Consider the following 72089-nt stretch of genomic DNA (forward strand, 5'->3'; position numbering starts at 1 on the left):
TCAGAAAGAGATAAACTACTTTCTCCTCTTGCAGTAACCCTTTTTAAGAAAAATGTATTGATTTTTTTTTTTTTCATCAGATAGACATATTAACCAGCAAGGCAGACAATGCATTCTTCTGTCTTCAGGGGCATTTTGAGCAGAGATTGATTTTTTTGGCTCTATGGGAAAGCAGTCACTATTGAGTGATAAACTCCAAAAAAAAGTCTCCTTCCTCTTGCACTCCTGCCAGAAGCACAGAATTAACTTTCACAAAATTTAATTTATGAAAGATAAGAAAAAGAATGCTTCTCCCCTCCACACCCCTCCCAGTAAAACTTTTGATTTGTGGGCACAGGAATGCATGGTAGGAGAGTAGATATGCTAGTGTAAAATTAAAGAGAAGCATATTTGATTGCTGTAATCTTCCATTAATGAGCCTATCTGTACAGTAATTGGGTGATACAGCCCACTCAGGTCCCTTTGTGACAGATCATTAAAGATCCCATGGCACTCTTCACAAGGGTAGACTTACCCTCCCTGTCCTTGCCAAATTCAATCACAAGGGATAATTTTGTTCTGCCTATCTATATTTTCCCTGCCGTTTTATCTGGATAAGACTTTGCTTTTCATTTCCTGGACAAAAACTGTTGTATAATGTTTCTGTGTGCTATTAGAGAGCTGCAGTTTTCCATTCTGAAGATTACAATATCAGATGAAATTATTTCTGTATTATGGATATGACAAAATGTTACAATAGTCTTTTGGACGTCCATGCTACTTACTTAGGTGCATAAGAATAGGTCTATTTAATTCTCAGCTGAAAAGTGGGACTACAATAGGACAACTGCTTTCCCCTGTTTTGATGGCTTCAATTTGGAAACCTTGCAGAAAAGAGCAGAATTCGACCTGCAGCATAATTTAAAAACGTGATTGAGCAGAGAGAAACAAAATGTTTAAAAAAATAGTGGTTGCAGAGGAATTGCAGTGCTGCCAAGTGATCTGAGCACCATGGATGCATGAATTTTTAATGCACCTGTACACTTGCAAAAGGACATACTTCTTATATTGACTTCTGTAAGTTTAATATATAATGACATAAATTATGCCTAGAAAAGTTAATTATGTTGTAGAATAAAATTGTAGTTGGTGCAATGGTAGTTTCTAAGGCAAGCCATGTGGTCTTCCTGAAGGAAAGACTGGAAACTGTGCTCTAGTCCTGACTCACAATAAAGCCTGGTTGTTGAGAAATTCTTGACTTCAGTACAACTTCATAAACCATGGTAACAGTTCTGGTAGGAAAGTTGCAACTAATTAATGTGTAGGGTTTTTTTTCTTTTGGTTGCTCACCCACTGAAGAAGGCAGAAATTTAAGTTGTGCTTTAAAAAAAATAACCTCTGATAATTTCTGAAGTACAATAAAACACCTTGTGGTATGATGGGTAACCCTGCTTGTTTCTCTTTGCAAGGAGTTTGCTAAAAGCATATTATAAAAAAATGAATCTGTATAGAGCTTTTTTCCCCCATGTTTTCAGGCAAATTATCCTCTAACTTTCTATCCAGTCATCTTTTCTTCATGGAATATTCACTGCATACCACCTTGTTGAAAATATCTCTAAAAAATTTGTGTTGAGTAGTCACTGTGGTGCTATAGCAATGTCTTGGATTTACATACCAAAACCCCATCCCAGTCTGGAATTGGCATCACATGAAGAGTTGCACAACACAACTGTGAAGGCAGTGCAGAAACCAAAAGCAGGAACAGCTTGTCTTAGCATTTCCACCAAATAAATGCTGTCAAGTTGTGTGACAATTTAAGGGCCAGATGATGAACAGCAGCCCTTGAAGCACAGGGAGATGTGGGATGCTGAAGAGCAGGAACACAACAAAGCAGAGCTGCTATTGCAGCTTCTCTCTTCTTTCAGATTATTGGGAAAGGAGGCAGGTCCAAAAGCCAGGCTCATAAGAATAAGCAACCCCAAGGGATGTGTGACAAGCTCCTCAGCATTATTAAGACTTGCTTTGCACTGTTTTTATCCACCCACCTACTTGCATCCTAATTCCACTTTTACATGAGCAACAGAGGCCACAATACCAAACTTTGCCACACTGAGTGGAATCTGGTGATAGAGGATGGAGAGGCAGAAGGAAGGGAGGACTTCTCAGAGACCTTTCAACCTGTTAGAAAGATTTAGAGGGCCCCAGTTCCCTTCTTCATTAAATCACCTTTTCCACCAATCTTTGCATAATAAGTCAAATATATGTAACACTGAGACACTTTCCAACCTACATGGAGATTTATAATAATTTAAGAGATGGGTGCTGAAAGTGCATTTTTGAGAATTGGAAAAATTGTATAGTACCTTAATATTACAGAGATGAATTGAGGAGCATCTTTGAAATTTCCATATCACCTGTGAAGAAACCCCAATTCAGAAAAAGTAAGCTATGAAAACAGCATTTTCTCATAGGTTTTTTGCTTCCTTTTACAGGCAGAATAACATAAGGGAAGCCAGTCTTTTATAAGAACAAAATGTAAAGAGTTTTGATTACAAAAGAACTCATAAATTCAAGCCTGCTCATACCTCAGTGGATTATTCAACTCTAATTAGGATATAATTTAAGTCATTAGCAAGAAAAATGTTCAGCTTGAAATGGAAAATAGCTTATATTTATACAATGAAGTTTTAATATTAAAGGTTCTTAGAAATGAAATGCCTAAATTCCCAGTTGGGAAAATATGTCTTTTTTTTGTTGTTGGACTGTGATCAGTTTTTTAATTTCTCAAAGATCATACAAGTTTAATCAACTCTTGAACTTATTAGAAAGCCATGAGATCATGACATTTCAAACCTTAAACTAAAACTGTACATTTGTTTGCAAATTAAACAAAGAATTCCCAGTCTCAAATATTAATCTCCAAACATAGATTTAAATCAAATGATGCCTAATTCCTTTGGTATTCAGCCCATAAGAAATTGCTAAAAATTTAATAAGCTAGATTTAATGTCTGGGAGATTTTTTCATAGCAAACTATATTAAAAAATATAACATTTGTCATACACTTAGACTTTGAAATAGACATTTTCTGAAGTAAATATCCAAAGGTCTTTTCCTATTGTATAATCTTCCAGTCAGGGAAGAGTTCAGGGTTTCCTTAAAGTCATACCTCTCTCTCAAGACCATACTTTCTGTACTTTCACATTTTCTTAACTGTAGTTCAAGCTATAGTTTTGTTTGAATGAAGCTCTAACCCTTGTGCACAGTGTCTATATGTGGTTTTAAGTTCCATCTCATCTAAATATCTCAGCCGAGACTATGGTGATAGTCTCAAACACTGAAGCTTGAAGCTTACTGAAACTGGTGGAAGCAGACTCTCACCTTTCATACAACAGCCTAAGAAACCACGTTTTAGGTGAGTATTACAAAATTATTTCCCTGCTTTTCAGTAACAAAATTACTTTCAGGAAGCAAGTTCTTTAAAAAAGAAAGAAAGAATAAAATCTACCAGAAATATTCCCCTCCTCTCTTCCCTAACCCCTGATATTATTCATGTCTAGAGGAAAAAGGAAGGGAAAACAAACAAAAAAAACCTCACAAAACAACCAACTATATTTCTATATTTTTGACTAACTAGATTCCTAATTTCTGAAATCTCCCCAGGAGCATAAATCATATGGATAAAACTATAAATCAGTGATAGATACCAGTTTATCACTTGCATACAATTCTGTTGACTACAAGCTAAGAACTCCTGTCCTGTTCCTTCCTCTCTTTAGTTCCAAAGGGGACAATCCAGATGACCTCCCACACAGAGAAGAGACCCTTCATGATATGAAAAAATTTGTGTCTGATTTTTTGGTTGAGGTAAAAGCTGTATTTGATCAAAATAACATTATGCATGGTTTTTGAAGAAGGTAAATAATCCATAGTTAATAGAAAAAAATCTGAACAAAAATCACAGTCATATTGAAAAGCTGTAAATGCAGTCTAATAGGTGGTCTTTACTTTAGGATTTTCAGAGTCTGTTACAGATTCTAGGAAGTTCACTCAGCATAACTTTCTCTGCAGAAATAAAGGGCCTGAGCTCCAGGCACAGAGTGTTGGAAAGGAGCCATGGTTTCACAGTGAGTTTCCAGCAGGAAGCGTCCCTGCTTCAGAGGAAGTTCCCCTCCACCATACTTGTGTAGTTCCCCATACACTGCACTGGTGAGACTGGGGTGCAATACTGAAATAAATGTTTTCTTGAGATGTCTCTCCTAAACTATTAGTGAGAATAACTTCTTACCTTTGTTCACTCTTGTTAATAAGGGTGATGGAGGAAGTTCAGTCTCTGAACTCTGTATTTCCCTCAGTAGGTCTTAAGTAAATTTTTCTTTATGGATTGACCGAGTTGAAAAATGCTGCTTAGGTGTCTCACTCAAAAACATGTATTTGAGCTAAAGTTGACTTGGATACATACTGTGGGATCTTACAGCTCAAGGTCCGTCCCTGTTGGGATGTTTTTTGCTGGTTTGGTTGTTTCGGTTGGTTTTTTTGTTGCCTTTTTAAACTGTACACAGGATTATACAACTTCTTTATTTTCTGTTTTTTTGGCCTCTGCAGTGGCTTGAGAAGTAGCATTAATGTGTGAAGGTAAACAAGAGAAATTTATGCACACAGATCTTCCTGCTTGTTCTGGAGTGCTCTGATGTAATGCACATATCAACAGAAAGTCTTTGCATAGTTCACTAACTGATTTTTTCCTCAGGATCATCTTTACTATCCATATGGTATCAGCAATGGCTAGGAAAGGCTGCCTGTGGAGTCCATCCTGCAGTCTCTGTACTGGCAGTATTGTATCAGGCAGCAGTTTGATTTTAAGTGGAGTTGAATAAATGATGCCAAGAGTGCATTTGCTCAGCTCCTTGCAAGTGACACCCACTTAGGGCTGTTATTTCTACCTTTTGTGCTCAGGGGCTGGTGTTACTCGAATTCACTGAGACAGAAGTGGTTAACTCTCCAATCCACTTTTGAAGACAGATATTGAATGACCTTTAAATGCTACCTTGCTGCCATGTACACATTAGGAGAGGATTAATGCTTAAAGCTCACCTGCTGACCTGCAGGGGCAATACCTACAGTGGCACCTGCAGTGGTCTCTGTAGCTGACCAAAATCACTGGTACTTTGATATTCTAGCAGAATTTCCCCTGCTTCTAATTTGTAAGCTATACTAAGTGCTTTTTGATGTTAATAAAAAGGTACAACGAAGCAGAAACAATGGAAAGTTCTCAAAAACCCCCTGTAATTCAAAATTGCTTTCCAAAAATCACTGAGATTTGTATATGTACACTTCACAAGGAAAACAAATACTCTGAGATACTTCCTTACTCTTGTGTGAAATTCTGACATTCTAGCCAAAAAAAAAAATATGTGAGACATAAAAATCTTTTACTGTTATGTTACTCTGTAGGAGAATACAAGCATTGGATTTTTTTTTTCCCATTCTTGCTGAAATGAAATTCATCAGACTAAAATCCAAACACTTGTCAGAAAGGATAGATTTTACATGTTTGTGTCTGGGAAGCACTGAAGCTATTGATTTTTAAATTTAAGAGTCTTGTCTTCTTTGGGCGCACACTTGGAAAGGTTTCAAGGCTGCTGGAACTTACTAGTCTCAGCTTAAGCAGAGGGTAGATTGTAGTAATATAATAATTTTATTTAGTTTTAGAAAACAACGATTTCAGAACCGTCTATGAGCAAAGCACATTTCGTGAGTACAAGAGGAAAGAAACCAACTCAACCTCCAATGTCCAAAAGTGTAATTCACCAGTTCCACTGAGATTCTTCCTTGAATTATTAAAGTGCTCAACAGAGATGAGTAGAGGAAAGGAATTCAAACATTTGATTGTTTTGCAGAATTTTAAGAAGGGGTGGATGCATCTTTGAGAGATTCTTAAGATGCTCAGGAAAACTTTCCTCACCTTGAAAATCTACTCTGTATCACAGGTGGTTTTTTCTCCAGTTACATCTGATTTCCCCACTCACAGAAGATGGTTAGCATCATGCAGACCCCAGTGCAGCAATTGTGAAGTGTTTCCTGGTGATTACGACACACTTTTTGTGGTTTCACTTATATAAGATCATCTTCAGAATCTTTCCACACAAGATCAAGCTCCCCTAGGAGCTTAACCTAAGATTAAAATTTAGTCACAAATAGAAGCCATTAAAGTAGGACTGAGAAGATGAGATAAACTCCTCTGTTTGTGGCAAAAGGGAAGTCACTGAGAGGTCAGATTTGCACTATATGTTGGCTGACTCCCCCCCTCAAGTTATCATAAGAAAATAAATCAAGTCCCACTGAAAAAGATTCGACTTACATGATGTTGTGATCATAAAATGGTAAATTTTTAAACTAATTATTTGGCTGGAAGGGAAAAATGTTGACTAAACTACATCAGGGAGTTTTTCTGTTCAGGTACACCACACCTAGATTTAATTTCCAAAGGAAGCATTTAACACAGAAAAGGCAGCACTTCTGCACCAGTGCAAATCTGTGCCATAGATATCTGCAGAATCAATCAGGACTGAATTCTTTGCTTCAACTGAAGCAATTTTGGAAAATGCTTCAAATGAGAAAGCTGCATAGAATTGGTTTGCTTGCCCAGCAACAAACTGGAAAATTCCTTTTCATTTGTGTGGGAGCCAGCAGTGCCTGTCTAAGGTTCAAATCAACTTCTGAGGGTAAAGATAAATTCCCCAGCACATCAGGTCTGCTTTAATAGTCTAATCAGTTCCATCTGTAACAGACTTTAAACAATATCAATTTCTAAAGAACCCAGAAATGAAAATCAGACATGTGGCAATGAGGACTTAAGAGACACACACCACTCTTCTGCAGAAACATCTGAAAACCAGGCAAACATGGGGAAAAAGGGTTATTATTTCTTGTGTTTAAGGTTGTGTAATTGTTCAATGTGGTATAAATTAGAACATATAAAAAAGGTAAATCCTCAATGCTAGAAGGGCTTGAAAATGGAATTCAATTTAGGACTTAACAGTCTGGGGATTGAATAATAATTTTGTCAAATATATGGTTTATGGTCAATAAAAAATAACTTGTTTTATGATGAATTAAGCAAATGATGAGAAAATTAAAAATTAAAGTATTTTGGTTTGAACCTATTAAAAGCTATTTAAACATATGAAAATTTACACCAGTTTGATATACAAGAAGAAAGCAACACTAACAAAAACATTTTCAAAATAAGCAGCTTGCATTATATTATTTTGGTAGAAAAAAAAGCCTTTCCACTTTGACTAGTTACACATCCATTTTTTAATTCATAGATTTTTCTGGCTAACAGCGAAAAATATCAGCTCTTATCCCAATGCAGCTTTTAGACCAATATGTACTTTCCAATATTAAAGAGTCCCATGAGCAGCAGCACCAATAAATCTGGGGGTCTACTAACCTGATTATTAAATTTCTGTAAATTGCTCCAGTCTAGCTCACCCAGCTGCCCATTTCTTAATGTTGGGAATTTCAGTCCAGTAACATCCTCAGTTGCAGCCTTTATTCCCCAACATACTCTTTCCTTCTTCACCCCAATGACACCTTTACCTTTCAGTGCTGCCCACTGACCAGCTGAGGAAGTCACAGCACTGGCTTGAGGGATGCACTTGCAGTCTTTGTCTTCCCAGCAGGACAATCCCTACACACAAGTGGATTAGGGAATTTTTAAGCCCAGACTGAAGATGTCAGTTTAGTGAGGTCACTTGCTCTAAATCTCAATTTTCCTCTACCCCAGTTTTCCCTCTCACACTCAAACCCTTGCTCCCCTCTTCCCTTTGTGAAATTGCTTCAAAAAGGGGATGAGACAAGAGCATTACACAAAGTCAAGGATATCTGATAAAAAAGACTCATGTCTGCATTAGAAATTATTAGAGAACTTCAGTTTGCAAAACACCACATAAGAAAACACACAGGTGAAAAAACAGTATTAAAACCAAAATTAAACTAAAGTAACACACTGCTTTTCAAAACACTTGCCTGAACTGACTGGCAGAATGAAAATTCGTTGCATAGGTTGTTCAACCTATATTGCTGATCACTGTCAGACTGGCAATATACTGTTCAATTAATATCTGCAATATATTATTCAGTCTAACATACAGCTGCTGAACAGTGGAAAAGACCCCCAATGGTTTCTAAATGAAATTTCTAAATGAAATTCAGAAATATAATTCATGACATATTCAACAAATGCTGTCTAAGTTGCTTCCCTATATGTGCAGATATTTATTTGTATTCCAGATGCCTATGCTTTTTGTTTCCTAAGAGGAATTCTCAGAAACTAACTTTCCATGTAATCAGTTGTGGTTATTATTATCAAAAGAATATTAATTTTAGTCCATTTTGAAACAAAGTTACAAAATAACCCCCACAACAAAGAAAAACTCAAAACCAAAGAACCCCCACACAGCAAGAAAAAAAAAACAACAAAAAAACTAACTAACTAACAAAACCCCAAAACCCAAAAAAATCTCTTAGAATACAAACCACAGAAGTAAAATGGAACTTTCTCACTGCTTTGGACACAGACAAATCTCAACTGAGAAACCCTTAATGTTGTGCAAGCACTTTTAACACTAGCCAAAACGTTGGTGTGTTATCAACACTGTGAAAGCCAAAAATCCAGAACAACACAAGAACAAGATGGGCTGCTTTGAAAAAAGTTGCTTTGCACTCGGCCAAAGAGAATTATTTATGTGTCTGAATCCAGTTATCTCCTGATAAATGCTAAGGCTAGTGCAAAATCCAGGCTGACATGTTAAAACAAATATCACAACAATGAGAGGCAAATAACAAGGTTAAAATGCTGGTGGTCTGTTGACCTTACAGTTTTGACTTTTAACAAACCACCTGGATTTTGTAAAGCTCAGGACTGCAAAGAAAGCATTTACAGAAATCAAACAGTACACAGAAATTATGGAACCAAGGCAAAAACCCAAAATAATCTTTAGACTTACTGCTTTCTTTCCACAGGACACCTCCAGCCCTGCTTAGTCCTTACTTTGTTGTTTGAGCAGCAGGGACAAAATTAAAACTCGCTCAAGCAGTTTGAACACCCAGGTGATATCAGGACTTAGGTTACTGCTGCAAAGAAGCCTTTGAGCTGAGCACTGCTTTGATGAGACAATTTCAGTAATATTCTGACCTGAATGTAGTCCATGGGAGTTTTACCACTGATTTCAGCAGAGCCAGGATTTCATGCAGTGAGTTACTATAATTTAGATTAGTCTTGCAACTTGCTCAGAAGCTGATTCAAAATACAGTGAAGCCAAAGGGAGCTGTATTTAATCAAGTTTAATCCAATTAGTTAATTGAACTTAATAGTATTTAAAAATTTTAATCAAAGCTAAGCAGATTTCTAAGGTTTTCCTAGGGGGAAAAACCTGTTCCATTCTAAATAATGTATTATTCAAAGTTTGATGATTTTATGAAATACCTTTTAGCTCTTTGTATATAAGTTTATGGCAAGGGGCTAGTTTTGGGTTTTTTAAAGAGTGCTTTTATTTTTCTATGAATAAAAGGAGAAAAATGACTAACAAACCTAATATTTAAGTTATAGAAACTTTATTGGGTAGTATTTCCAAGACTTCTGTCTTCCCATATTGAATAAACCAGATGAACCAGAAACAGCTTGAAGGGATCTTACAAGATATTTGCCCTTTATTAGAGTAGGATGTCCCTTACAGGTCTAATATCTATTTTATTAGATTTATTAGATTATTATAAAGTTTAGCAGTAATTAAATAGGCAGAAAAACCAATTTTCAGTTACTGGACTTATAACATATATTGTATTGCTCTAGCTTCCCTATTGTATTCCTGTGCAAAGCAAACTTTTCCCTTTTTTTTTTTTTTTTTATGGAGACATTGTAAATTAAACCATTTGGCTAATCATGTGAGAAAACAGACTATTCTGAAGGTTTTCTGAAAAATGTGTTTCCTATAATTATGTTATAGAAATCATGCTATAAAATAAGATGAAATGCTTCTCATTTAAAACCACCTGATACTAAAATACTCTCAGCTAAAAAGGAAATAATTTGTATCTGTGTTCCACAGAGAAGGCTCTAGTTGGACAATGTGATTTAGCTCTCATTAATAATTTAGTGAGGGTATTTAAGAGACAACAACTCAGTATGACCAGGGATGTAGAGTAAGAACAGAACACTCCCAAATCAGAAATATCCTTCTGCTGATTTCTTTGCCTCTTCCCGTGCGAGTTCAGAATCTGACTTTTCCATTACTACTTCAGCCCTGGGGACATCAAAGCATGAAGCAAAAAGTTTTGTCTTAGTGTACAAACTTTTGCTTTCCTTCTTCCCTGTGTGCAAGAATGAGCTCAGCACCAGAGACATGAGTCGTTTCTGAAGGCTTTGAGGCTCTGTAGCATTAAGCAATAATAGAGATAATAATATCAGCTCTTGTATTGGATATCTACCATACCATTTATTCAGAAAGTAAATAAAGCCATATAAATTAAATAAGCTTTTATGATTAATAAAAAATGCACATATGGCAATCTAATTAGTGGGGTGAAAGGCAGAATTTAAATTTCACAGAGAATGAAATCAGAGAGATTTATTTTCAGATTGAAAGTAAACAAACGGGTTTGAATTTTCTCTGCTCATGTAAATTGGAGTTCCTGAGCTGTTCAAAAATTAAGTTAACATCTGAGTCAGCAAACTTGCAAATCAATCTTAGAACTTGCTGTTATCTTTTGGGCCCTGGAAATGTTATACCTGGAGGTCCTTGGGCATTTTTTGCTTTTCTGCAGCACTCAAGATGTCATTCACTGTTCCAGGAGTTTACTCATCCATCCTCAGGGGCTTCCTCTCATCTTTGTCACTACAGGATTTTTTGAAGACCAACTGGCCTAGGAAGCTGGTTTCAGAAGGAATAAAAGGATGAAAGGAAAAAGGACAAAGTCTTGTGCAGTCTCATTTGGGGAGATCTGTGTCAGAAGAATGGGGAGAAACCGAGCGTCATCAGGCATTGTTTGCTTCAAGTCTCAGAAATTAGCATCACTTAGTAGGAAGTGTTCACTTCATCTGCCACTACAACATAACCAATAAATGTATTTCTATCACGAGCCACTAATTTCCTTGTACAAAAGCACTGAAAAATCAACCAGCTTCCAAACACAAAATGTTCCTGGATGCCTTAGTAGAGAAAAATCACCAAAGCTGGATGGTTGCTTTTTACAAAGCTTCATTTGCATGACATTGAGAAAGGTAAAGTGTTTATCACTATTAAATAACAGTTATGGTTATGAATTAAATTGGGCTATTTTACTAACATAGCATAGTATGTCGTGTCTGTCTACTGAGTTTAGAGAGTATTATCCTTTGATCACATTTTATATTATTATGTTTAAGAAATAATAACTTTTTTAACAAGTATCAAAATACTACTTAGTCTATAGAAAAAATAGTTCTTGTAAAGATGTAAATTCAGTAATGAATTTCTAGCATTTCTGAATTCACATATTTGCATCCATTCCAGAACTTTCCTCAGCTTTTCTAAAATAAAATAGGAAAAGCACTAGGGGAGAGCACTTCCTAAAGCAAGATTGCCTTTAAAGCCCATTATGATTTGATAATTGAGGTAGATAATCTTATTCCATTCATCTGAATAGAAAAAATGTAAATTTAAATTAATATTCAAAATAAATAGTTTTAAAATTAGTCAGGACATGTGGAAACAGTACATGCAATATTATTATGTGTCTTAATTTGGTAAAATGGGATTAAAAGAATATGATCAAACCTGATTAAAAATGTGGCAAGTTAACTGCAACCATGGGTCTAAGTGCTTTCCTGAGTTAGTAACGAATGGAACACATAATAGCTCATGCTTTTTTCATCCACCTAGTACCTTTAATTAATTTGTTAATAGTTTCTCTTAATAAAACTGAAAGATGGATAGGAATATTCCCATCAAGAATAAAATAGAAAGTACAATAATTAACACTGCTTAAGTATTTAAAATTTATTGTTTGTATCTTAAAAATTTATTCATAAATGTTCCCACACACTGCAAGCTCTAAATGTGTTTTCCCATTATTATATCTCAGTAATGAAGCAGGCATGAAAATATTATTGATATTATCCAAAAGAGGATGCAATATTTCTTGAAAGATTTACTTCAGCAAGGCCAGCCACAGACTTCACATATGATCTTTATGCTGTTATTAGATCCAAATCTCAGAAATTACCCAGGCAGCTGGTGGCTGGTAAAATCAATGTGAGAAAGTTGCCTAAAAAAGGAGCTGAAAGTTTAAATACCTTCATGTTTCTGACCCTTAAGCTCGGTGAGGAAGTTCATCTAAAAATTACACATTCCGTTTAATCTAATTACCAAGGTTCCTTTTTTAGTTCAGAATAAAAAGTCAGATGAAATGGCTTCCTCACTGGAATTTCTATCCATGGAACCCGTGAATAAAAAATAAAAAACCTAATTGGTCCAATTCTTTTTGAGTGCTTTTGGAGAAAGGCAAGATGAATTTCACCCTCAGTGCTTTCTTTTTCTGTCATTAACCTAGGATAGTAAGAGAGGGGTTCTGTGCCTGGCAGTCAGGTGTGGAAGAATCCTTGTCTGAGAAGCAGAGGAATCAAGGGGTAGGAGTCTTGTACCTATCCCACAGCAGCCTTCTTTTCTACAGATGGAGATGTGCTTGGAAAATGTGGGAGGTCCATATACATTCCCACATGCTAAAAGGAGGAAAGGCTTCATCCAGGATCTCCAAATCAATTTATCACCAAAATTTTCTAGGATAGTCCACCTGTGGAGGACACAGACTAAAACACTGGTCCCCAGAATATTAAATGAGGAAGACACAGCTTCTCCCCTCACATCCTCTCTGGTACTGAGCTCATGCTTTAGAAAGTGTCAAGGAGCATGACCCCTGTAAAAGCTGTGACTCCTCATGATGCTCTCCTGATGGGAACAAAGTATTGTGACCATTTTTAGTGCATTCTGTGCCACTTATCACAAAACTACAGCAGCTGTTTTCTGATAAGGTGCTCCTCCTCTCCATTTCATGACCAATTGGTCCTCCATGACTCTTTTCCTTAAAAATGTTTTTCTCCTAGGCAGGTCAACCAGGATGGTTATGGAACCTCCATCCTGAGAAAAATTCAGTGTTTAACTGTGTATGACTGAGCAAACTGATATGACTTGAGACTTGCTTCTAAATTCAAAGCCAGCTGTGCCCTGAGTGGGAGCTGGAACCAGGTAACCTCCAGAAATCCTTTCATTCTTTTTTTTTTTTTTTTTGGAGTTATATATTTGTCTTTGATAATTGTTGGTCAATTATCCAATTCAGCCCCCATTTTAATTTATCAAGTAAAAAATGATGAGAGCTGTTGATGCTTGAAATCAACCAAGAATCAAATAACATTAAAACCATCACTGCTTGATTCTAATACAAGTAAACCTTAACTCATACAAAACTGCTATGACTGTTTCAGGAAGGAGCATATAATTTCTTCTTTCTCCCAACCCCTGCCCATTCATGCATTCAGCTGATCCCTGTGGTGACTCAGTTGCATAGGGTTTCTGGCAGTGAGTTATTTCAGAATCTCTCAGTCATATGGAGAAATTCTCCTATATTCTTTATTTCAAACATATCAAAACAATTGTGATTTTACTCCCATACAAACCAAAGCATTCTTAGCACCTTAAACTCTTGCAGAATTAAGTCCATAATTTGACATGAAAATGCTTTGCTGGAATTTTTGCTGAGTTTTACCTTAATTTTTTTTAAAATACTTTTTTTTTTTTTTCCTGGCTAGCAGGACATGTAAAGTGAATGAAAGCTAAAATAGACTTTAGTTATCACAAAGGCAGAGCAATTGATTTTCAGGGACTGCCAATCAATGACAATTTTAAATCTGCCTAGTACCTCCAGTCATTCACGTGTTTAGGGATTCTGAGTTTTTCTGAGATCAGTGATTAGAAGTATTAATAGGCTTTAAAAAACTTTTTATTTCTTATGAAATTCTCACTAAATTGAAACAATGTGGAAGTCTCAAAGTAAAAAAGAAAACCAAACCATTTTCCATCTTGCAAATTCAGTATACAGCCAACAAGGAATTGAATTTAACCCAAGAAAAGAGAGATCTGTTTTACTTTGGACACTGATTAAACACCTGTTTAAAATATCAAGTATTTTATTCTTGGTCATTAAATAATGACAAAGAAATGCTTCCTTTTGTGATTGCAGTTTGGAGGTTCCCAGTGCAAAGTGATGACTCCAGAGACAAAATCATTTTAAAGCAAGTTCTGATAGGGCTTTATCCAAAGAAATATGTATTTTCCCTCTCCAGAACTCGTGAGATGCTATTGAGTTTCACTAATGTAGGACTGAATAACTAAGAAAATGAGACTGAAAATTGAGTTTTTTAAAAGGACCAAATTAGATATCCATTAAGCCACAATTCAAAGAAAAATATCACATCCAAGACTAAAATTCCATCTTCATTCCACAGCAGAACTCAGAAATAAAAAGTAACAGAACAAAAAAAAAAAAAAAAAAAGGAAGGATTTCCTAATATATTTTTTTAATTTATATTGATTTTTTGCCTATGAAGTATCTAACTAAGCTAAGGAAAGTCAAAACACAGAAAATACACCACTGGTAAAGTGAGGAAGACTTAAGGGAGTTATTTTCATAATTGTATGTTGTATGGGACCATAACTAGATAGAAATAAAATTATTTTAATGGGCATACTAGAGTCTGTACTCTTAATCACTGATAATGATTTCATAATTTCCAGCTCATTATAAACTTCAGAGAATGTTAAATAACATGTATAAAGGAAAAAAAAAAGTATGATTTTGTATTCACAAACATTTTAATCAGCCAATATAAAAGATTTTATCTCCAAAGATGTAAATGCACTATCCAAGGTACCTGTTTATGTCTTGGAAATATTAAGACACATTTCTGAAAGCTGGAGCAATGTCTTTAATGTTATTCAAAAGAGGAAAGAAGGATGATTTTGTTACTAAAAGAAGACATTACCATTTGAAAAGTCTGATAAATTCCATACATGAACCCGAGAAGATTTTTTTATTTATCTTGCAATTTCTGGCAAAGTTAACATGAAGAATTGTACTCTCTTCTGACCCTCCACTTCTTCTCACTTAATGTTTCCTTTCTATTTTTTTAACGTCTTCTCCTTTCCCCTGGTTGTGAGGTACCTGTGAACTGTATCATTTATATAGAGGAAGTTTAGAAATATTTCCAATTCTGTGGAAGTCAGCATGGCAAAAAAGCATAATCTCAATGTCACTTGACGCTCCATTTAGCAGGACAAAATGGATTAAAATAGCATTAAAGACCATGTTAAAGATTTATGAATTGACTGACAGATCATGCAAAAAGCTTTTAAATGAAGAAATCAAAAAACCTCCATTCCCACTCCACATTTTTAGTTGAGCTTTGTGGATCTGATATCTTTTTCTTCCTTTGGTGATCTGGATGAATAAGATTAATAACCAGTAAAAGCTGTCTGTAACAAAGGTAAATTGGAAATAATTGAGAGGATATGACAGGTATATAAGATGTAGCTTCATACAGAGATAGATGCTGTCCTGGGAAGCAATTACTCTGGGAAGGATTTAAGGGCTGTGAGGGGAGGCAGTAACTAACACGAGTCCCCAGTGGAATAAGGCTGCACAAAGGGCCAGAGATGGATGGAAATACAAACCAAGTAATGAGAGGGATGGAGGAATAATTTTACCTCAGACTGTGGCATCAGTAAGACAGCTGATGTAACACTACACATCACTTTTGATCCCCATAAATAGTGACTATTGAGTACAACCATAACAACAATTCAGGGCCTAGGGAAAAAACCTTTTTAGTGAGAGACTGAAAGACCTCAGTCTGTATAATTTCTAACAAAAAATAATGTACCATCACTCTATAAGTGTCTGCACACATGCACACACACACAGACAAAACTGATGGATATTAAGGAGCTTTTTAACCCACATAACAAATATAATTTATAAATTACGTACTAAAATAAATGACAGTGCTAGTAACTAAAAAGTGAAAGGTCTGGAGCCTTCATCCTTCAAGAGTTTCATAATCAGACAGGACCTTCCTGAAATGTATGATTTAATAAAGCTTATTCTATTGGATTTCAGATAAAGATGATTTTCAACGGCCTAAGCATACAAGAATGAGAAAAATAGTCCAGGTCACCTCTTGTTCTTTTCTGTTCTTAACTACTATGAAGCTGAATACCTTCACACATTCAGAACATTTTTAACACTTGCCATAGACTTTGTTAGAAAATGCCTGCCTTAAAAGAAATAAAAGGTAAAACATGGACCATATTTAACTGAATAATGTGAGGTAGTGTGAGACTCATAATGACAGACCTCACAGGTATTTCTGGGGAAAAAGTAGACATCACTGAAAAATATGTGTTAATAACCATGAAAAAACCTTCAGCATTGAGGCACGTGATCCACTGAGGAGGCAATTTCCTCCCCAGAGCTCCCTGAGGCCACTGGAGGCTGGGATTGCATGGGCTCCATGCCACCTCAAGCCAAAGTTAGGGAAGGGGGATCCCCAGGATTTGTTCTTCTCCCTGCTCACCTACCTGGCACCAGCACTCACACAGCGTGGAAGGAAAACATGCCCTCAAGAATTTAATGTGACATTTGTTTTGATTTCATACATGCTGAAAGTTCTAGGAACCTGCAGACACCAACCTTATCCATCCTGGAACTTAAAGGTCTCTTTGGCCCACCATTTAGAAGAAACTCTCCATTTTTCCCTGTAATTCTTTTGGGTCTTTTCACAGATGCCCAAACCCCTCTCTTACATGCTGAGATACAGCCTGTTGTTTCCCCAGTACAGAGGCCTGACACAATGACTCATAGCTGAGTCAAGCTATGAACCTGATTCATGAACAACATCGATTTAAGAATAATTACTACTTGTCTTCTTTTTTTTTTTTAATCTTTTTTAATTTTTTTTTTTTAATCCTGCACATTTTAAGTGATACCTTTCATTCAGATAATTTCCATGATCTTGTTCTTGCTACAATGGAGAGCTGCAAGGGTCTTCCTAGGTCAGTCTTTCTGCTGAAATTACCTATGAAGGAATGATTACCTCACAAGCAGAAAAAAAAGCAAATTAACTGATACCTGCCATAAGGCTTATTTTAAAAGTCATGGCCTAGTGATTCTGTTGTTTTCCCACAAAATCAACTGGAAGTAAAGTAGTTAAGATCTTCACTGTGGAAACATTGTGGAGTTCCAGTCCTTGAAATACAGAACAATTCATGAAAGGAGGTGTAATGTTATCTAAAGCCCAGAATAAAGGCATATGCAAATCATGCAGAAGAAAGGAAAATATGACTATAGGTTTGTTTTTTTTAAAATATTTTTCTGTCCATTGTCTCAATATTTTTTTCAGCAGTGATTTAGGATTTAGACTTTTCCATCCATACTCCACCTTTCCCTGAATTAGCATTAGTGTTGTGCTTCACAATTAACAGTCTCTATCTCCTTTTGTCTGATTGTGCATGTATTTCCTTCTGTTTCTTGAAACTATTTTTCTACTTTTTGAAAAAAACCAACAATTTTTACCTTTCCTTCTCTTCTCAGTGGTGTCCTGATCTCCTTGGCAAGTGCACCAGAGGTTGCTACCAGAACTCCTCTCCTATCTTAAACATCCAGCACTCATATGAATGTTATCTTTTGCTTGATCTATAGAAACTTATTTAGCTTCCAGACAGAGACAAACCAGAACAGAACAGAAAAGGTGTTATTCTGTGAGAATAACAGAATTCTGTGAGATACTTTTCCCTTCTCCCTATTTATCCAGGGCCCTAGAATATAACTAAACCTTTGTCCTCAAAACACCAGTGTTGCTGTCCTTCCTCGAAAGGAGTTAGACCCCTTTTTTAAGGAACAGCAAGATTGGTGTGAGTTAGGCAATGCAGTTGGATTATGCAGTGGCCCTTTTCCAGCTGCACTGTATCCAGTCTCTTCACTACAGCAGCCAAGATGAATTACTGAAGAGCAGCAACACATCTTCTGCCTTTTTCCAGCTCTGACACTTGTAAGTCTTTCCTCACTGACTCACTAACCAAGCAGAAATCTACCTGGTTATTCCACTAAATAGATTTTCCAATGGGCTAATTAAATTAGCTGATGGAGAGGTCCCATGGGCATAAGAACCAGTATAAAATAATCACCTGCCCATAGCTGTGACAAATGGTGGCCCATCCAGGACCCTCCCTTCCAGGAGTAGCAAGAGTAAAATTGTCACTCTGCATCTCAGTAAATTATATTCCAAACACGGTTGATTCAAACACAATTCCTATTTCCTTTATTTGTTCTTCCTTCAATCTTAAGTGGCATTTCTTATTCAGATCATTTAATTGATCTGAAGTGATCACTGAGTCATAACAGCAGTCATGCAAGCAGATTCCACTCCCTGGTGCTCTCTCAGTGATTCTTTTCTTTGGCAGGGAAGTGTCACTGATAAAAGACCTGTAATAGAATGAAAACAAGGGTGGTTAAATGCATTTGTATTGTTACAGCCTTTTTAATATTGACTACACTTAAGTTTGATTCTTACTGAACTGATGCCAGTGGTTTCAGAAATATTGGAGGGAGGGGTGGCAGGGCAGGCAGGAAAAAGAAGTAGAGGTGTCCAAAGCTGAATTTTTTTCATTTTAACAGTGACAAGATTAGAGGTTAAAGTAAAGGTTTTCATCCTGGTGTAATATGCAATAAAAGTTACCTTAAAGTTAGTTCTCTCCTGAAGAAATATACCCAAATGATATTCCTTAAAAATAACGTAGCATTCACTTCATATTTTGTTGTGAATTGATAAACTACATAAATAAAAAGTCTTGGTTGACTTCTGATAACCAGAGAGTAAAGACTAAATTAGATTTCAGCTTATCAGTCCATGATGAAAAGTCTTAGAAAAGTAAGCACTGTTTTAATTGATTCAGACAGCATTCTTTCCAGTTTCTGGTTGCAACTGGAGTATGTATGCATGTGGATGTGGATATCTGTGTGTATGAGAAGGAAAAAGGGAAATAGAGTCACTTTACACTATCCTGTGAGCTGTGAAATATTTCCTGCTGAGGGTCGGTGCCTATAGCAGACTTTCAGGAGCTCAATATGCCAAAAAGGCCCTGTCTGAACAAAGCACAGGTCTTATCAGCCACCCATTCATTTTTCAACTGCTACCTCCTACCTTCAATTGATTAAAAAAAAAAAAAAAAGCTTTAGTTTTATCTTAAATATACTGTTAATGTAGCTTTCTTAGAGCAAGCAGGAACTGAAAACCTGAGGGTTGCATCAGTAACCCCATGGTTCAGCTGATTGTCAAAAAAAACCAAACCAAAATGCATTTGCTACATATGAACAGTCAAAATAATGAAAGCCAGTTGTGAAGATTGACAGATAAAAACGATAAATTGTGGAAGTAATAAAATTGTCACAAGGGAAAGACAACAAGGAAGATTTAATGAGACAGAAGAGACAAGTAAGTAAATTATTTATTTGAAGTCTCCATTCAGACATGACATGCTTCACTATCTTTCATTAAGCTTATGCATAGGTCTGACCTGCTGTGCTGGATGTAGTCACTGTTCTGTCTTCTTCCCTAAATTCATGACATTTATTGCAGACTAATCATGAGCAGTTGTTTTACTGATAATTTATTGTCTTCATCGTGTTGGCCAATACAGATAGACTCAGCCTATACTCAGCAGATAATTACCTAATGAAAAACCACTCTATAAAAATGATAAAGGGATTTTTTTTTTCTGCATAGACACCTGAGGCCCTCAAACAGAATGGTTCAGGTGGTGGGCATACAGTCTGAAGATATTGTACTAGATTTCAATTATTTTCACTCAAATTACTTATTCTTTGGTAAAAATATATCCATCTGGATTTGATGGGTCAAATGCATGCCAGCAACTCCACAAGCATAGGGAAGCATATAAATGGTTTATACTTGGGTTACTGAGAAGTCATGGAATATTTGTGTTCTCGGACTTTTTGAATGGCAAGATGGATAGAGATTGATACTTTAGATGTAATTAAAGCAGTGGTCTTCAGGCCCTGTTTCCTTTTCATTTGGTTCAGATATATGATGGGCAACCTTTCATTAGCAAAAGGCTGGAGTGATGAGCTTGGCTTTGGTATGTTCTTTAACAGAAGAACTCATTCCCCACTTTAGATTCCCAAGCACTAGAGTGTTTTTTCCATCTAGCCTGCTGGGGTGTGAGAAGGAAAATGTGGCAAATTATTTTACAGACAGGGAATAATTTAAATGAGCTATAACTTATTGCACGATGAGTGTTCCCGTCACCTAGACTGAGGGGACAGGCCAGAGAGAAATTTGCTTCTTCATTTGATTATTGCCTGGCTCTTCTTTGTAGCTCGGGGAGCTACTCTGTGAGACAATTTGCCAGTGGTTTGAAGGGTAGTTGGGAGCATGAAATCTACCGAGCAGACTGAAGCCTCATTTCAAACATATCATGGAAAACTAGTGGCCATTTTATTTCTGCAGTGCTTCTTCTCACAATGACTTTGCTTAGAACACCTTTATGAATTAAAGCAATTCTAAGCAATTTCCTTAGCCTGGAAGCACAGTGAGCTGCCAACACAGAATACACCACAAATTTTACATAGCCCGTTGCTGGTCTTTAGTGAACCAACTCTCAAATCAATTACCTCTGCTGGCAAGGAAACCTTAACACTCTAAATAATTTAAAGTGCAAACTGTGTGGCATGCAATTCCTTTCATCAGCAACAAGATTGATTTCACCTTGTGGTATCTCTGCCCTGCAGAAATGGCCTTTTTTAGTTAAGTTTTCAAAGTTATCACAATAAAACAGTAAAGTCTGCAGCGTGCAACACAAGTTACATCTGTTCTTCTCAGATCGGATAGGCAGTCATTAGTCAAAGTAAAAAATGACCGAAAAGGCAGCATTGGACAATCTTTTCCATTCCCTGTTATAGACCTGCAAAAGGAGTTTGTAGAAAATACCTTATTTTAAGCATTGATAATGTTTAGCACTTATTCAGGATGACTTTCAGAAGGAAAAGGAGATTATTTCAGAGTGCACGTAGAGTTTAGTCACAATAAATTCATTCCATGTAATTTTATAAATATGCTTGCCAAAATAACCTAAGCAAAGCTGATGTGCCAAACAGATCTGTACTGGTCAGCTACACAGATTGTGCCTTTTGTGAAATTAAGGGGGGACTGTGAGCTCCTTATCTGACCCCACTTACCTCAGGATGGTTTTGCTTTCAATGGTTACGAAAATTTCTCCATTCTCTTTCCCAGATCCATTTATCAGAAAAAAACTCAAACTAAGAATGCCTTTCCCCCTGTTGTTTCCCCATGGCTTCACTTGGCACCCAAGTGTTAAGAAAGAAAAGTTTCACAGCTATTACTTATTTATTTAGAATATTCTTTTAGATTAAAGCCAACTTTCTTTGGCTACTTTGACAAAGTACCCAAAGTACCCTGGCACTAGCAGGGTCTGCTTCCCACAACAATCTAAACAGATTTGAAGGAAAAAATCCCATTCTTCTTTAACAAAAATGAAAAATTGCTGCTTCTTATTAAGCCTATAAAAATTGAACTGCCTTTGCAGTAATAGAATATTCAATTGGTTTCAGCAAATAAAGTACAAATTTTAAAAAAGGAAAAAAGAAGAAAAAGGAAAAGATTAGTTTACCTACTTAGCTTTAGGATTACAGTCAAGGGCACTCTAATAAAGTACACATTTCTCTGCTTATGGAATAGCATTTGAAAGATGAATGGTGAATGTGTTTTACAAACATGATCTGTGGGTTCAGAAAGAAAGAGGTTTTGTACAATTGAATCTGTATGGCTTCCTATTCCATTACTGATATTGTGTATGCATAGGGTTTGGTTTTTTTTTTTTTTAATTAGGATTTTTTGCAAACCTTGCAGATGTAAAAAGAAGCCCTTGGACAAAATCAGGGAGGAATTTTAGCAGAGAGAATTTTACCTGTGCTATGTATAGTGGTCTTAATTTCTAGACCAGCTTGCCTGCAGAATCAGGCAAGCTGATCAAATCTGAGTTATCACATTGTAGGTGACCATTTTTCCACTTACTTCAATCTTTGAAGTAGGACCTTTTTCAGTAACTTAAGAGTAGTTCAAATGAATACAAACCTGAATGTTTCACAGAACACCCCCAAACCAAAAAGGTCATTCAGTCACTTTTTCCAGGCATTCTATGAAAACATGGGAATTACTCAAAACTGGAAGTTCAAGTACAAGCCAATGCTTCCATCAAACCATGTATACCAAAGCTGTGCTGCAAGATTTCCAGCTCTACTCACTGTGCTAGCTGAACTGTGTTGTCTGAAGGTCCATGACCTCTGTTTATTCACCAGAACTACACAGTTCTGTGTAAAGGGCCAAAAGGTAACATTTTTAAACAACAGAAAATATGACACTGCATGTATTTACGGTTTTAACCTTTGAATAAACAGACCAATCAACAGATCAATGCTTTGCTCTGCTGCCACAGCAAACCGGAGTGCAAGTTAGAATCTAGCTTCATATTCAAACATGATTTCTGTCATGTGCATCCTTGGGATTGCAGAAGGAAGAGATGTTCTTATGAGGCCTCTTTATGAGCCTCTATTTTCCTAGAGCCTCATAAAATTTGGTTTCCCAGAAAACCTCTTTTGGTTTTCTGGAAAAAGGGAGACAGCAAAACCATAAAATGGTCTGACAGATTCAACTTCAAAAGACTAAGAACCTGTTCAATTGCATTTTGGATCTTAGTTAAGTATATACTTACCAAGAAAAAATTAATGCCTTGTTCCAAGTACTCAATTGCTCTAAGGCAAAAGACATTATTTTTTAGCCAGTTCTATAGAAATACAGTAATATTGAGAGATTCAATTTGATAATTTAAGTGCAAATTTTGCTCTTCTTGCTGTGTACATATTTTTGCTGTGAAGAAAGTGATTTAGCTAAATAGAATTTTTAAAATGTGTACTTAGATTATTCAGGTGATAAGACTAGCATATAATTGTGGGTTTTTTTGTTTTTTGGGTTTTTTTTTTTAACAGTAAAGTTTTGCCAAAAATCTGGTAGTGGACAACAAATGAAGGGGAAAATTTCATCCTGGTTTTTACTTATCCACTGTCTTATTAGACAGTTGAAATTACCCTCTTTCTATCATTTCTAGAATATATGTTTTCCATAACCATGTAAAATTTCTCTTCATGAGAGCCTCCCTAAGCTTCTGTAATAAACTTTCACAGCAGCAACTCTGACAGGCTAATTAAACGTTTCGTGCCATGGATTATTTTTTTCAGTTTGAATTGTATTGTTTCAGTTTCATCGACCATTCTGACAGTGTATAAAGCAGCATTGGATTTATCTTCTTTATCTCACCCTCCTTTAAATTTATTTTCATACAAAGCCTGACCTACTCACCAGTTGCATTAAGTAGAAGGAACTGCATTTCAAAAATCATATAGACTAAACTTGTTCACACGATGGATTTAGGAAGTCTTACATGCAAATAGTCTTTTATTTTCTTTCATACTCATGATCAGCTTCCTGGAGGTTTTAGCTCCTGTGACAACATCACAGTCTATAGGAAGAAGATAGTGAGTTGTGTCAGCAACATTTACAAACAGACAGTTTCTCAAAATGCTGATTTTCAGTGAAATCTTTCTGCTTGCTTGCTTTCAGAGTAAATAGTATTGCAAACAGTATACTCCTATAATGCACGTGATTAAGTCAGTAGACACTGTTCTCTTCATTCACTCTTCTGCTAATTAAAAAAAAAAAAAAACTATATTTCTCTTAAAGTTTACAGCTTAAGTACGTGGTATGGACATTACTGAGAGCCTTTCTCACAAATTACAATGCAGAACGAATGTCAGGTGCAGCAGTCAATAGGGGAAAAAAAGAGGTAAGACCAAATCAAAATAAACTCTCATGTAAATTATTAATCAATTGCTTTAGAGCTTTGGTGGTTTTACACTTACAGCCTATGTTTTTCTCACTGGGGATTCACATGAGGTTGTCAGAAGAAGGCCATAAATGCAAACCGACCAAATACCTGTGGCCTGACCTCAGACTTATTAGTAAAATTAGGTTTCATAGGAATAAGTTCCCCTTTAAATGGGAACTGTCTATATCTTTTAAGTCAATAAACTACCTCAGGCTAACACCACCTTTGCTGCTCAACCTTCAATTCTTCTCTTGAACTTCAGAGACCAGGGATGTGAATTACTGCACTGATGAATAATGATTATTCACCACATTGGTCTTTCCTAAAAAAGCAAGTTGTCTCACTGGACAGGACATAAATATTAATAAAAGCCATCATTGCAGGAATCAGTGACAAGATCAGAGAACTGAGAAGTATCCACAACCTCTGTAGTAGAGCTTGCCTAGGGGGAAATGATACTACCTGGTCCTTGATGAACCTGTGTATCTACAAAAAAGGTAGAAAGAGAATCTCAGAATTCAAAGAGGAATAATTTACAAAGGTTATGCAGTTTGCATTTGTGGGGCAACCATTTACCACATCCTCCGATTTAAAAGCAAAACAGAGTTTTAAACAAACAGAAAACTCAAAAATATTTTTGTTCAGTTTGTTGGAGTGAAAGAGGACTTCCACTTTAAAGGCCAGGCTGAGTCTAAATTTAGCACAAGACACACCTTGCACTGTGCCCAGATTGCAACAGAAGGAGCATAAGTGAGTGGATCTCTATTGCCTTTCATCTCCTCTCATCACGTGCTCACCTCTCCTTCTCTAGACTCTGCATCCTGGGAAATATTTGGAAGCTTCTCAAACCACGATACAAGTGAGAAATTCCCTGAACTGCACCAAATATCTCCTCCCCACCCCTCTTCATCAGAATGCTCAAGGCTATGCTGGATACTCTTACAGGTTTCCCCACAGGAAAAAAAAACAACAACAAGGTCCTCAGAAGGAGGTGCTACTGAATACTTAAAATCTGATTGATAAAATATTATTCAGGGAATTAAAAGACCCAAGTTCAAATCTTCACTGTCTTTTTTGATCCAGACATTTAATCCCAAAATTTGTAACCTGAATCAGTTCTGGGACTGAAACTTCCCTTCTCTACAGCTGGAGCTGTGTGATCTAGTGTATAACTGATACAATTCTGGATAATTTTTGAAAAATAAGTGAAATACCAGTTACCAAAAGGTTAAAAAATTTCCACCTGGAATCGCAGAGATAGGATCAGGCCATATATTCAGTGTATTGTGTAATTCCTTTAGCCCCACAAACTAGATATTTAGTGAGAAAAATTTGCACAAATGTCCATCATCAGAGAGCCACAGTAAAAAAGTAAGGGTTTTTTGTGATGTATTTTATTCCATTCACTGTTAAAAGTTTTCCATAGACACAATCAAAGGTTTTAGAGTTTGGACCCATAGTTTGTCAATGTTTCATTTAGGAGAATTCTCTCTAATCACCTCTTGGGGACCACAGCAGCAAAACCAAGTGTTAGAAAAAAAAATGAAAGAATGAGAGCTGAGACCTAGTATTGAGAAGACAGGTTTGAACAAATGAATTACTAAAGTTGATCTGAGATACACTTCTAAAGCTGAGACAAGTTTTAGAGACAGTGGGGAAAAAAAAAAAAGGGCTTTAGAAGAAATTGTATTAAAAATCTAATGCTTTCTGGAAGAGTTTTGAATGGGTTTAAAGGAAGGAAAATGAGAGCAAAAGAGTATCAAGGCATGAAAAAATAACATTTTTCTGAGGTGGTTTAGCAATACTTATTGTTTTCTTCTTTCAGCTGTCTTTCTGATTTCCTGTGAAATGTTGAATACTGTGTAGGTAATTAACCTTTTTGATGAATGTCTAATTTTGGTAGTTAAATTTAGTTCTACATTTCCACGTTCATAACAGGTAATATCACATTTGTTTTCTTCTCATTTTTTGTTATATTTTGTATGAAACTGTGGTCAGCTTAGTGTACCAGAAACACTTGCATTTCCATAATATTTTTGCAGATGCTAAAGTCAAGGTATAATGTAAGCCAAAATACAGATTCAATACATGTGTCTGGATCTACTATCTATTCTTTGTTTACTTATGTATCTACTCTTTACTTACTTATATATGCATTTGCTGTGAGGATAAAAGAGAGATTGATCCAAATGTTTTATGTTTGTGTTGAATTTTTCACATATTTACACAAATACACCCACTGACTTACCTGGGTTTATTTCTTGGTAATCCATGGTTACTATTTCTTAACCCATTTGCTATTTAAAATGAGGAAACATTATTAGGGTTCCTTGCAGTTCTTGTCTCCTAGCAACAGAATTTTTTCTTAAATTGACCCTTGTATTTTCTGTGGATTGTGTAAAGCTCACATAGGCTTTTAACAGAATTCAGATATATCTTAGCACTAACTCAATCTGTCTGTTTGAATTTTTATCAGATATTAATTTAGTTCTTGAATTGGCCAAGTGACTATAGCATTAGGTTTAATAAAAACGTAGCTCTTTACTATATTAACATTTCAATAATCTATTTTAATCAAGAAATGAGAAAAAAAAAAGTATTCCTTTGAAACTTTACTGAAATATCATTTTGACAATGTTTTTAGGCATGCTTCTGAGTTCCTATTTGCAGGATGGTGGAAGTTGTTGTTTCCCTCCAATTTCCCAAAAGGTCAGGTCAGCTTAATATAAGACCCTGATTCTTGGTCCAAAACAATATTTTGCTAATAAATCAACATATGTACAGCTAATGCTTACAAATGGTGCAAGGAACACACCATTTCCAGAAAAAAGAGCCTTGGCAGACCCTGCTGGCAGTCACTGTGAAGGAAATTCATAGGAATCTTCATCTGGAACAGTCCCAAAGGTGCAGTGTGTGGGCTAAGTAGAGTTCTCCCCACTAGCTGTGTAAAATCTTAAATTTATAATGAAATAAAATTACATAAAATTAAGATTATCAGCCTCTGACATTAATGTATGCTTTTAATATATGGGAATTTTTAACCTATCCTATGGTACAGTAAATTCCAACAGGTATTCATTGACAGCAAGAGGTTAAGGAGTTAGACACATGGCATTAGAGAGTTCAGATTAAATGTTATACTGGAACCTGTCTCTCTTTCACCTTGCATGAAACAACCTGAGACATGAAACACTAACTTTCCTGTTTAACTGATATTTATGTAAAAAAGAATTGAGTGACACTTGAGCTAAATTAATGCACTCAAGTCTTTGCATTCCTAACTGACTTTCTTTCAAAATATGTATTTTGGTTTATTAGTTTGCTTTTTCCCCATTGTTGCTCTTTGATGATGGAACACATTATTTCTATCTAATTTAAATATACTTTAATTGTACTTAAGATTAATGCTTCTTTTCTTTAAACATATCCTTAGACCATCAGTAAGGTTAGACCTCTTCTGACAAATTCTATCCAAGAACTTACAAAAACCTAGTTGACTACATATCTTCTTATTCAGCTTTGTGCTATTGTACTAAAATAAATTTGAGGAAGTCTAAGCCCATAAAATGTATTGAAAATTTTTAAGGAGGGGCCTGATATACAAGAAAAACCCAGGGACAGTTCCAGAAGACAATAGTGTTGGTACTCCTCTCTCTGTCAAAATACAGATTGTTTCATTTTATCTGCTTGGGGGGGGGGGTCCCTCAGTACAAACATGAGTGACCATAAAAGTGTTTTTGGTGACCTGTGTGAGTTTTCCCCACTGCTTCTATATCAGCATTTTGTTAAAGAAACAAACAGCCTGTTTGTTAAAGAAAAGAAATAAACCAAAAGTAAGAGATACACAGAGATACAGAGAAAGAGAGAAAGAGAAAGAGAAAGAGAAAGAGAAAAAGGAAGAAAAGGAAAAGGAAAAGGAAAAGGAAAAGGAAAAGGAAAAGGAAAAGGAAAAGGAAAAGGAAAAGGAAAAGGAAAAGGAAAAGGAAAAGGAAAAGGAAAAGGGGAAAAGAAAAAAGGACAAGGAAAAAGGACAAGGAAAAGAGGAAAAGGAAAAGGAAAAGGAAAAGGAAAAGGAAAAGGAAAAGGAAAAACGGAAAAACAAAAGGAAAAACAAAAGGAAAAACGGAAACGGAAACGGAAAAGGAAAAGGAAAAGGAAAAGGAAAAGGAAAAGGAAAACGGAAAAAGGAAAAGGAAAAGGAAAAGGAAAAGGAAAAGGAAAAGGAAAAGGAAAAGGAAAAGGAAAGGAAAAGGAAAAGGGGAAAAGAAAAAAGGACAAGGAAAAAGGACAAGGAAAAGGAAAAAAGGAAAAGGAAAAGGAAGGAAAAAGACTGGATTAAAAATGATGTACAAGAATATCTGTCACATGATTCCACTTTTTCTTCCATACAACTCTGAAGGTAAATCTAAAACAATGGCAAGCAGTAGGGATCATATTGACTAGAAAGCTCCTGATAGCTGGACAGTCAGAAATAACAGGTTGCTAAGTGCCTCCAACCTGAGGAGTAGACTGACTGGACGTTCCAGTTTCAACATCCAGCTGTGTTTAGAAACGGACTCAGAAGTGTAGAAATGAAAGAGAAAATTCAGGAGGTGTTTCTAGGCTCTTGTTGCTTTTGAGACCAGTTCTTTCATCCATGTATTCTGAGCATCTGTCTTATTCTTTGTCTCCTTGAAAGGAAATATTAAGAATTTTGACGGAAAAAGTGAAAAGAATGGGATAAAAGAAAATAGAGCAGATTTCTTAAAATATGATTTAGGTGTTGACCATTGCCCTGTGCTCTCATTTTTCTTCTACCTTCAGTACTAATAAACACACAGGTATTCAGTGTAATATAGATGTTTATCCATGTTACAGCTGGATGGATTTGCATTAGTGTGATCCTCCAACTTGTGGTGAAAACAATTGGAAAACATTAATTCCAATCTATTTCAATTCACAGGATTTATTGCCATCATAGAGAAGCAACAAAACGTCTACATAAGCTGTCAGCCTAAAATATAGTATGGTGACTACACTTCATAGAATATATATGTGTTATGTGTCATGTGTCACAGTTTGTTTGATTTTGTCCATTTTCCTTGCTAATGGGCAATACAGATAAATTACCCACAGGTGTAGCATAACCCAGGGAGTCACAAGGGAAGGAAAATAAAGGAGTAGACCTGCTTTCTTTGGCCCTGGCTGCATAAACTGGTAATAGAGCCAATATGGGAAAGTAAGTGCTCTAAAGCTTTAATTTGACAACATGATCACCATTATTACTTATCTTATATTCACTTAGTCATATCTTCCATATTTTCAGGGATGGGTCAATACTTCATACTTTTGGTTCACAGTAGTCTTTACTCTCAATTTACTCTCAAACTGGTGACTGAAGAGCATTTCTTTAGGTTACATGTTTTGTAATAAACATAAATGGCATGGTTTTATTCTTTGTCCATGAGAAAAATGGTGAGCAGGATGTCTCATGACTAACCTTGTCATGACTAACGTTGTATTAAAAACCTAAATAAACAACACTGTTTGTTTGAAATTTATTCATAACCCACTTGCATAATAAGCTTACTGGAGCATATGCTCAGAATGCACCAAAGATTCAGTTTGATTGATTTCTGGAGTTTGAAAAAGCCAAGACAAATGACATCCTTTGTAAAGCTCCTTTTGAATCCCAAATAGTATGGAGCTGGATAGCACTGTTCTGGGGGATCAGACAAGGGTGGCCTAGTTAAAAATTCCATAGAAATGAATGGCCTTGGATCTTCTGAAAAACTCTTTTCTTTCAGATTATAAACAAAGGAGATTGGTCTGGGGTTTTCCTTGTTTGTTTTGTTGTGTTGTTTGGGTTTTGCTTTGTTTTGTTTTCAAATTAACTCTAAAATACTCTATTCTAGAATTACTGCTGCTTCTGGAAAATCTTTATGTTGGTTGTTGATGAACAGCCTGTTCAGTGGGACAGAGAGTTTGTAGAATTGTAGAACAGTTTCGGTAGGAAAAGATCTTTAAAAGTCATCAAGTTCAAGCCTGTTAAAATGAGCAGGGACATTTGCAACCTGAACATGCTCATCTTTGAGCTGAACAAACTGGGGAGAGTCTGGACAACAGCCACAGCAATGGCTCTGGGGCACATGCTGGAAATACTGACTTTGCCTAGTGTGAGGAAGGAAAAGCTAACAAAGTGTCTCTACAGTCTCTCACCACCCACAGGGTGGCTGTCTGTCAGGATCCAGTTATTGTGGTTCTTAGAAATACCTCTGCCCAAATTAAGGTGCAAACGAGACTAGTCAATAGTATGGGTTTTATTTGATAGTAAATATGAGAGAGAGAGAGAAAAAGAATGAAAATAGGATAGAAAATAGGTGGCGGGACAGAAAGAGAGTGACAGGGACAGAATAAGGAAAACATCACCACTTCGTGGATCCCCACCATGTTCCGCTGATCCAGCTGATCCAGCTGGTGTTCTTGGTGGTGAAGGTCCCCCCAGAAAGCACAGAATCGGATGGGTTTATATACCCTCGAGCCAGGTAGCAATGTCCAGGCATGTCCCCCTGGGGGAGGGGGGCAGTCTCTCACCACCGACTCTGGATCTGTTACATCTGGTTGTGCCAAGCCTCTGGGGAGCACTTTGGGGGGGTCTTTGATGGATCATGATTCCCTCTTGGCTCTCCCTCTCACACGAATGTCCCATGGACGTGCCCTGTGGGGTTGGGAGTTCCACAGCTGGGCCAGTTTGTGAAATTAGAGGATGGGCATTCACTGCCTCTCACCAGAGGTTGCACCACGCACCCGAAACCTCGTCCTCCCCCTTGGTTGGGGGTGGTCTGTGTAAACCTGGCTTCTGTGAGCTGTGCTCTCCCCTCACCCCAAACTCAGCTGGGGATGATTCTCAGTGCAGCTAGTGTCTTTGGCCTTTTGTGGATGCACACCTTTCCCTCAGCCTGAGATGACTGAACAATGCATTTCCCTTTATCAAATCAACAGTGTGACTTTCAGTTCAAAGTCCCACTCTTCAGGGAAGCTTCTTTGGTTGTAGCGTCCTTATAAGGAGAAAAACTTTATATCAATGTTTGAGGCATGAACTATTTTCAGTCTCTGACACTGTCATGGAGAAGATAGAGCCAGGCTTTTCTCAGGGGTGCACAGAGAAGAGGCAACAGGCACAACTATGCACTGATGCTATATAAAAAGACATTTCTCCTTATGGGCTCCAGCAGAGCAGTGGAACAGGCTGGCTAGAGAATCTGTGTGTTCTCCACTCTTGGAGATTTTCACAACTCAACTGGACAGGGCTTGGACCACTCTCTCTAACTTGAGTGTTGGATCTAAGTCTGAAATTGGCCGTGTTCTTTGGAGGGGGATTGACAAAGGGACCCCCAGTGGCCACCTACAAACTCAATTATGCAATGATTCTGTTGAAAGTGTTTAAATTTAGAGCACAGTCTTTGGTATATGATAAGTTAGACAGATCAGGGATTTGAATTTCATTTCACATATGCCAGATAACAACCTTGTACCACTGAGAACAGAGTTGCTCAAGGTAATTATATGTAAATGAATTTTTAAGCAGGCTGAATTACCTGCTTTAACTGCTCATGCTGGAAAAAGCCCACAAGTGAGATTAACTTTTTTTTATAATTTTCTGCTCCCACAGCAAATTGAGACAGGTTTTTTATTTTTATAAGAAGACTAACTGAAGCCCTCACAAAGCTCATCTCCTTTGAATCTGAGAGGAACTCCAAAGTCCACTTGTATTAGGCCTTCACCTTTTAGACCTTTCCATTTGTGAGAAAAACAGTATTTGCACCTTGATGGCAATGCAACCTGGGCACACAGCTGTGAATATTTTTAGTGTAGACATAACCTACATGATTAGCTAACAAGGAGAAGTCATTGGAGTTTAATGATCATTAAATCCAACACACAAACACTTCAGATCATGATTAGACTTTCTGAAATGGGAATAGCCTCAGAGTGTTGTGTCTGAGTATTCCTCACTCAGATGTTTGAGTAAATGGCCATGTTCTCCTGCACTGGACCTCAGGGGGCAGCCTTTACTAATTGCCTCTTTTCCAACCAAAGTTCCTCATTCATAAAAACAATGATGTAAAAAGAGGAGGCATGAAAGTAAATTAATGAAGTTTCACACTCCGAAAGATAAAAAATATTGGTTTATATATTTACACTATTAGAAATTATTTCTAAATATTGATTATACTGATATTATTAAAACAACAGACATTATTACATAACTATTCCTATAATATTCATAAAGGCTTATATACTTATATCATTTAACACTGTTGAATTAATTTTAGTCACTCTCTATTTGCAACATTTGCACTTCCAGCAAAGATAATAAAGGAAAGATAGGAAGTGCACTTGCAAATGCTATTTGCCATGCAGAATTTACTGGAGGATTTTGTATTCTCCTTGTTAACTGTGACTAAAAATAGGAATGCTGCTGCCTTTCCACTGTGTGAATTTCAAAAGAGGTTTGAATTTTTATTCTGTTGTCTTTATAAGAAAGGAACATGTAATAGATAACAGTGACTAGGATCAAAAGGAGAGCTGTGGGTTTTGTTCTCAGTAATAATAATCACAACTGCAAAGCAGATGACTGCTTTATAATTCTTTCACCTGTAAAAAACTTGGTTATGGCAGCAAGGCTCTGTTTCTAAGCCTCATTTTTGCTAGTTCATTTCACCATAGCACATTTCAGGCTAAACAGGGAAAACAAAATCCTCTGAGTTAGGAGAGTTCCGCTACAATTTTTTTTTTTTTTTTTTTTTTTTTTTAGATTTAATTTGTAGCTCAGGTTGCTGTTATTCTGAGAAATTACAGGCAAACAAAACTCATGCATACTGCAATAATCATAAAATGTCTTGGGTTGGAAAGGTCTCCACCACCCACACAGGAAAGAATTTCTTCCTAATATCTAATCTAAATATCTCCTGGTTTAGTTTAAAACCATTCTCCCTTGTCCTAATATGACGTGCCCATCTAAAAAGTCACTCTCCTTTTTTTATAAGCCCCCTTTAGGTACTGGAAAGCTGCTATAAGATCCTAAGACAGAGCCCTGAGGGGCTGTCCAGCCTCTAACTGGACACAGAGACACAGACCACAACTCAGTGGCTGCATCCATCCAGCCAATTCCTTATCCATTGAACAGCCCACACCTCAAATCTGTGACTCCAAATTGGAGATAAGTGTCTATTATATACCATTAATGTTTGATTAAAGAGTATCTAATGTTTCTCTACTGCTTCTCTTCCTCCTTAATTATTAGTTGGGCTGGGATACTGCTGCCTGAGCTCAAATTATCAGCAACATAGGAAGAGATGGAGAGGCACACTAGCCTAGATTTTGTTGAGAATATGATATTCAGTGTGAATTTATTGCAAGTTACTCTGCTTCCAGGAGTCTCTTAATTTAATATTGCCTTTTCTTGATGCTTCCTTTTCTGTGTATGTCTCATTAGGACCCTATGTGTTTGTTTTCTAGTCCTGCAGTTATTTGGTAATCGTCCTGTAAAAGGCCATTCTTTTCTTTGGTAGATTATCCCCAAAAATTATGTTTCTATTTTTCTTCTGTAATGTCTATTTTCTAAATAAACCTGTTACTTGCATAATATTGGTAAGCACAATATTGGTTTGTTTAGCTTTCTTTTTTTTGGTCATTATTTTTCCTTGGTTTCCACTTTGAGGTTTACTCAGCCTACTTAGAGATTATCAGCCAACTAAATTTTCTTCATTTCCTCCCTTCCCTTCCTCCCTTGTTATGGACTTTCAAACATAGCTACACGTGGAATATGCCTAGTTTATCTGTTATATATCTTGAAGAACAGCTTCTGCTGCCCTTAGTTCCAATGAGGAGCATTCACTGACAGGACAACTTGGGGGAATATGTATGTGTGAGTAACTGTGAACTCTTTAGCCCCTCTGGTAAGCAATCTAGCCCTTAATCTGTTCACTAATTCCCTTAGTTATCATTACAGATTCCTTGGTTTTACAGACATCTCAGAGTGCTGCAATCTCATGTACCACAGATACAGAAATAGAGTTTTTTAATCGCTGAGATGTGAATTTAATAGTTCCTTCATATTTTGCCTTCCCTGCTAGATGTAAGAGGCTGATAATTCTTGCAAAGTTTAAATCTATTTCAGAGGCAATTTATTTCAGTAGACTTTATTTCTTTTTTTATTAGTCTGTGGCAGTTTAATTTAAGATTTAGAAGCTGAAAGTGCACTTTTTGTAAAAATAGAAGATAGATGTCTACTATACATCACAACATAGCCATTAATAAAATAAATATGTGTATTCACATGTAGAAATCCCCCTCTAAACTTAATTTATTGTATATTCACAAATAATAAACATGCACAGAGCTTTTATACTGCTATGTAACACTCACAAAAATGTAAAGTCTGTATCAATATGGTATATTCAAGTAGATCATTGGTATTTGCTGAATTTAGGCTTGCCTGGTTAAAGCCAAATCATCCACCTACTTTGGCTTAATTTTGTTATTGTTACCCTTGAAAATTATAGAAATATTTACACAATATTCCTTTATAAGGAAAGATTCCAAAAAACAGGGGGTATATAAATTAACCACAAAAGACAGCTCTGTCTCCTATAACATCTTGTTTTTTTGTGGAAGAGGGGAGAGAGCCTGCATCAGCACTTTGCACAGCAGGGGGAAAGCTGCAGTTACACATGTAACTGCACAAACCCAAATTGTAGGATTTCTATACTAGCAAACTGATGACACAGTCTTTAAGTGAATTATAATGATAGGCTTTATATGCTGCGACTTCTTTTTTTGTCTATTTCAGTGGGTTGGGTAAACATCATTCAACTGTATTTCCATAAACTAGAGTTTCTCTCCTCACACATTACAGTAATTTTCATCTGCATTTCCTTTGTTCCGTGGTTTGAAAACTGTCCATTTTATTGCTATTATCTTTAAACAATATTTTTTCGTACAATTTTCAAAGCTAAAATGCAAATACTTAGGCAATATGTCTGAAAAGAAGGACACACAAAACCCCTTAAACAACTAAGCCATGCTAACAAACATCAGCTTTGAGACTTTCTACTTAAGCAAATTTCAATAACCAGCTGTGTTTTGGTACAAATTCATTCCCTAAATATAGACTTACAAGACTGGTCACCCTTCTCTAAACTAGCAATGTTTATTCAGAATGAAAGGATGTTCTGTTTAGATTTGTTCTGATTAGATAACATATATGGAAATTATAGGTGATCAGAACACTTATCTAACTCATGTATTATGATACTTTTGTAACTTCAAGCTTCTATCCAGATAGCAGCTATCAGCTGAAACACCAAACTATTCCAGCTGTCACAAGAGGAATCCCTCTAAGACATCTTCAAACCAAAGAAACTGGAATGTGCTGGTACATGAAAGAGAAAAACTCATAATAATAGAGAGCATGCACTGAATCCATAGACATCCCTGTTCCAGCATTGAGCTTTTTTCTAGGCAGGTTTGGGGGGCAATATGAGGACAACATCTTTTGAAGGAGCTGCAGAAGTACCTAAGATTACATAATTTGTGAAATTATTGAATTGTTCATAGATTTCCATTTTCAAATGTGTGTCTTTCTTTTGAAGTCCCTGTATGACTTCTTCATGCCTATATTTCTTTTCAAAGGGTCTGAAGTCTGCCAACTCACCTATTGATGCCATTTGGATTTTCTTCAGAGCAAAGACACGGACACAAAACTTCCCATGTATTTATCCAGTCTGGATGCCTTAATTTTCCATACTCTGTATGAAAAGCCATAATGGGACCTGATTGTAGTTGTCTGTCTTCCAGTAGTCAATTTCTTTTAATACTCATCAGAGATCTCAAAGTTGAGACAAATAAATCCCTTATTTTTTTATGAGGTTCTCAGTCTAGAGAGTCCTTGTGTCTCTAAACTTCATACTTGCAGTCTGTCTATCCAAATTCACAGCCAAGTTTCAAACTGGATATGGCATTCTACCTCAATACCTCAATTAAATAACTCCTATATAACACTGGTTCAAAGTGAAGTTATATACTCCTTTTCTCTGCTTTGCAAAATTTTTCTGCAATTGAAAGTTTAAAAGGACTTTGAACCTGTCAGTTCAAAGGTGACATAGATGAACAAAAAATATTCCCAGACTGCAGAGGTTAACATCTGCTGAAAAAGAGTGAGGAAAATTTTACATTTCTCTACGAAAATGCTTATGTAGGACAATATAACTGAAAGGGTTGGAGATACAATGCCAAGAGGCCAAAAAAGAATTTTTGTTGTGTCTAAGGAAGGAGTTCAGTTTCCGACAGGAAAATATCTTTCTAAATGTAGCTTGAAAAAAACTATAGCACCTATAGAAAAAAAGTGGTTCTTTGCATTGATTTTCTTAACAGCAAATCAGGTGAGAAAGGGAAGAACCAGTGCCTTGCATATACTTAATCTATGAGCAATTGGGCTTAAAATTTTTTGACTTATGTTAAAATAGGCAATTCTTTCATACACAAGCTTAACTTGCATTTAATTTAATTATAGAATGCCACTTCTCCTAGATGCTATAATTGGGAAAATCAGGAATAGAATAACTTGAGAGACTGCAGTTGTCACATTAATTGTTGCCAGTTTCTCCCCTAAAGAGACACAAGAATTTTAGTTTAATGAGGAATTTTTGTTTGATTGGTCTTTTCTTTTATTTTTTAGATCCAATTTATGTAGCACCAACATGTATACAACTAAAATGGCAGATTACTACATCACCTGCTAGATTGTTTACTTCAGTTCTTTTCTCCCATTTTGACTGACCTAGAAAATGAAAAAAAAATTGTGTCCCTCTTTAAAGAGATGATGGAAAAATACAATGATACACACTTGTTTCTTCTTTACAGAAAGTTGTATATAACTCAGGCCTTGTAAATGCATTTGTATACAGCCCCAACTACATTTATTAAGAGAAAAAACAAAATCACATACAGTATTTTTCGAGCCTAACCATGACACAAACACCAAATAGACAGTATATTTCAACAATTTAATATTAAGAAATTACTCATCTTCCAGCCTTATGCTTCAGGTCGCATTTTGGCAGAAGAGGCCACCAGAAAAAGAGTTATGACAGGCTTGCTCTGTTATCAAATAACTTATTCTGAAAATGCCATTAAGATTAATAGGAGGCAGCAACTTTTCTACCAGATGGACTGGAATATTAGAAGGAAATCTGCCCCATTTTGTTAACCACAGAATGAACATTTCCTGAAGCACCATTATACACAATTTCTGATAAAAAGTTACAATAGCAGGCTAAAGTCTGCTTCTGTTTGTGGTGCCACCTTTACCTCTAAAAAGTTAGAATCAAAAAGATTCATTCTTTAACTATGATTTGATTTATAAATGGTCTTACCTGTTCTTTCTTCTCAGTGACTTACACTGCAAATATGAAACTGCAAACGTCTCATTCTTAAAGTACTTCAGGTGCTGTGAAATAATGAAATCACTGTGTTACTCAGGATTCACAATGCAGATTTTTAAAAATTTTCTTATCAACAAACTCTTACTTATTTAAGGGGTGTGAAGGAAACAATTCTTAGTGAGAAAATACTGAAAAAAGATTAAAACTTTTTAGTAATAATTGTAGTCATTTTTATAGAGACCTTAAGAGCATATATTACATTCCTCCTATGTTTCATCATAAAATAATACTTTACATAGTTCTTTTCTTGCAATAGTTCCAAAATAACACAAATGATCCTCTCTTCATATGACCCAACAAATTGCAGGTCAAATTATTACATCAACATTTAACAAAATACATCATTTTAAAAATAAAAAAATCTATACTCACATAATTCTTATTGACTTACACGTAATAGTATGTAACATATTATGAAACTCAAACATGACTGATTGCTTACATATCTCTGAAGACAAAGCAGATGTTTAGCTGTGGTAAATTGTTCCTGTAAGTCTTGATAACCTTCCATCGACTTTCATGGGCAATGCATCAGCCCTTAAAAGAGTAAAAAGAGAAAAAATTATGGATCCCACAACAACAACTGTGAGGTTAGGTGAGATTATTACCTAAAATGAGCAGTGGTCCTTTAATCCTTTCCCTCTCTGCAAAAAAAGAAAACAAGTAGGTTTTTGTTTTGTTTTGTTTTGTTTTTTTTTACTTTAACAATAAGTTTACAGTGTTATTTAAACCAGTGTTTAATTGGCAAATTGTTATCATGATCACAAAAAAACGTTCAATATTGTGGCTTTAGGCCACTTACTGGATTTACAATACAGAGTGATCCTGAAGGATGGACACATCTGTAGAGAACAAGTGTAAGGGATATAGATCTTTGAGTAAAAATATTTGGTTTTAAGGCTACAGTTCCTTGCTTTTCTCTTTACATAATAATTTATTTTCTGTCAGAAATTTATGAATTCTTTTCACTGAGTTAATCTTCATATAGATGTGCTGTCTGATAACACTTACAGCTAGGGGAGCTTTTTCCTTTGCTCTTTTTAATGTAGTGTTTAATAAGAGAAATAACACTTTAATTGGTTTATTTGGGCTTTAAAATATATTTCTAAAAGACTTCCTTCCAGTTTTATAGCTGTTATTTGCACCATGCACGTGCTGAACCCAAACCCTCTATTTCTGGGAGGTTTCCACTTGTAATGAGGTATTTTCATTGTCTCCTAAGTCCCTACAAACAATAATAAAGTTAGGTCATTTACTAAAGATTCGAGATCTGTTAGCCAGTGGTCCATGTAATTTGTTTTAATTAAAATTTACGACAATGTTTATTGGAGAAATATATTGTTAAAGCAGGGGAAAAAAAACGTTTGTGGAATAGTGACCCAGCTTGAAAAATCACATTATAAGACCCTCCTGATACTGTAGGAGGGTAAATATGCAAGTGACAGTGATTTACTAGTGTTTGTCTTTCAGCTGGGAAATTAAACAAATGTTACTGGATTTCTTCTTTCTTAAGTATTCTGCTTAGTGGTAGGAGAACAGCAATTTAAAATTATTTTTCTGCACCCGCTACCCAGTAGTCTTTAAATGTGGGGGTTCATTTCAATGTAATCAAATGTAGAGCTTTTAAAAAAATCAGGCACTTTAGAAATGACAAACATGAAGGGCAACAGGCCAGTGAGACACTCATCCTGAGGGGGTACAGCACCATCCATATAAATCACTTGCATGATTTCCAGGGCAGAGCAAGAAATTTGCAACTGAAGTCATTGTCCCTGATCATGGCCAAGAATTATCATCTTCTCACTCAAAGCTACCAACCACTCCTAAGCAACTACTCAAGTCACTTGTACTGATGCTTCCAAAATAATTTCCATCAAAATTATTGAAGTTAAGTTTAAATACATTATATTTACAAACCTTAAAGCATTTTGCTTGGCCTTGGTCTGAAAGGGTTTCAATAAGGTTGTTAGGGGATAAAGATACTAACATCTAGAAGGAAAAAAATGATAAGCCATGGTGGACAGGCTGCAGACTGTCTTCATTCAGCACAGAAAGATCTGGAAGGAAAATTGTGGTCAGCAATAATATAAGACTCAATGCTGGAGAAAGTGCTATTTAATAAGAGAGCTACATCACAAACACGAAAAGATACTATGTGGCTAGGAGGCAGGAATATGATTTGGGCAGGCCAGATTCTGATTCAGGCTTCACATCTTTTTTTCTCATTTTGACCAGCAAAATTACACTAAATCATGATTTTTACCTTTTCATATTGAAATTTCCTTTGGAAAAAAAAAGTGAAAAAAAATAAAACCAAACTTTTATTGTGTCTTTTGACTAGACAGATGCTCAGGGCTTGGTTTGTTTTTTTTTTTTTAAAGTTCACAACCACAGAACAAGCATGGAACAAACACAAAATAATGGAACTTGCACAAAGGAATGCAAAGGATTTCCTACCTCTTGCTCTCTACTGCTACTGTAGAGCATACTAACTCTTGGGATCTGTCCTATTTATGAAAGAAGATCTTCAAAACCAATAAAAGTTTTATCAAAATTACCTTTATATCAGAGATTTACACTGTGTTCTTCACACAGCTTTTAATCAGCTAGATATTAAGCCTAAAATATTACAAGTCCTTATGGAAAATTTCTCAAGCATTTTTCACTATCTTCAAGTAAATATATAATGAAAAGTGTTCATACCATTCATTCAAGAATAATTTACATGAGATTTACAAAACATGCAGTTACAAATGAACATTTTTAATCAAAGGATCAAATGATGTCATGCTGAGCAGAATCTGGAGCTGGGGGAGTACTAGTTTTGCACTATAAGATGGATGCAAAGGAAAAAATGTCATATATAAGTGAGAGGAACTATTATTTTTCTGTATCACTGTTTTGTATTTTGTCCCTTTTTCTGACAAGCTGCAAGTTCCCCTCACTGGCATGAGGTGCACAGATCTTTTACTAGGATGTTCAAGACTTAGAGAGGACAGAGTGGGAGGACCTGGGAAACAAAACAGGCCAGGAAAGGTGTTTTGCAACAGAAAACCTAAAGGATACTTAAAAGTTTTAAGATATACAGGGTCATTACTGATAAGTTTAATTATATGTGTATCTTTGGGTTCAAACAAAGGAAATTCTGTCCATTACTGTCCCTTGAAAGTTGACTTGCAGAAAATACATTCTTCAAAGTGACTGTATGCAAAATCCCTGAGCAGCTCAAACTGAGTCACTGCAGCAGTCCCAGGGAAAGAACCCTCAGAATTTACAGGTGTAAAGTCCTGAGACTAAGCCCACAGGATAGTATGCATTTAGCCCAAAAAGTCCTAGAAGGGCACTTTCAGAGGCCTACAAAACAAAAGTTCATCTTGTTTCAGGTTTACCTGATGACTTAAGTGTTATTTATCCGAGCATTGCCCAAACATCAGTGCCAGGGTAATTAAAGTGTGTTCTCACTGTCTCTCTCTTCTGCTGAAGTCTGTAGGAATTGTGGGTATCCAAGTCTTTCCCTGCAACAAATAAAACCCAGCATCAGCCACTAAAGACCATTAGAAACCAGGTAGCTACGGCAAGTCCATCTCACTAAAATCATTTTCCTGAGAAACAATTTTACAGCAGCCAAGAAGTGAATGCAGGGCTAACTGGTTGCAATGATAACTGCCAGCAAAGTGGATTTGTTTGTAAATACACATCCCAGAGGGGCCAGTCTGCTGCTTGAGCACAGAAAATACACATGTTAACTCCTCTTTATGCTAAATCTTACACATATTATGACTGATCTTCAGTTTAATGGTATTTGTGAAATGGTAGACACGGCACAGAGTAGCAATAATGGAATAAAATGCCTCTGCAATATTCATTTGCTGTCTACAAGAGGGGATCTATGCAGTGATTCATCTTTCCACGAGTTACATGCAAAGATAATTTTAATTCCCAAAGCAAAGCAAGTACATCAGAGAGGAAAGTAGCTGCTTGCAAAACAACTCTGCCCTAACAATTCTTTATAATGATGTGAAATTTCAGTGCTTAACATCATTAAGTGAGCAATTTCCCAACATGACCCTTATGGGTTTTTTATGTTCCTGTTACTGAGAAAACTACTAACTTCAGCTGTAAAGTGAGATAGTTATCTTTCATAGCTCTGAACAAATATGAATCCATAGAAGAATCACTTATAAGATACAGCAGGAAGATATGTCATCTAGATAGACTATGTTTAGTGTGAAGTGAGGAAGGGAACTTCCAAAATCAAACCTCTGGCTAATCTTAGTATTTAAAACTGAGATTTGCTAAAAGAACAAACCAAACAACAAAAAATCCCCTATCAAAAACACACAAAACAATTAACAATTTTTTCAAGAAATTCTTATTCCCCCAGTTTCACATGACTTCTAGTCCTTCAGAGCATCCAGGTTGATGAGCAGATGATTTTTACTAATGCCTGAGATCAGTATTTTTCAGCAGATTTCCTTGCACATAGGTTGATTGGAGATGTCTTAAAATTTTCTCAGGAGTGCAGAACGACCTCACCCTGGTTTATGACATCCCAGTGCAAACTGAGTTTCTTTTGTTAAACCTGGAAATTATACCTTTAGCAGAAAGATGAACTGCACTACATTCAAATGGAATGCTCTGCTTATTGTATTTCACAAGAGTTTTGAAAAGTTTTTTAAGGAACAACTAGAGAATCATATGATCCATCTTCTAATCACTTCTGACATTTGACAGAGATGTGTGGGAGAAAGGTGGGGTGGTGGAATATACTCAGATGCTGCTTTTAGGCTAAATATCATTTGAATAGTAATTACTGGTGCTTAAGGTGGAATATTAATGGAACTCAGACTATTAGGATAATGTATAACATTATGTGTTATACACAAATGTTACACAGGCTTGCAAGACTATTAGGACTTGCTGCATTAAGGGGAAACCCATTCACTCAAGAGCTTGTTTGTGACCAGTTCATTCCTCTTGCCTTTGACTGTGGTCTGCTGGCGACTGAAAACATTTAAAGAGAAGCAGTGGAGAAAAACTGTGTTTGTAAAAACCATGTGCTCAAGAGCTAAATAACATGCAATGTCATTTGAAAGATTCTCTTAATCTAATTTCCTCTGTTTCCATACATCAAAAGTAGATTATGATTTTAAGTTTCATGCTACAATTACTCATAGGGCTTATCTGCAAAATGAAATTCAAGAACATGACATGAACATAATGTGCTGGCAGAAGACACTGAGACACAGCTAATCTGCCTCATATCACACTTTATGTCACTGTCCCCATTCATAAGAAGAACTGCATTTGCTGGGAGATATGTTGTGAGCACAGTCATGTTTTCTTTGCAATCCTTGACAAGATCTCCCCTACCTCAGTGTAAAGCTGTACATTAACTGTTATCTTCTCTGTTAGAAGTAGAACAACCCAAACAAAAGTCTGTCTGGAATATGTTTTTCTTCACAGCTTTTATCAGAAAGGCATTGACATGTAAATGCACAGCAAAAAAAAAAACGACCTCAGGTCTTGCGGGTCCTCAAGTCCTTTGTTATCCACAAAAATACAGTGTGAAAACCTTAGTTCAAATGGCACCAGATTAACTTGTCTTGTTTAAACACAAATACTACAAAAAGCATTATAGAGAAAGTTTACCAGATGCAATTTCACAGAAATATGAGATGAGAGCACAGACTGTGATAGCATACCTGCATTTGTACACTAAATAGGATGTAATAAAGAAGGGCAGGGACCTGAGTTTTACTGTGTTTAAGAATCTTAAGTACTTTCAATTTTTTTGAGACTTTTAGTTCACTCTCTTGTTTATCAGTGCCTCCTGAAATACCTAAATCTGTGTTCTTTAAATGGTGTAATCAGAAACTTTGGAACAAAATGGAGAAAAAAAGTGTTCAAATTATCTCCTTTCCAACAATTCTAGTTTAAGGGGATACCAGCCACTGCAAGTATTCTGCTGGTGTCAGGGATATGTTCTGTTCACATCCAATCCAGGAAACATGATTTAGGATTTTACAGAAATCTACCATTACCAGAAGCTCCATTTAGAAGACAACAAGAAGCCAAACCTCATTTATGCAATGTATTCTCAACAAGCCAGCTGTCAAGTTGTATTTCTATTTCTGGTATATGTCAGTTGTGCAAGGGTTTAACAGCAGCAAAACCACAGCAGAAATAGCAAATGATAGAGATCAATCAACTTTCTAAAATTCCATGATGTACATCTATGCAATAAACACCAACCAACCAAAATAAACTGAGGTATTTTTGTTATATCTTGCAGTATCAGCTATTCATAGAATAAAGATATTTTCTTAAAAACACCCCAAACTAAATATTTCTATTTTTCATAATGAATATTCCACCATCAGTATCATAGTTTAGAACCTCTCAATCTCCATTGTTGTCATGTAATATTTAAGTCAGTAAGTTGTGTTCTTGGTATTGGGAGAAGTAAAGAAATGCTAACTGATTTCTAACTGAATTTTTTTCAAAGGAAAATTCTTGTACAGAACAAAACTGAATTTAAGTCTTACAACAGTATTCATTAGACTAATCTTGCTTATTTGGTAGGGGGTTGCTATTCTCAGGTATTGTAAAAAAAATCAGGAAGTTTTGAGGTTGGTTTAGTTTGCACCAGGTTTCAGAAAATGAAATTATTAAAAAATAGATTATTACACCACATGAATACACTAATTTCCCAAGTTAACTGTATCAAACTATATATATATTTCATTTATTTTTGTTTGCTTCCTGGTCTTCATTCTGGGTTTGCTTGTTATGCATATTTGCTGTACTACAAGTAGGTTATAGTAAAAAAATTTACCTAATTAGAAAAATTGTACTTCTTCCCTTCAAGTAAAATGCACAGCTCTTCTTGTGGCAGGAAAATGGTTAATGGTTTTTTTTAAAAACAGGGGAAAATTGTGAGAGAAGCATCCAGGAAATTACCTTGCCTCTTTCAAATACAAGTATAGCAACTGGTCCTCCACCAAAACTTAGTTCTATGCTGCCTTCCTCAAATTAACAGCATCTACCTCATTCTTTTTTGTTCTTGGATTTTGCATCAGGACTTTAAAAGGGAATTATTGCCTTCAGGATTGTGACCTCCTCTGTCAAAGTGCCAGATCAGAGTATTTAAGTAGAAAATAGAAGACATGCAGAATTTGTTTCCCCATTAGGATTACTGGTTATATGGGACACACAGCAGGCATAGATGGCATCAAAATGCACCGTTCACAGTCTTCCCAAGTGAGAACTGCTCCTGAGTGATTGGAAATATGTTACTGATTATGGCAGGAGGTTTTCTGATTTCCATTGTCTCCCCTGAGAAAAAACTCATGTCCTTTTTTTTTGACTAAGGACTACACGCTCAAACTGCTTGACATAATGGTCCCTTCTATACAGAAAACAATATTTTAATTGCCAGATCATTGAGGCACTTTGGTTTAGTACAGATGTGTATAATTCCTCTTGGCCAGTTCCTCAGTTATTCCCCTAAATTGCCTGTACTTTCCTGCAGTTAATTGTGCAGAGTATAATGTAAATTTGGCTGGTTTTGTCATAGCTCACCATCACTGGAAAATCTCCAGTGGCTGAAAAGTGGGTTTAATGAAGCACCTGACCTTTCACTAAGTCATCTCCAGGCTTGTTAGCTCTCATGTTAATGACAGAGTTGGAATAGATACTTTGTTATGTGCCAGGGGGCACATGTACACACAGCATTACACGAGAACAAAACATCGCTGAGATAATCTTATAAAGCATTCCTTAGCTTGGAACTTGCAGAACTAAAAGCAACCTTATTTGCTGTACAGATAGAAAAAGAGGTGAATTACAGTTTAATTGCTGTATTATTCTCCATTTTTACCTACAGGAGCCAAAGGCATTTACTTGTAAAAGTACTTTTATTGTATCCCCCAATTACTGTATAGGACTAAACATGATTTTTTTTCCTCATTTTTTTGTGCTTTAACCTTGGTAGGCAGCTAAACATCACACAGCCACTTATCCCACAGTGAGGTGGGGAAAGAATTGGGAGGGCAAAAGTGAGAAAGTTCATGGACTGACAGAAAACCAGTTTAACATGCAAACAAAGTAGAATAAAGAATTCATTCACTGCTTGCCATGGTCAGGAAGGTGTTCAGCCATACCCAGCAGAGCAGGGCTCCGTCCCACATAACAGTGGCTTTTTCAATGCCTTTTCAGATCACATGCTGAGAAAAAGTTCAGTGATTTTCTATGTCCACATCAGACTTTTCAGGATGTAGGTTGTTCTTTTTTCTATCAAAATAGGAAGCAGGTAAAAATTTACTTTCAAATACTCACTGAATTCATTAGCACGCCTGTAGTTTGGCCTCCAAAGTGTTGAAATTCTGTTGGAATTAAAAAAAACACCTACGACTCATTGAATATTTAAAAACTACAAAGAGCTATGGTACATTTGTAGAAAGACTCAGGTGAGTTAACTGGAAACATATAAAAGATGTCCTTGTTTCAGTCTCTCCCTAACCCACTTTGATTCCTGTGTCTGACTCTGTAGAAGGAAATCGTGCCTTGCTCTTAGAAAGCCCTGAGCTCTTTTGGCTCAAGTAATCTTGGAAGACTTCAGCCTGAGGCAGAGATCAACTCAGGAAATTTGAGGAATGAACAAAGGGCTCCTATTTTACAAACCGTTAGTGAGGCAGCGTTACCAGCCCCACATAATTAGAAGTCTGGGGGGATTTTTTTGCCTTTCTCTGTTTGATTGCTTCTTTTTTCTGTTCTGTAACATAGAGCAGCTATTATCAACAGACAGAGGATGGGATCTTTAAAACTACATTGTCTGTTTGAAAGGTCTATTAATTTCTTTTTACAAAAGCTATCAGCTTTTGGCTATTTTGTGCGGATTTTCACAGTTTTGTTTCAATTCCCTTATGTCAACCTCATTAGTTGTAAAGCTAACCTTGAAAGCAAGTGATAAAAGGTAATAAAAGTCAATTAATCCAGGTAGTTAAAAACCTTCATTTAAAAGGCTTTTAGATGCAATATTTCTATAATTTAAAGATAAAACTATTAAAATGTTTTTTCCAGATTTGTTTTTTCCTGAAAACTTACACAAATAGGAATTTACATCATAGAAAAAAATGCTTGCCTTACTTAATTGTATACTATGTTTTTTCTAAAGTAAAAATTAATTGCACAGAAATTTTAAATAGACTCCACATAGAAATTTTGCATGTACATTATACTGAGCAAAATAATACACATATAAAATATGACTATTTCTTTCCTTTGGAGTTTCAAGTATGCTCACTGAGACAAGAAAAATTCCTGATTAAATAAGACCAAAACTAATTCAGTTCAGATATTTTCAAAATCAGGAGAACCAAATATTCGTGTGTGACCATCCTGAACTTGCCTTGGCAAACCAAACTGTCTTTAACTGAGTGAGGGGGGAAAATCTTTAAGGAAAAAACACAAGAAAATCTACTAAATTAGAAAAAACCACAACAAACTGAGGACCAGAATGACAATTTTCAAAACTATCACTCTGGTCAATATTAGTTTCAAAAATACTCCTAAAAGATCTCATTGTTAAATAGACAACCACCTATTTTTTTTGTATTTTTAATTTTTTCATTTACATTTGGCTTTAGATGTCTTTATCATAATGAAATTACCAAAGTAAGAAAGTATTTAAAATGAATTGTGGGGTTTTTAACTTTGATTTCACAATTTCACTTTCTAGAGGTTCAGGTAAAAGAAAAGTTAAATTCATAAATACATCAATTGATGCTCACATTTTGAAATAGAAAAAATGAATGGTGCTATGCTGATGAATGAGAAAATCCTGCACCAATATTTCACAATTTGTCAGGCCATTTTTGTCATTAACAAATGAAGGCTTTAGGGTATATTGTTCTTCTAAGGTAAACTCTGCATAACAGGTGGTTTTCCTCCTGATATGACTAGTATTAAAATGTCTAGTGAGCATCATGGTATTTCCCAGTCCTCCTAAACTAAATATGTCAGACATAACATGGGCAGAAGGCCCTTAAATAGAAACAACATAGGCAGCTGCATCTGAGCAGGATCCAGATCTCAGGCTCACACTTGGCTATGACACCTGCTTGCTCTGGGGCTTGGGGCAACTCATCCTCATCTCATTTTCTTTCACTGTGTAATTGTTCTTGTCTACTAAAATTGTAAAAGTTCTTTGGCCCAGGCTGTCTCTTACAGCATTTCTACACTACTGAAATCAGAAAGCATGTAAGTATCTGTACTGCTGTCCAGTACTAAAATGCATCTGACATCTCAGAAAATACATAACTCATTTGTATAGTGTGCTGAATCACTAAATCTGAATGTAAATTACAAATTCACCACAATTATTTTTCCCAGTTGCGTGCCATCATCCTCGAAGAATGTATATGATGCATGCCCACAGTGGCACTCCAACACAGGTTTTTATTTCAGTAGTTCTTAATGATCTTTTAAACTTGATTTATTACATAAACATGTAATATACCATTTACAGAAGTGATATATTTCCCTCTAAATTTGGTTAAATTCCTTCTGAGTATAATAGAAACTGAAGGAACATGGCACCTTGTAATTATGCAGCCCTTTTCTAGCCTGAAACCTGGAATAACCTCAGCAAGTCTCTCTGATTATATTTGCTCTGCTGGGAGGGAACTAACATTGGGAAATGGAAGTTTTTGAAGTCTGTCTTATTTTTTATGATGTTGCTTGAACCAGGCATACAAAATATAAGTAATAGTAGTAATCAGATTTAAAATCAGCAAAATATAGTGTGTATATATATATAAACCCCATGAGGTTAAAAACTCCACATAATTTATACATTTACTCGAAATATAAAACCAGAGAAAACTAATATCTACACACACACATAAATATAAATAAAACATACAAGTAGTAAGCAGATGATTAATTTACATTTTCCTCTCTTAACCATAGGGTTGTTCATCTCACAAATCATATTTCTGTGGGAAATGAAAGGTGCACTGCTGCCAGCATTTTGTAAGAAATAATGACACACTTTACTACTTGTAAGTGCTGACTGAGTGCTTCTGCTTTTCCTTCCCAAGGTGACTGTAACACAGATTGATGAAAGATTTGGGAGGACTGCAAAGGTTAAAGATGCAGACCTGGAGCTAGAAGGCAGCCCTGACACTGATGGAATACAGTACAATGAGAGTAGCCACATTATTATCCCATCCTCTGATAACCAGTGTAATATGAAAACTGACTAGAGGAGAAGGGAACAAATTAAATCCATTAATCAAGCATATCTGTGCTAAACAGTTGCTCTGAAGAGATGAACAAATGAAAAATTTACTGTTTGTTTCTATGCTTGCTACCACCAGAGAAAAAAATTAATTATAAGGCTGTGGCTCAACTATTAGTTAAGTTTTTTCTTGAGAAAACTATTTATTGCTTTGCAAAGAACAAATGAACCTCATTAAGGAGATTAGTTTCAGCTGATCATTTTGCATTAGGACAGTCTAATAATATACCCTTTAAAGATACATTCAAGGAAATAGCTTCAAAGAAATAGAGTCCATTCTGTTGCATGAGACTTGAATCAGAAATATATGATTTGTCACTAGCTAAAAGTCAGCTTAATTTTCTTCATATTGCCCTGGTAAAGTGGTTATTCAGTTGTCTGCAGTCAGTTGTTTGTCAGGTATTCACAATGGGGTCTCTCTAGTCAAGGGGTCTCACAACTCACTCACAAAATTCCTCTCTTGAAGTGCATTATCTGAAATCTATCTAGTTCTTGAAACAACCCCAAACCCCTAAATAGGGATTGGGGGGCAGGGGGGCTAAAATAAAATTACACTCTGATTGAAATTCAATGAAATTCTTCCAAAAATTTCTATTTATAAAGTGAAGGAAGATATAAGGAAGTTCTCTAATCTACAGAGCAAAGAGTATAGGCTGTTTTCATATATTGCTCTGTCATCCTGCTGGAAACTTACGAAAGCAGTCCCTCCCTTTTGGGAAGAGGACAAGCCAGCTCTCTATGAACTGCAAGCCTTCAAGGCAAATTATTACCTGCAGAACATCAGAGAAGTTATGCATCTACCAGCTGAAGTGGGTGAGGTTTTGAAGTGCAGCATTTTTGCCAAAGTTTTTAATCTCTTTTTTCAAGAAGGAAGTTCTTCACAGTGGAAGTCTCTAGTTTGCAATGTGCTCTGCTGCAGTGCTGGGTTCCTCATGATGTAAAAGCCTCCATGGGGGAATTGAACTGAAATCATGAAGATTTCACACCATAATTAGCTTGTCACTACTCAATTGACCTGATTCCCACTGGAAGTCTAGAGGCAAAGAAGCAGTTGTCAAATATCACAGCTAAGGAAGTCTGCTTCCATTGTTTTAAGGTCTCATGAGTATTAGTTTTGATGAGCAAACCTAGAGGAAGAGCTTACAAAGCTCTTGGTGCATTTGAGAAATGCTTTCTTCCCTAGGGAAGTGTGTCTCATACTGCAATAACAATCTGCTATTATTTTTCACATTTCAACACTGATAGTGTGCATTTTCCTGCCCAGAAACTTAGTTTCAAAAACCTTGAATAAAACTATGCTTTGCCTGTTCTGCTGGAACTGAACAAAAGGTTAAAATGTTACTGATGGGATGGAGAAGGAGGAGTTATAATGGCACATGGAAACACAGATATGCTGAACTTCACGGGCCTGATTTTCTTAGACCAACTAAGAATTGCTCTATCCCATTATTGGCCATCCACAGAGCAGCACAACATGGATTCTCAACTGCTGAAAACCCAATATTTAAAGACAAAATTTTGTTCAGCTATGAATGGAGTCATTTGCCAGCGACCTCCAACAAGCGGGACGGGGGGCCCGGACAAGCGTTCCAGAAGCTTTTATTAGGTTATCAGTCTCACATCCAGAGTTGAGACAAAGTTGGTACAGAGCTCACACTGTCACAGAGACATCCCCTGATTTCCTGGTTGCAAAGCATTCTTAAAAGCTTTTTGGCCAATATCCTGCTTCTAAAAGTTACAGACATCTGTCTCAACCTATCTATAATAGCGCATGTACCGCCATTGTACACAACAATCGCTTGTTATGCCTTATATAGTAACATACAACATCCCATTATTAAGCTTAAACTTATCTCTCTAACTAAATATACTTTTTGCAACTTCAATATCCATCTAGGCCAAGCCTAAGAACTAACCATTGTCTTTTAATGTCCTTGCTGCTTATAACTGTATCTTCTTCTAATTTTCCCAGGCAAAGCCGAATTCTAAATCACTTGCTTTATTTCCTGAGGCCTGCTTCTGTTTCTCACCTAAAATCCTTTCCACTTTTTGTGATTCCCCACAGTCATTCATAGTTCAACGCCAAACTCCACCCAAAAACCAAGCACCCCTCCAAAAAAAACCCCTCTATTAGCAGATTAAAGGACTTCATTTCAAATACAGTTTGTTTAACTATTAAAAACCATCCGGAGCAGAACAGAAAGTCTGACCTGGTGTCCCCATTACCTTCTGCCGAAGTAATTTAGCTGAGTTTCTCTCTCCAGATTAAAATTCAGTGGACGTTAACCCAACAAAAGCAGCTCTAGAGATCCCTGATAGTCACTCTTGAAACTTACATTCAATTGCAAAACTGCTTTTCCTACAATAGGGGCTGACGATTCCTGGTGGTAATGTTCAATACTATCAAGATTTAACTGCAGACCTCACACTTATATTGTAGATTCAGGCATTCCTGCAGTTCAAACAAGACGACCTAGTCTGTACATTGTTTTAACTCCCATTTAACTCCATTTTGGTAACAAATCCATCCAGCTTCAAGCTATTTTAGCAGGAAAGAATATATTCAATAGAAGTCTCACATGGTGTTTCAGCACTCGCCTTTCATAATGCACCTCTGTGCTAAGTGTCCAGAGGTTATCTGTAACCATATTTCTCTTTTGGGTGCATGGCAGGATAAAATCGTTGATATTATGTCCTTAGCAGGAGATGGCTGCATTAGCCTGTATTCCCCATGGTGCTATTTGACAGATTGAAGTGTGAATGGTGATATCTGGAAGGTAATGTGTCATGGGCATAAAGGCCCATGATTCAAAACCTCCCTTGTTTTTTTTTCCACTGCTGGAGCACTTAGACATTCTTAGTAAGAATTCAAGTCATCCTTTGTGGAAACAACACTTTAAAGGTTATCCTGAAGAGCTTTCTCTTTTATTGCAGTAAATCTTCTGTGAGTTACAGGCAACTGACTACCATAAAAAGGCAATATTTTCTGCAGTCTGTACAGTCTCTGATGATTCTGGCCCGTAGCTGCATTCATGATTTTGAATGATAAAAGTAGCTTCCACTTCCTGCACGAAGAACGTGTTGTGTAGATGATGCAAACAGAGGTGGCATGTAATAAAACTATCTGAAATATCTATTACTGTGAGAGAAGTTTGCAAGTCAAGGGAGGTGACTAGAGAAACATAATAATGGCAACAGTAAGTATGAGTGAAACAATAATTTGGACTACTGATGCTTAGCCACAAATGATAAAAAGCATGTTTGGGTTTCCTCCTAAATGATATGGAAGTGTGTGTGTGCCTAAGTAAATGAACTAGAAAATGGATAGTGGATGCTATTATATCTACAGCATTTCATAGACCTGAATAGTAACAAATTATGGATTCACAGAATATGTATAAATAAAATGGAAATAACATGTTATTTACTCAGATGTCTTATTGAAATTGAGAGATTAATGAAGAATGAAGAACCTGCAAGCCCAGGATATTTGAATTTTGAAGAATCACAATAGATTACATATAAATTATTAATAAATATTTATATTTAATAAATTAAGTATTAATAAATATTTATATTTAATAAATTAAAGGTTGCTTTAAAATTAGCTTGAAAAGACAGATTTCAAATTAACTTTCCATTGACAGTACTGTTGTCTATGATGTGAAAAGTTGGAGTTGGTAGACTGAAAAAGGCAAATCTTGAAACTCAGTGTATCGTTTTAGAAGGTAATTGTTTCACTTTTTTTGTGTGTCAGATGAAGTATTTTCTGTTATTTTTTACATAAAGTGCTCATAAAAGTCTCTATATTTCAAGGCAGAATAAGAAGATAAATATTAGGGGGGTATGCATTCAAAAATATTAATTGACAATTTTTTTTGCTGCTTGATTTACAGAGTCACGGCCTACTAGATTAGACTTTGGACTCACTGGAATGTTTGCATTTTTGTCACCTGCCTTACCAAAACAATCTATTATAGTCTCATTTCAGAAAATTACGTTGACACAAACTCTTTTTACAGGTTTGTTGACTGAAAACTGAAGTGTTTGTTTTAGATTTCTTCAATTTGTTCTGGTACAATGACATCTCTTGGGGTTTTCTTTATAGCTTTCAAGATAATTTTGTATTTCTCAACAGGTTAACCTGATATGCAATGGGTCTGACTGCCTGCTAGATATGGAGTCTTCAAAAAATCGTTTATGACTAAATTTTTGAGACTATCATCTGACAAATGTGCTTGTATTAGCATTTCATCAGAAAGCTCAAGTGACACCTAGAAGCATAATCCATCTTAATTCAGAGATGCACCTTGAGGTAGCTCCACCACTCTCTCCCCAAATATGCAAACCTAATCAGGTTTGAATCTTGAAAGATTTTAGTTCGCATTAATCAGTTAGAGGAGAAAAATTTAAAATACTTCAGGAAGGTCTCTGGAGACTTCATCTTCCCTGAACAAGGAGGAGATTTTATTGCAAAGGGCACAGCAGTGTCTCTGGACACACTCCTGGTACTGCTGCAGGCATCTCTACAGCCACAGTCACAAGATTTCTCCTCTTTCTGCTCTCAGAGCTGTCAAGAAACTCTGTGAGACACCAGCTTTGGTCACATTAAGTGAATTAATAACCTTAAACTGCAAACACACTGTAATCCCTTACAAATTCCCACTCCTGCCAAGATCAAGTTCAAGCTTCTTTCCCAGTCAAGAAATTTGACCACTAAACTGTTCTTTCTTTATTACAAACAAATTAATTTCGGCCTTCAGGACTCATTAACTTTTCTTCCTTCAGAAACAGCTGATTCCTAATGGTGCTGACCTAAAATATTTCTTACTTTAATAAACTCATGTATCTCAGTGAGGGCTGAAAGATTAATTTCTTACAGGAATTTATTAATAATCTTCTCTTTCACATAAATAGTTTGCTTTATTAATTTGTTTATTTTTAGCTTTAACCAGTGAAGGCATTTTACCTTGTAGTGTTAAACCTAGAATAAGGAAACATTATGCAAAACCCAAAAATTTATTGAGTCTCATCAATTATTCCATTCTAGTTTGTACTACAATTTGAGATAGTTTTTATCTAAGTTGTTTATTTCTTTAATAATATAAAGAACTGCTTCTCATACATTAAAAGTTAATATCTAAGGAAGAGTAATGTTAATATATGCTAATGTTAATGTATGCTAATCTCTAATACTGCAAACTAAAAAATGCAACTAATATTATCAAATGTATGATAATTTCAAAGACTGTCTGAAGATCCTAATTCTCCAACTATTAAGCCAAAATCAAAATCAAGACATATCTCAAAAATGCTTTTGTTAAATAGATTCATTACATCTAAAGTAGATAACAGATAAAAAGAGCAAAACAAAATCATATTTTTTTTCCCCATAGAACTATATATTGGACAGTAGAATTTAATATTAAATGAGAAAGGAATAGAATTCAAAAACAAAAATCAAATAAAATTTTTCTTCATATCTAATATCAATATTTATTACACTTTAAAGACTTTCTCATAAAAAACTGAAGCTTTGTTCTCTGGTTAAGCTAAATTATAAGCAACAAGAATTTGATTGCAGCTGTTCCCATCTGGAGTGATTCCACAGATTTTAGTGAGATAGAATAGCAATAACAAAGTCTAGAGTATTACAGTTTAAGTCAACATCTCATGAGGATTCACACTGAAGAAACTTAAATCAGGATGTGGACACCGATGATTAAAAAAAAAACAACAAAACCAACCAAACAAAACCCTAATCTCAAACAACTAACAAACAAAAAAATCCACAAAATGAGTAAAAGGAAGGGTTGTTTTGTTTTTTTTTTTAATTTACTTTTGTGAAATATATATTGTCTTTAAGAACCTTCTAAATAAGGTTCTGATTTTGATTTTACTTAATCACAAGGCCAGCTTCTGCAATCTCTACTTATCTGATGATAATTTATCCCATATCTTTCCTTTAACAGCTGTATTAAAAATCAGGTGTAAGAAAAAGACAGATGGTTGGGGGCTACATTCTATATTCCAGACAGGTCTATCATACTTGCTTCTCCTATGTATCACCTATTAATTTTTCATAGTTTTGTTGTTCTGTACTGAAACTGAGTGAATTTAAAAGAAAATGAAAATAATGTTAGCCATGTCTCCAACGTGGATGGAATCTAGCAGGAGCTCAATGTTTGCAGAACTTGTGCAGGTGCCTAACTACAAGAATGAATTTTTTCTGAAAATCTTAATCACAGGATATATTTCTCTGCTGTAACAAGTAAAAAAATAAATGAGATTATGAAAACCAGAAACTATTTCATCTTTACTTGGTTAAATTTCTAGACAGGTAAAATTAAGATAAATGTGCTCCAAGTCAGCTTCTCATTTTGACATTCTTGTTATAAATATTATAAATTATAAGGAGCCCTCCTTAAGATCTGAGGGAAGGCCTCTCCCATTAGGATTTACAAATTTATGATCATCATCATGGCTTTTTTGTTGTTTTTTCAAGGCAAATTTCAAAGAATTCTTTTCCTGGAGATAAAGAGACTCTCTCTCCCTGTGGAAATTCTAGTTCTTTTTCAAAGCCCACCACCCAGAACACTGCTATCATGTGGATATGCAACTCTCAGCCTCATACTGGTACAAACTAAGCTATTCCTAATTTTGACACCTTTTCCACATTTATTTTTATTATCTACAAACACTACGTCATGCTGTGTCTTGGGCCATGGTGCTACAGTTGGTTTAGGTACAGTGTGGACAGTTCACATTTTTGCTTATGTGTCCATCCCCTTATTCAAGGGACTCAACATCTTCATTAAGAGCATTGCATTCATAAGCACAGGAGAGGCCACTGAAAACTGATTATCCCTGCAAAAAGGGACCTACAGGGTTTGAGGGGACCTACAGGGAAATTAAGGAAGAAAAATTACACTGTGTTGTTCCTTGCACAGGTGGATATTGCAAACCCCTGCAGGAACTCTGTAGAAAAGTGAAGTGCTGAGAAGTAACAGAGCATTACAAAATGGTGTTTTGGCATGGGACCTAAGATTTTCTCACCCCCCCCCCCACCTTATTCTTTTTTACCTCCTATGGAAAAACACCTTTCAAAATAAATTTGTGTTTGAAAAAAAAGTGTTCAAGTAAAGGTGTGAAATAGAAAACCTAAGTATAAGTGATTAAAAGTTCTTTAAAGGAACACAGTATTCCAACAGTACATAGTGAGTAGACAAAAAAAGATAAATAGAGTATTTCATCCTTTCATTTAATGTATTGTTAATGATTTAGGTTGAAAAAACTGTAAAACAATGCCATTCAAATTCCAGGCATTCAATTAAATAATAATTTGGAATTACACTGCAAAATGCTATAAAAAAATGCTTACAAATAAGTACCCCACATTTGGAAGTAGTCATTTATCACTTTCACATCATATTCAGCTTTGTCCTTTTACCAGCTGACAAACCCTTGGAGAAAACAAACCAAACCACAAAGAAACTTCAATACTTTAGCTGTGTTAACTGTAAAGAATTTACCCTGAATATGTAAATAAATGCCTTTCTGCATCATTCCAGGAATAGAGACCTTATATATATGAGTATTTATACATACCTTGGGACTTGTTTAGAATTCTGTAAGACTGTTCCACAAAGGCTTAGGCTGGCCAAGGAGATGTTCCCTTGAGTGCAGAGGAAGCGTGGGATGCCTGGCTGACACCAGGCTGGGTGGGATCCAGTAATGAACTTGTCACAGCAGCAAGGAAAGGAGGAGAGGTTGTAATCTGGAGGCAATAAACGAAAGCAAACAAAGAAATTTGACAGCTACTTCCAATGTTGTCACAATTAGTTAGACACAACTGAAGGAGAAATATTACATACATAAACACCTTATTATTCTAAGAAACTGTTTTCGTGTAGAGCAAGCAAGCAACACCCCCAAAATTCATGTAAAATGAAGGAATGTCACACAGAGTTCTGCTGGCCACAACAAAAACAGCAACAAAACAAGGCTGCATGGATGGCTTCATTTGTTCTGAGGAACACCAAGCAACATGGAAAAGTGTTGAAAAAGTTCTCTTATCAGGGAAAACTTGAATCTTGAAGGATAACTAGGAACAGCAGGAACTTTTGCTCAAATTGCTTATTCTTTGAAATAGCAAGGAGTTGCATATCAATCCATGAAACCTGACTGTATCTGACACCATTGACTGGGTGGTCCACCATAGACTGAGTCCACAGTGGATATGGCTGGTTGGGCCAGCCCCTTATCACAGCATCTCGTGTGCAGAATTATCAGGCTGATATCACCTAGCACCGTGTGTGTAAGGTGGTTGTCAGCAAAGGAGAATTTTATTTTTATTTCTCTTGTTTGATCTGATACCCTGCCCTCGAAGCTCGGTATTCACTGAGTCATGTGTAGGCAGCAATACAAATGAGATTATTTTTTTCTAGCTCATGCCAACAAAAGTTGGGAGTCTTTATCTCCAGTTTTTGATTCATAGATAGAGACAAAAGATATTGTGAATTTAATAAGGCAGATAGTGTAAACAAAACAGCACTGCACCAGTGCTGATTTTCATTGGATGCTTTAGTGCAATCTCTACCTCTTACACTTCTAACTTTTCAAACAAATCAAATCACCTCTTCACTTTGGATACCAGTTGGATTTTGACAGGTAAAACATGACATGATGTCCATGTAGTATGAATAACTCTAAGACCTTCTTGCTCCAAATATTACTTCTGTAACTGCAATTGTTTGAAGAACCTAATTTTCATTACAAATAGGCAAATGTTTGTGTAAGAGCATCCTAGATTAATGCTCATTAATGCTGGAAGGCAGCTATGACTGCCTCATCTCTGATTCACATTGATGCACTGCACTTTCTCATGGTTTCAAAGTCAAAACCTTCCAGTCTAGATGTGAGGTGTATTTAATCTTCAAACAAGCCTCAGAACAGCCTGTCTCTCTTCTGTCTTTATCAGCATGAGCACAGTGACACCAGGTTCTTCGTCAACATTAACAGCGTCTCCTGTGTGAATCTCTAAGAAGTAGAATGAAGGGAAACTGAAACTAAAATATGCCTACCTGGGTAGGTGGCAAGAACACAAAATTTAGGGCACAGCGTGCAGCTTTGTTGGTGTCATCTATTTTGGATTAGACAAAAAAGAGCAGGAGGAAATAATGTTTCTGAAGAACATTATGTAGAATCTTGCCAAGGCTATAAGACCTTTGGTCTGGGTCCTGACTCTGAAGAACTCTTTTCTACTGCACATTTTTCATCATTTTAGGCCAAAGTAAAAAGTGACCTACAAGGAATTTCATCGTATCTCCTGCTAAGATTATTTTAAAGAAGATATGTTTTAACATAAAGGAGCATTTTCCTCCTAACCACTTTGAATGAAATTCATTGCATATATTTCTGAACACTTTTTCTTATCCTTACTGATGCCTTTGGTGATATTCTTTCCTCTGGTGAAAAGGGAGGAATATCTAAATATTTGAAAGTCAATATGTTTTCCTATTTTTAATCAACTCAGAAGCTTCTATAGCTTTATTTTCTGTTGTTTTCTAACAACGCGAATTTTACACAATAGAAGTTTTAGAAGTGAAGTCCCTTCATTTCTCTGCTTTTGCCAGGAAAACCACTTCCCAAGCCACACAGAATTGTGTGAGGACGTCCTCCAGGTCCCATGTTGGAGGATCCAGGGCCTCTGCATCCTGTTTCTTACTTTTACCTCACAAACAACTCGGTTGCTACACCACTATGCCAGTCTCATTTGAAATTGCTTTAATAACGTGAGATCCACAACAGATTCTCTCCTAGAACCTGCAAAAAAGAAGGGATTACCCAAAGAGACAGCAGATAAAAAGCTTCCCCTTACAAAATGTTAGATAATCATTCATTTCCTAAGTCCGAAAGAAAGGACTTTTTTTTCCATCCTGCACTCAAGAAAGAAAAAGTGAAGCTAATCAGGGGTGAAAAACTACATATCTCTTTCCTGCTATCTTTCATTTTCTTCTGCTTTTTATTCTGATACACATAGATACTTAGATTTATATAAAATCTGAGGTACAAATCTTGTGGATAGAAGTGAAATGTTCTCCCTTCTCACCTATCTAACAAACCAACTTGCTAAGCTTTGTTATTGGAATGTATGAGAAGTAAGAAGATACTTGCTGTCACTGTGGCTTAAAACCCATATTTTTAACTAAAACTTGCTTGGAACTCAGGTATGAGTTGCCATTCAAAATGCCAGTGTGTAACTATTTCTTATGATCTATTTTTCTACAATATAAACACTAGAATTTTAATACTTTTAGACATAATATTGCTTGTGTAAAGAGGATATAGGTGGTCTGTTACAGTGGGGATACTGTAACACCTATATCAAACCAGGAGTCCCGTGGAAAAGAAATATATACGGACGGATTCTTGCTAGATGTTTCAGAGATGTTTATTTCCCCAGCCGCATGGCCGGGCTCTGCCGAGAGACTCTGCCCCAGTCACAGGACCCGAGCTGCTTTGCCCGCGCAGGGAAACACAAACCAACCCATGGGGAACGAGGCTGAGCAGGGGCAGGGAAACCCCGTGCCTCCCCCCCAGGGCCCCTCTCCCAGGGCTACATGGCAGGGGGAGGAGACCCCAACATCTCACCCGTTTTATTTTAATAAAAGGAGAATGAAGACAACTGGATAACCATAACAAGAACAGTTTCAAAACAAAACAAGCCACCCTCCTGAGTCTTTAAATGTCCAAACAGATTCTGTGGAACATCTCAGGGCTGACAGAAGGGAGACAGAACTCTCTGAACATGCTTTGTGGGGAAACTGAGGCAGGAGAGGGTTTAATTTCTTCCCTCCCCCTTTTCATCCCCCACTCGGCATTGGAAAAGGATTTTTGGGGAAACAATTGGCAAAGGCAGGGGTTTGTGAGGGAAACCATGGATGAAAAAACGGATTGGGAATACACTGGGGGTAATAGGACATAGGGTAGAAGGGAAAGGTGGGATTAGGAAAGGGAGACTGTAGGGGGGGTTTACAATGGAGATATTGTCTAACAGGACTACGATTTTTAGCATGTATACTGCCTTTCACAGGAACACCATCAGGCCCAGTGACCTGCGATGCTTGTAACCCTTTTCTACCTTGTATGATTTTGAATTCCACCACCTCTCCATCTCCCAAGACTGGGATGCATTTTTCAGGGTTATTCCTTTTAATAGCAGTTCTATGCACGAATATGTCTTGCTGGTTATCACATCTTGTTATAAAACCATAATTTTGTTTAACATTATACAATTTCACTATCCCTAAGATCTTAGCTACTATGGTCTTTTCCTTTTTCCGAATGGCTGCTGTTTTCTGTCTCGCTGTGTCTTTGCTCTCTCTTTCGGTCGCTCCCGTGTTGGAATTGTCGGCGCGCTTTTCCCGGGGTCGCGTTTGGGGCCGCGCGGGCCGGGCTGGGCCGCGCCGCTCCGTTCTCCGTGCGTCGCCTCCTCTGCTCTCAGCTGCGTTGCCACTGCCAGGCGCTGCATCTCGGCCAAGCCCCCGAGCGATGACCCCCCCCGTGCCCCGCTCCAGCGCGCGTTCCGGCTGGGCACAGCTCCACTCTGCCGCCGCCAGCCGCCGCCCGCGCGCCGCCCCTCTCGTTCGGGCGCTCACGGGGCTCGCTCCACCACGCGCTGCGCGGGGCCGGGCGGGCACTGCCGGGCCGCGCCGCTCCTGCCGCGCCTCGCTCCGCCACCGACACTGCGGCCCGCGTGGCTCCGCCCGCGCGCGGGAACCGTCTCACTGCGGCTCGCAGAGCGCTCGGTGCACGTGGCCGAGGCCGCACGGTCCCTGAGCCAGGCTTCCCTTCGCCAGGACACAGCTGACATTGCTCAACAGTCTCGGTTATTAAATAATATTCACGAAAATATTCTTCCATCGGCATATATTTTGACTCCAATATTAACTGGGTCCAAACGGTCTTCCAAAAGCTCTTGGTAAGAATTAGATCCCAAGAAACATAGAAAAAGTCCTTAAACAACCATGCCAGGAAGTGTTTCAGTTCTTTCTGAGCTTGAATCAAGCTAAAATTTACAAATCGTTGTTCAAGAATCATTTTAAGTTTAAGATAAATGTCCATATGCGGCTCTGAAAGCCAAGAGTCTTCCCACGGTTCCTCCATAGTTTAGATATGGAATAGCAAAACAAAACCAAGAAGAGGAATCCAAAGTTTCCAGGGTTTACTCAAACACAGTCGCTTAGGGATCGGGGATCGTTCAGTCCTCAATTCTCCACCATATGTTACAGTGGGGATACTGCAACATGCCTATATCCAACCAGGAGTCCCGTGGAAAAGAAATATATACGGACGGATTCTTGGTAGATGTTTCAGAGATGTTTATTTCCCCAGCCGCATGGCCGGGCTCTGCTGAGGGACTCTTACAGTCAGCACCTGAGCTGCTTTGCCCGCACAGGGGAACACAAACCAACCAATGGGGAACGAGGCTGACCAGGGACAGGGAAACCCCGTGCCTCCCCTCAGGGCTCCCAGGGCTACATGGCAGGGGGAGGAGACCCCAACAGTGGTCAACATTACCTAAAATTCTGTCCTTTGCCAAACTTTTTTTTTTTTTTTTTTTTTTTAAGAGTAAACTAAAGTTTGGCCATCCTATTTGGCCATAAGAAACATCAGTAATAATCCAACAAGCAAAATCCAGTGTTGGCATACTTAAAATCCTTTACACACAAAAAGCACATAGAAATATTATTACAAAATTTCTGAGCAAACATGCATTTCATAGTCCCAGAATATTGCAAACAGTATTTGAAGTACAACCTTTAAATTAAACTTACCAGGTAATGAAGCTGCTTTATCCAAGACTTTCTCACATAACTTTTTCCTGTTCTTCTTTTTAAACCTCAGATTAACACATTGAGCTGCTGGCACTATCTAAGCTCTAAAAGCTTTCTACAAAAAGTCCTGTTTCTGTCAAAGAAATGTTTTGATGGGCTGAATATTTTAGTGATGAGCCTCAACAACATCTCAAACTATGTCTGAAAGTGATATATATTGCACTTCATTTCAGATGCTCGTCTTGGTCCTCTTGCATGAAACCACACAACCTCTCAGAGGCAAGAGAGAAACATATTTGGGGGAAGGAGGCTGGTTGGGTTGTTCTTAAATTGTTCTTCTCTTTTCAACATTTTAAGAGCTAGCTAGGCATCTAATGTCACCAAGCACAAACTTCAATGCTGTGCCTTCACCCAAGATCCTTTTAAATAAAACAAATGATGTAAAAATAAGCTCTGCTTAGTAGATTGATAATTTCAGAAGATATATATGAAAAGTCATGATGGAAATCAAACTTTGACAACAAAGTTCAACATTGTTGTCCTGAAATATTCTGTGTTCTTCAACATAAACATTACAGTTAGTCATACTTAAATATTTGGTGTACACGTTCCCATTCTGTTTTGTACTCTGTGTTGAGCAAAATTGTCATATTTTGAAAGGGGTGAATGGTGAGGAAAAGGACAAGAGGGGAAACAATGTGGTGGGTTCTAAAAAGCTACACAACGCCAAGGGAAAAGAGAACAAGTTCATGAAAAGGGGAAGACTACAATGAATTATTAATTATACACTTACTTACAGCCATCCCTGGGTCAGACAGTCCCTGAGCAGCAAAATGGTGGAGACTGGGAGACCCTTCTGGGACATATCACTCTGTCCATGCTCTTTTTTTGCTCTGATCCTTAGGCAGCCTATATTGGTCATTCTCCAAGACAAGATACAGGACTACCTGGATTCATACAACAGATATCAATATTACAGCTCAAAAACATTCCTATTTATTTATATATATTGTTATTTCACATATGTAGTTAGGCTTTTACGAATGCTATACCATTTGTTTTAGGATCACTAATAAGGTACATCTTGTTCACCCTATGTGCAGCTTTATTCCCTTAAAACCTGCTTCAGGAAAGAATAAAAATCCTGCCAGACTGCAAACTTTTAGTAATTTAAAGAACAAAGCCTTACAGTCCCAACAAAGTTGTCAGACAGAAGTAAAACAAAATGATCAATGCCACAAAGCACTAGTTTTCTCCCTTATGCTATATCTGGAAGGAGAAATAAAAAAATTACTTCCTGGCAGAACTGCTGTTATAATTCTGTGGATATTTTTCTTTAAAATAATGAAAATTAAGTAAATTTTAGGCAACAGAGATCTGAATAATAATCTACACAAATGATGTTCATACACCCATGAAGTATCACTGCTAAGCCTGGAAAGATAGTTTCAGTAACTAAATGGTCATATATTTTATAGGTCACATAGATGAAAAATAAGAGATGTTGTGGAATTATAGAATTTACCAAGTTGGACAGGACCCACAAGGATCATCAAGTGCAACTCCTGGCCCTGCACAGGACACCCCAAGAGTCACACCATGTGTCTGAGAGCACTGCCAAAGACTTTTTGAACTCTGCCAGGTTGGTGCTGTGACCACTGCCCTGGGGAGCCTGTTCCAGTGCCCAACCACCCTCTGGGGGAAGAACCTTTTCCTGATATCCGGCCTAAACCTCCCCTGACACAACTTTAGGCCATTCCCTCAGGTCCTGGGACTGGTAACTGAGTGAAGAAATCAGTGTCTGCCCCTCCTCTTCCTCTCGTGAGGATGTTTTAGAGCACAATGAGTTCTCCCCTCAGCCTCCTCTTCCTCAGACTGAACAGACCAAGTGACCTCAGCTGCTCCCTGCATGGCTTCCCCTTCTGATCCCTTCACCATCCTCATGGCCCTCCTTTGAACACTGTCTAATAGCTTTACATCCTTATCATTTATGTCCTTGTCACATCTTTTGCAGTGAGATTATCAATGTAACAATTGCTATGTGTGCATTCCTCACCGAATTTTAAACATTTAGATATAAACATTTAATTTTCTCATTCTAATACCTTGTTTAATGTGTCAGCAGCACCCTACACAATCACTCCTAGTAAAAGTGAGTTCCAAAGTTATGTCTAGTCCACTACCCCATATTCCATATTTTGAGCAGAGGATGTCTGGAGAAGCACTCAGGGACAGAGTACTCAAATTCTGCTGAATTCTCTGGCAGCTTCCAATTTTCCATGTTTTACGGATTTTCTGAGACAGAATAAATATTAAATATCAATAATGAATCTTTATTAATGCCTTTGTACTTAAAATAGTTATATTTAATAGCTCATACTTGATTTTATTTCATCAATGTTTGTGATCATTTCAGAACTGGTCTAATGCCACAGTATCCTATTGAAATGCAATTCACTCTTTATCTACCCATTATGTGAATAAGCATCTACTTTGTTCCAGTTAACAATCACTCCCTCCTTTTTTATGAGAGACATTCTTCATTTCCTTTGTTGCAGTCTTGATTTTACAGTCTTATGTCATATTCCCCCTTCAGTGCTCTCTCTTTCATTCTGAAGGGTCCTTGTCTATAAAATTATTCTTCGTACAGAAACCATTCCACAACTCTGTTGATTTCCCTTCTATCTTTTCTAGTTCTACTGTTTCATTTTTAGATAAATTATCTTGACAGCAAAAGATAATCTTATGGATAAAGCATTAGAGTATGGTCCTGGAAAAAGGAGCTGTATTTCTGTTTGTGTCACAGATCTTATGCATTATTCAGTCTTCTTGTCTGCTTAATTTTGAGTAACCATTCACCGCTAAGTGAAAATATTCTTCAGCAACATGGAACATTTCTGCTTCCAGCACGTAGAATAGAACCACTACAGGATATTTTTATATGAAATTATTACTTAAATGGCACTAGGGCATGGGTTTAATTTGGGTATTTTTTTAAAACTAATTGAGAACCTCACATATTTGGAACAGACCCCTAAAGAGTCTCAGAGACAATATGGTACATTCAGAAGGAGCTCTACTTCAGTGTCTGTGCCTCTCTCTTGTTTTGAACAGCAGATTTTCAGAAGCTGTTTCCAAACTATAAATAACTGCTAACTTTGTGTAAACTTGTGTTAAAAGTCCAATATTCTAGATGGTTATGTAAGTTAAAACAGAGCCATCTCCCACTTAGGTCATATACCCTTGGATATTAAAAAGGTGTAAAAACCAGATGAGCAAACACAGTTCTCAATTTCCACACTGAGGTGAATTACTTTCATAAATGAGAACTCACTGATTTCTCCTAATAGAGAAGCACTATTCATTTCATGCCCTAAAAATAGGTAATGCAGAGAAATCTAGAGAGAACATTGCATTTTCCTTTTGTGAATGAGTGGCAATTTCTCCAGTGATATCCACTGATATCTGAATTCTATCATCGAAATGGCATCAATTACATCACCTTTCATGGCAAACCTGCCTTTATAAACAATATGAGGCTTTTATTTTGCTCTTTTCTAGATTTACTTTTACTAAGAGAGAGAAGCTTCAGCAAAATCTGTGACATGATGTCAGAAAGGCAAACAAGAAGGATGTCAAACTAAATGAAAGAGCAGTTGAACTCCAAGCCTCGTAATAAAACATTACTTTCTAATCAGTGGATAATATCTCAGAATCTCTGTGCCTTGACACAGACCCTTAGGCATCTCAGCTGGAGTCCAACAAGCCCTAAGGCTTTACCCACACTCACAGCTCCAAACTTAATTTATGTACAAAAAAGGGACTAAGCAAAATCCTCTGTAGGAGTCAAAAACCTTTTATGAATTTTGGGGGGGATTTGTGATATTTTCCAATGCAGAATGCTTGGTGTAGTTAATAAAGGCAGGGAAATACTGTGAAGCTTATTTCTCTCTCTTCTTTAGGCATTTATTCACATAGACTTTCAAATATGCTGTGGCATAATATCAAAACATGTCCTAAATATTTAACAGCTACTTATTTAATTCAGAAAAGTCTCCCAAGCACTAAAAAAAAAAAAAATAATTAAAAATACAATAATTAAAAAATTAAATTGTATAAATAGGTGAGATTATGTTCAGTTGGCTTCTCTGTGAATATACAAATTGGGAGTTTTGGGTTGTTTCACTGAATGCACAGATAATGTTTCCAGGACTCCATGTGCACACCAGCACATTGAGCCAGAGGTCCCACTCTCAGGTTTGGTCCATCATTACTGAGGGCAAGACAACAAAACAGGAATTCCTTTGGCACTAAATGCTTTCCTGGGTCACTGCCAGGAGATAGCCAGCCTTTCCATTTTCAGTGAAATACTCCAGGTACTTCTCTTTGGGAGGAGGAAAGACACAACCAGGTTTTCCCCCAGTATGATCAACAAGTCAGCTCCATCCACAGCGACAACTGTTAAAACATCAAGAGCTGTCAGTTCTTTGGGCATCAGATTACATAGACAGGAAAGGAAAGCAAAACTGGACAGTCACATCTTCCAAGGCTGACTGCTCTCTTCACAAACTCACATCAATCTCACAGCAGAGTGCCATAGTTAACCATTCTATTTTCCTGGCTTTCATTTAATTTGATTTTCCACTCAGGGAATGACTGCACTTAATTGATCCATGTAAGCCCATCTCAGTGGAAGAAGTGAAGTCTACAAAATTCATCAGGGAAAAGCTAATGAAATTATTAGACACGAGCATCTCCCAGACATGGCCCAGTAAATTTTTATTTCATTTTAAAATGAAAGATACTGAACCAAGGACTATTTGAGGGAAGGCATAAATAAATAAAATATGGATGATTTGCTACAGAACTATTGAAAATAGAATTTAAAAAGTGCTTGGGTACAGTCTTAGATGAGGTAAAAGCTTGTGATGTAACATGCATTACAAATGATCTACACTACAAGAACACTGGTATCCCTTCATTTTATGCAATGAAACAAAAGATACCCTGTAAATTAACAACTATTGCCATTATTCCAATATTTTCCACTACTTACTCTAAGATGACCCAGGGAATGAAGCTTTCAAGATAACTTTGAGGGTGCAAACACCATGTACTATTTTCAGGTATATTATTAACAACCCCAAAAATATCAGTAACAGTCATATTTGTTCTTACTTCCAATTCTTTCAGTCTTTTGCTTTTGAACAAAAATGTGTTTAGGCATAAAAGAAGTACTTTTTAGAAGGTATTTTCCTAAAGTATTTACGGTCTATATATGTGAGAAATAATATTTAAGCAATTCCATCATATTCTGAAATTCTGCTTTAAAATAATCCTATTTAAATTAAACTTCTTTTTTGTCCACATTATTGTTCCATATGTCCAGATATCAGGTGTGTTGGATTTTTTTTCTTCTTATGAAAGAAAAAGTAAAGTTTGTGTATATCTCTCTTTGACTAGGACTGCACAAACATAGAGGTTTTCAGCCATCTGAAATTTTGCTCTGCAAGACTCTGCACAAAGAACTGTGCATCACATCTTTCAACAGCATCTTTCAACACAAAAAATAGTTAAAATTACTTTGTTTCACCATGGTTGCATTTTTACTGAACAGTACCAGCAGAGCTGCTTGCACTTCTTCGAGACCAAATTCACAGATAATGTGAACCCTCTTGAAAGACCTTCAAGAGACCAAAGATGATATGATGAAAATCTAAACTGGAAAAACCTCTTGCCCTTACTTGTGTTGCACAGGATTTCTCTCTTCACTGTTTGCCAAACTCTCAGAAGCAGACGAGCTCATCTGCCTCTCCTCAAATCTCTGCATCCTCACAGTCAGTGAAATATAACTTGCTTTGCAATCAACAGAAGACTCTGGGATTAGCTGCCAACACAACCTACTTTATGGGGGATCTTCAAATAAACTGAGACATCATCCCAACTCTTTTACACATCTTTTAAAAAGTTTCTGGCCTTTTTTCCATGAAACTATAGAGCTGGCTCACAAAAAAAATTTCAATTCTGCTGTGCAGAAACAAAATTCTAATTCTGCTGTCCATCTGGACAGCTCATACTGAGCTGTGAATTCCCTTCTTAACCTGCAGATGGATCTCAGCATTAGCTGTCAGGGCCCAGCACCTGGGATTTCTAAAGCCACCTCCCCGTTCACCTGCTGTTCTCACCTGCTACTAATTATCCATTATTATTCATTATCCATATTAACAGCAATATTATTATTGAAATCAATAATAATATTAAGACAATAAGTCTAAAGATGCAACATCTCTATAGACCACTTTGGATCAGTACCTACCAGATAAAAGTCAGTCTTTCTCCTTTCCCCTTGTGTAAAGACATTAAAATAAATATGTATACATTTTCACTTTTGCAGTATCAACAGACAGGGATATTGTCATGAACGTGTCTTGTCTCTCCAAATTCCAGGTAAATTATTTACTTATTCAGACCGTTGCATATGTTTGTTTATACATATAAATATTAGTTTGACATCTCTTATTTTAGCTTTCCAGTTTGCAGCTCTTCACTTCTACAGTGCAAGGACTTTGTGCCTTTAATTGGCTCAGCCTCTGATTCAATATTTGCGTGTGCCAGCTCTGTGGAAACAAGGCATGGCAATGCTTCACTTTTATCTGTAGAACTTCTTTTTTTTCCTGTAATACTGTTGGTCCTTTCAAGGTTCTTCAAAGAAGTTTCATCATCTTTTGTTTTTTACAGTGCACAGGACCAAAATATCTGTGGAAGATCTAATAATGAGATAAGTTTGCTGTTATAGTTATTTTTCACCTTGAATGATATATTGCCTGAAAGTACATTTCTAACTAGGAAGCCAGTGTGAATAAATGCATAGTGTGTTATTCTCCTTTAAAAGGGTGCTGACAGTTATGTGTTGTGTATGAAATTGCATCTATATATAAAGCACTTATATCTATTTTTAGGTTCCATAGATTACCAGATTTACTCACCCCCAATCCAGCCTCCATTTATTGTATTCAGGTATTATAAACTTGCTATAAACTTGCACAGAAGTCTGGCTTTGGCAGCAAGAATTTTGTCCACAATGACATGAGCTGTGGCACAGATCAAAACACCTAGTGTTGACCCTTCAAATCTGTCCTTCCTCATAACATCACCTGTGGGCATTATGGACCACCATGGACTGCATAGTCACAGACACAGGGCTGCTGTAGGTATGGCAGAAGGACACCTGTAATGGACTGATGCTGATAATCTGGGACTTTATTTTCCTTTGACACAAAAAATGACCATATCCCTCTGGGAATCATTGATTGCAGGGCTTGTGGCAGGGCTTCATCACCTTTGGCCTATGGGAATGATAAACTACCAATGCAAACCTTTTGGGACAAAGCGGTATGTGGAAATTCTTTGTCTTAACTGTGCTGTGCCTTCAACAGTCTTTCACAAGTTGTCAGGAGGTGGCTGCTGCAGGGAGCTGCATCCTGCTTCTGGGCAGTCCTGGAGTAGGAATCCCACACCAATGATGGGTGCTCCAGGAGCTGGGAGTTCAGACCTGCAGCTGGCTTGATGCTGCACTGATGCTTGAAGAGCACTTAAAAGTCTCCCCAGGAGCTGCAAATCTTCCAAGCTGCCGAGAGACTCCTCAGGAATTTTGTACTGGTCTTCTTGAGCTTCAAGCAGCTCTGCTTGTTAGTCTGCTCATGCCCAGCAGCATCCTGCAGCCTGCACCCTCCAGGTGTGCCCCTGGATGACAGCAATGCATGGCTCTCCAGTGGCACAGAATTTGGAAAGATTAGGAAAAGTCCTCAGGTGCACTGGTTGCTCCTCTCTGCTTCTTCTGAGAGGTGAAGAAGAGCTGCAACAGACACTATTGTTTAGAGTTTATTAGTAAGATTAATTTCCCTATAATTCACTTCCTTCTATAACAAAATTTGTTATTAGACTACTGCTACTAAAACTTAAAATGTACTAGATGCCTCCATTTAGGAAATCCCATATGGCTTTGCTTTTACTGTTCTTCTCATGGACAAAAAATCCCAAAAATTGAATTTGGTTTTAGTGTTACACAAACACACACAGCAAGCTGCAAACTGCACTTCAGCAGCTTTGTCTGTGTAACAAAAGGCCATCCAAACTACACTGATGAATGGCTAATAGATGCATTGAAGATAAATATAATTTCTATCTCAAAATCCAGTTTATAAACCATCCCAAAAGAAAAATTTGCTGTTTGAAACATTTAAGCATCAAATCTAATCAGTGGTCTCCTAATTTTTTAAAATACTTCCTGAAAACTACATTAAAGCACAGTAGAAAAGCTCACAGGAGCTGGTAAAAATATGATAATCGATAGTGGAAATATTAAAAAATCCAATCATATACCCTTCTAAAAATATTCCCTTTATGTCATTAACCTTGTCAATCATTCCTTTAAATAAACCCCTGTTTAAAAATAAGAAAAAGAAGGAAATGTACAAGTATGTACTCCTGGAGTGACTTCACAAATTGATTAATTTTTGAAACATTTTACTCTGATTAATGAGAACAAGACAGCTGAAATATGTGAACTGAAGATACAAATACACTCTACTTTTATATACTGCCATTCTTCAAACTGTATTTTCTGGGGATTATTTAGACTTGAATACCCGATACCTTGCATGAAATCTGGCAACTTCAGGATTGTTTATTAAAATCATTATGGCAAGACATTTTATTACTGCTGTTATGAAAATAAAGTAATAGGTGGATTTACAGCTCTGATGTACATCACCTCACTAATATGTGTAGATCTTGAACTTACAGAGGTGAATCCCTCCATCTGTACTCTAGGACAACTAAAATCTATTCAAAATTCCACGGGGGCACCAAAAGAACACAAAATTCCTTCATCCCCAGCTCACTACAGCACAGGGTATTGGTTAATCAGTTATTAGTTATTAATATAACTCCACATTCCTACACTATGATCAGTGTGTGAGAGAATGACAGATTCCAAGAACCACATCAAAAGATGCAACAAAAAGCCAGCATTTGCAGTTAAAAAGGTAGAGGTGACTGAGTGGGGTTTACTTTAAATGTTTAAAAATATTTTTTACTCTTGAGATTATTTTTCTGTAGGTAAGAAATTTGAACAATTTTCTCCTACGCAAAAATAAACATGCAATTATTTCAAGTGTGTTTTACCTTTAAAATTCCACTTTTAAAGCAGTGGTATGAATAGGATCCACTGAGAAATGGGGTGTTTCTTGCTAGGAAAGCTGGGACAAAGTTTGCAATAAGAGAGTTTTACTGGTTTTTGACATATTACTTTTTTTCCTTGATGTTGTTGTTCTGAAGGTGATATATATCAGGACTGTGACTCCATTCATGTCATATGGAGTATGACTATTCATACTCCATAAAACTTATTAATAAAATTATCCTCACTGGTGATACAGATGGCAAAAATAAGCCTACACTGAAGTTGATGGGAGTTTTGTGTACATGAAAGCTACAAGATATAGGTGCTAATAATTATCATCTTTAAATCTAACTTCCTTTTCTATGTCTTTGTAAGGAATTCAAAGTCATCTGGAAGGTATTTGATATGTAAATTCCAAGGGCTGCCCAAATCCAGTAGCTGAAGCTGAAACTTGAGATAAAAAAAAAAAAGAAATGAAAGATTTTTCTGAGAGAGAAAAGTAGTTTGTGCTTCAGCCTTAAATGATCCTGATATCTGATACAATGGAAAAGCTGAAGAAGAGATTAGCCATTTGAAAAATGACCATTTCAGAGCTTTCATTGATTTCTTAAAGGTCTATTCACTAAAAATACATTTAAGACATAAATGACCAAGATCCTACTGGTAGGTCATTACTTGCATTTGAACTGCTTGTAGTCTGCTGCCTCAAAACAGTAAAAAAAAGTATTGCTGCCCTAGTAATGAGTTAGTATTTGCTGTAACTGTGGGATGGCACATGCAGGCACATGCAACAGGATTCAGTATAGCTGTGTGCATGAAAATAAAATGGTGCTACACTCTACAATTTTTTAAATATCAGTAAGGATGCCTGGTGGACAGTAGCCCAGATCTTTATTTTACAGAAACATAATGCCCTTTGGAAGGAAAGATGTGCCCAAAGGTCCAGCAGCTAGGGCAACGTGCTCAGAGGCAGTGTTGGATTCAGTAGTGTGGGAAAGTGAATGTAGTAAAGGAGAGGAGATAACAACTTATCTGCAGCAAATGACTGACATCTGATCTATTTGGATTGCTACATTATTGTATCAGTATCAGATTACTATTTTCTGGTTAGCTGCTATTCAGAATACCCAATATTTTGAAGACAGATGATGTCCTAAAAGACAAGAAATAGAAAGTATATTGACATTTTTTAGAAAGAAAACAAATTCTGGGATGAATAAG

At 36.6% G+C, this 72089-nt stretch overlaps 1 long non-coding RNA gene across 5 annotated transcripts; it reads right to left on the reverse strand.

Moving 5' to 3' along the window:
* Window positions 1-18268: 18268 nt before the first annotated feature.
* On the reverse strand, window positions 18269-56548 carry LOC138119918 (uncharacterized). Of its 5 annotated transcripts, none has more exons than XR_011155671.1 (9): window positions 56454-56548; window positions 40930-41055; window positions 39528-39597; window positions 37983-38077; window positions 37472-37545; window positions 36832-36876; window positions 35752-35845; window positions 23528-23687; window positions 18269-18558 (listed from the first exon to the last, which is right to left on the reverse strand). It is a non-coding gene; the product is annotated as an uncharacterized lncRNA (long non-coding RNA). The 5 variants fall into 5 exon arrangements; XR_011155670.1 differs by having other exon boundaries at window positions 39458-39597; XR_011155672.1 differs by lacking the exon at window positions 39528-39597 and having other exon boundaries at window positions 23610-23687.
* Window positions 56549-72089: the final 15541 nt, after the last annotated feature.

This window comes from Aphelocoma coerulescens, chromosome 1 (assembly GCF_041296385.1).
Source record: "Aphelocoma coerulescens isolate FSJ_1873_10779 chromosome 1, UR_Acoe_1.0, whole genome shotgun sequence".
In the NCBI taxonomy this organism is placed as follows: domain Eukaryota; kingdom Metazoa; phylum Chordata; class Aves; order Passeriformes; family Corvidae; genus Aphelocoma; species Aphelocoma coerulescens.